Consider the following 72,089-nt stretch of genomic DNA (forward strand, 5'->3'; position numbering starts at 1 on the left):
ACATATATATGTTGGCTCACAGGACTTAGTGTTGGCAACTCTGAAATCTTCAGGGCAGGCCAGCAGACTAGAAATGCAAGCAGGGTTTCTATGTTGCATTCTTTTTTTTTTTTTTCTGATTTATCTATTTTATTTTTGGAGTGTAATTGTTTTACAATGGTGTGTTAGTTTCTGCTGAACAATGAAGTGGATCAGCTATATGTATACTTATGTCCCCTCCCTGGCTAGCTGCCCTCCCACCACCCCTATCCCACCTGAGTATACATGGAATCTAGAAAAAAGGTACAGACGAACCTATTTGCAGGGCAGGAGTAGACACAGGTGTAGAGAATGGATATGTGAACACAGGAGGGAAAGGGAAGCATAGGACAAGTTGGGGTACACATATATACGCTATCCCAGGTAAAATAGATAGCTAGTGGGAAGCTGCTATATAGCACAGGGAGCTCAGCTCAGTCTGTATTACATTCTTGAAGCTGATTTCCTCTTCTCTGAGAAACCCCTTTCTTAATTCTTTAGTCCATCAGCTGATTGGACAAGGCCCACCCACATTACAGAGGGTGATTTAATTTAGTCACAGTCTGTAGATTTAAATGCCATTTACATTATCTAAAAAAAGACTGATAGCAATATCCAGTCTAGAGTTTGATCAAACTTCTGGGCACCATATATCTGTCCAAGTTGGCAATAAAATTAACCAAAATCACACCTTCTCTTAAATTATTAGGTTGTAGCTCCTAAAACTTTCAGGTAGAATTGCTTGGACTGAGGCTGAGCTGAGGTTGAGGTTTCAGACCTTGTGTGGACTGTGCGTCTCTGTGCTGTAGGAAGGGTTGACCCCTTTATAAGCAACTTCCTCACTCTGCACCAAACCCCTCCTACCCTTTCTCATGAATTCTTTCCATGTGATTTTTGAGGACACACTTTGTTTTCCTGGCTTCTGCGTTTGCCTCTCACCTGGCCCTGGTTCAATGACACTATACCTGCCCTTTCTCAGGTACCTGAGACCTCAGCGTACCTCTCAGGTACGCTGACCTTTGGCCCTGGAGTGCTGCCTTGAGTGACCTCCAGTGGACCCTCTGCAGACCCCAAACCCTGCCCAGCCTGGTCCTCAGAATCCTCAGCCAGGCCCATGTCTCCGAGGAGTTTGATCAGATATTCTTCCCATCAGGTTCCCCACTGCAACCTCCTGCGAACAGGCTTTGGAATGGGAGCAGTTGCAAGGAATACGCCTGAGTGGTTTAAGGGAATCACTTTCCAGATATTCAACATTCAAACTCTTCTTTCCTTAGTTGATTTACCCAAGGATGGACTTGAAAGAGAGATTTTACTCTTGAACTTCCCCTGTTCATAATCCCCTTTTCATATTTTATAAGAGAAAACCATGAACCGGTGAGGGCCTGGAGCAGACACAATTCAGTAGTTCCTTTAATTAAAGCATCTAATTGTCCCCCAACCCAATCCATCTCATTAAGAGATGCTTTTGTAATGAAAGTTTACTTTTTATGTTCATAATTACTCATAAAATTTTAATACCTTTATGCTTTACTGTTCACTTGTGTATTACTAATATTTATAATAATAATTCAGCTGGAATAAATTTTTAAGTATCTATGCTTAAATGGTAAGCAAATATATCCTATGCTATAAGGATGTACAAATACTAATTTTAATTCTCATATATTTTTACTGAACTATAAGAGGGAGTGTCAATAAAAGCCTGTCAAGCACAAAAGCATATTGTAACTAATATAAGATTTTTGTGAAAAGTAGATATAAAATACCAGCCCTAAGGGAAATAGAACAGGTAAAATATTGGCCTGATAAGGAAGAGTTTGTTAGGTGATAAATGTCTATGGTATTTAGGTTCCATTGGATCCCTTTTAGAGTGAGACAATCATCTTATTTTAAAGTACCCCAGTATATTATAGTTTAAGATACTGGACACTGCTTCTTTTGCAATTATATAATTTATAATAAAATTTTTAAATATAAGAAAATAAAGGACACATTCTGTGGAATTTTAAAATACTTTTAGTTGTACAGAAGCAGAAATTTGGAGGAATGCTTACTGCTCTTTTGGGACTCTTCTGATGCTCCACCTCCCCACCCCCTACCCTCTAATACACGACTCCACAACATATCACGTGGCTGTTCCATGTCATGAACACCATGTCACCCATGGCGGGCTCTAATCACTCACTTCTAAAATGGAAGAAAGGTGAGAATTGGAGAATGAATTCTTAGAAGGAGTTTCGAAGATTCCAGAATCGAAGAATCAATCGTAGGATAATTTTGTGTTTTCATGTTTGGTAAAATGAGAATCCAGTTGGAAATCAAAGCACACATCTGTCTATAGACTTTCACCAATGAGGTAAGTAAATAAATCCTTGTCTTTGGGCAGATGCTGACTGCTCTGAAGTGCATCTCCACTGTGTCTGTCCCACTCTTTGGAGCACCCTGTGAGCTGGCAAGGGTAGGGCTTAGAATCCCCCATTGACAAGATGCGAAAATGACTCGGATGGAGACAAGGCAGGCCTTAAGCCAAGCAGATCTCACCTTTTAAACTGCTCTAATAGATATAATTTGGCAAACAAATACACACTACCTTTTCAAGGGTTTTCTTCTCATGTTCCTCTTAGCATAGGCTCTGGAAAGATAAAAACTAGGTGTTTTGCTTAGGTCATATTTTAACCTGGGAAACATCACATTATAATGATCAGACATGAAGAAATGGAACAAAAAGTTGTGAGCTTTTAAAAATTTACTAATTGCTCATTTTTTTACTTTTCCTACTCTCAGCCCTATGAAAAGATTATTGTACAAATATGCGTGCAGGAAGAAGGGAGTGAAATTTTTGTGGATCATAAGGTTTCTGACAAATGAGTTAACCTCATTTTTTTTCCTTGGGCTGGGGCCAAACGACTTAAGAAAAAGAGTTAAGTGTAGGCAAAGATGGAAGGACTATTTCATGAAAGATCATCATTGAAAATGACTGATCATTTAAAAAGATGTCTCAAATCCTCTGAAGTTTCTCCTTGGAAAGGTGGGGTTGCTGTGCCATCCTCTGGGTCTAACTGCCGCAGTGAAAGATCCTCCAGAAGGATAGCCCGTGAAAGTTCTTGTCGAAAAAAAAAGGCAGAACTAAAATCCACCCTGTATCAAAAGAGCAGAAATCTAAATCAGTAAAACAGAAAAAGGTAAAATGTAAAGGAAGGGAAAGATTGAAAGTGGGAGGAGAAGGGGAAGACAGAGGATGAGATGGTTGGATGGCATCCCCGACTCAATGGACATGAGTTTGAGTAAACTCCAGGAGATGGTGAAGGACAGGGAGGCCTGGTGTGCTGTGATTCATGGGGTCGCAAAGAGTCAGACACTACTGAGCGACTGAACTGAACTGAACTGAAAGGAAGAAGCATAAGGGATAAATAGGGAAGGCAGAAAGCGAACACCCAGTGAAAATTAAGGCACCATGCTACTCTTGTAGATTAAGGGGCCACAAATTCTTTGCCACTCTTTCCATCAAGAGATGGACTCTGTTTCTCATCCTCTTGAATCCAGGCTGGCCTTCTGACTTGTTTGACCAGGAAAACATATTAGAAGAAATGCTGTGCTAGCTCTGGCTCTGGCTTTTGGCAGGGATGGCAGTTTTCATTCTCAGAAACCAGCCACATGTTCTGCAGTTCAGGCTGTCCTGCTGATGCAAGGCAGCAGGAAGGAGACCCGAGGCACTCCCACTCAACATTCAGCACCAAGGAACCAAACACGGAAGCCAGACCTGGGATTTTCCAGCTCTGCATAGTTACGCTCTAAATCCAGCCAAATTAGTGACCCCGACTGAGATCACCAGAAGAACCAGAGTCAAACCACAATATCATGAAAAATAAAAAAATCATTGTTTCAAGCTAAAAAAAATAAGAGTAAAATAAAACGGCTGGCTTAAGTCACTACATTCTGGGGGCAACTTGTGATGAGTCAATAGTAAGTCAACTAGTGACTACCTTTTCTTAGACATCACCACAGACCTAAACTTAAAACAGAGTTTTAGCTGTGCTGCCTGTGACTATGAATATAAATGTCAAAAGAATAACTATTTAAATGGGCAATAGCAACATATAATTGCCTTAATTGCCACATTTTGATGCCTCTTCTCCTTTCTATCATTTCTGTTCCATTTTCATGGAAAACTAAGATTCTGAAATTCTTTTCACAGCATGTGTAGACAGCAAAGAGCCTCACTGAAGAGTGACAGACATTTGTTCTCCAGTGGGACTCTGAGTCTAGGACTTGTGTGTCTGGATGAGGAGAAATGGGGTGAGGGAGAGAGGATCTGTCTTGGCTGAGTCCCCATTATCATCAGGTGGCCCTTCTCCACCCAGGATGGTCAAAGTCAGCCTCGCTGCTGAGTCCTAAGGAGCATCAGAGCTAATCCACTGGGCTGTGGCTTCAGGGAAAATGTTAGCTGAGAACATCAGCGTTTCCCAGCTACCTGATGAGAAAGAATTCAAAGGACACGTGCACTATGTGGTCTCTGCAGATACGAAAAGGGTAATGGGAAATCTAATATAAAGGGTACTTTTCAACCCTGAGGGAGAATTAGAATTGGGTCCTTTTCAGAATAGCTTCTCATCCTAGGAAGTCAAGCATAAGCTGAATAGTCACTACTGCCTCTTAGCCTGGTCTCATGTAGCTTTCCTATATATTCAGCTAACGTTTGGTTTCTTCTCTCTCTCTCTCTTTTTAAAATTTCCCCCATAAATATGAATTATTTTTCAGAATGAAAGGAGGAAATTTTCTTTTTTTGCAGCAAACAACACTGGCATATTTCACTTTTGAGTTCAATTTTGTACAGTTTTGAAGATTCTTTTGTAAAAATGAAGATAGAGGAAGTCATAAAGTCCCTATGATTCAGTCACCAACTGAATTTTTTTTATTTTTCCAGTTGTTGGAAGAAAATGTCCACTCAGAACGGTGTAAGATCATAACTTGAAGGAGGTAGCCAAGTAGAGAACCAGTTTTTGTCTGTCTTTGAACTGATTTGAAAATAAACATTCTTTTCTGAGAGCATATGGTGATCAATTTTCTGATGCCCTTCTTTCTTAAAGATGATTCTGTACTGTTCTCTACTTAATTGATCTCCTTATTATTAAAGTGTTGCAGCTTGCATGGTTAAAGCTGACTCACTGAAACCGCATCCACACTTCAGTAGAGAAAAGGAAGCATTTTTGTTGTTGTTTTTGTTTTTGTTTTGTTTTCAGACACAGACACAGTGTCACTTCTACTAAAATTTGATTGGTACAACTTTGGCTCAGACCTTGGACATGGAGTTTGTAGCTGAGTGATCATTGCCTTGCTGAAATATGTAGAATTATACTAATAAAGTAATAAAGAAAGGGTAGATTCTGAAGAGCAATGAAAAATCTCTGCTCTGATCATGAACAATATTGCAACAGTCCTGGAAAAATAGAGTAACATTAACAAAAGACCCTGGGTCCATGTGAAGCAGAGCTGTGTACTGGCTCTTTGTTCTTCTTACCTCTGTGTTTTAGTTGGCTCAGGCTGTAACAAAATACTGTAGCCCGACTGGCTTAAACATCAGAAATACATTATCTCACAGCATTGGAGGCTGGAGAATCCAAAATCAAGGGTCAGCAGGATTTGGTTCCTGGTGAGTATTCTCTTCCTGGTCTGTAGATGGTTGCCTTCTCACATGTCCTCCCAATTGTGGGAGGAGAGAGAGAGAGCCCTAAACTCTTCCTCTTCTTAAAAGGGCACTAACTCAGTAATTCTGTCATCAGACCACATCCTTATGGCCTCATCTAAGCCCAGTTACCTTCCAAAGGCCCTATCTTCAAATGCCACCAGGGGTTAGGGCTTCAATATATGAATGGGGGGGCACAAATATTTAGCCTACAGCACTCTGTCTTGTTACCTGATGGACAGTAAAATTTTGTTGTGCTTGAGATGTGCATGTCTGTGTCCACTTGTACCAGCTTAGCCTATTTTTGGCAGAATGCCTATTACAAGATGAGCATATCACTCCCAGTATGGTTTACTCAGTAGAAGACTTGTGCTTAGTTGCTCAGTTGGGTCTGACTCTGTGACCCTATGGACCCATCAGTAGCCTGCCAGGCTCTTCTGCCCATGGGATTTCCTAGGCAAGAATACTGGAGTGTGTTGCCATTTCCTTCTCCAGGGGATCTTCTTGACCCAGGGATCAAACTCACGTCTCCTGTGTCTCCTGGATTGCAGGCTGAGTCTTTACCTGCTGAGCCATCCCACTTCATTTCTAGAAGCTAGTCTATTAATGTTAGCATCATATTAACTTTGTGAAGAGAATTATAACACACTGTTCTTTCCTATTAAGCTTGCTATGGATTACAGTTCTATAAGTTGCCCATTAAAAATTACCACTGTAAGCTATTTTCCCAATGATAGCATTGCCATCTTAAATTTTTGGACTTCTCTAAATTGGCATTGAGCTTTAAAGCTTAACATTCAGAAAACTAAGATCATGGCATCTGGTCCCATCACCTCATGGGAAATAGATGGGGAGACAGTGGAAACAGTGTCAGACTTTATTTTGTGGGGCTCCAAAATCACTGTGGATGGTGACTGCAACCATGAAATTAAAAGACACTTACTCCTTGGAAAGAAAGCTATGGCCAACCTAGATAGCATATTAAAAAGCAGAGACATTACTTTGCCAACAAAGGTCTGTCTAGTCAAGGCTATGGTTTCTCCAGTAGTCATGTATGGATGTGAGAGCTGGACTGTGAAGAAAGCTGAGCGCCAAAAAATTGATGCTTTTGAACTGTGGTGTTGGAGAAGACTCCTGAGAGTCCCTTGGACTGCAAAGAGATCCAACCAGTCCATCCTAAAGGAGATCAGTCCTGGGTGTTCATTAGAAGGACTGATGCTGAAGCTGAAACTCCAGTACTTTGGTCACCTCATGCGAAGAGTTGACTCATTGGGAAAGACCCTGATGCTGGGAGGGATTGGGGGCAGGAGGAGAAGGGGGCGACAGAGGATGAGATGGCTGGATGGCATCACCGACTCGGTGGGCATGAGTTTGAGTAAACTCCGGGAGTTGGTGATGGACAGGGAGGCCTGGCATGCTGCGATTCATGGGGTCGCAGAGAGTCGGACACGACTGAGTGACTGAACTGAACTGAACTGAACTGAAATTGGCATTATATAAGTCTCACATTAGTCATTTTTGAGGTGATTGGCTATTTGAAAGAGTTTAGTTCCTTTTACTTTCCTGCTTCTCATAGAAATGAGGAAACAAATGCACATTATCTCATAGTTCACTTTAAAAATATTTCTGCAAATATCGAATTCACACTCAAGAAAAAGAAAAAGGTCATTTACTAACTTGCTGTGGCTGCTTTAATTGTTTTCCCCCAAAAGAAGTCTTCCACCCCTGTACTGTGATTGTGAGCTTACTCAGAAATAGAGTTGCTATAGATGTCATCAAGTTAAGTTAAAATTGGGTCACCCTCAATTAGGGTAGCCCTGAGCCAATGGCTTCCCTCTGAGAAGATGGGCATTAGGATATGCAGACACAAGAGAAGGATGCCACGTGATGGAGGAGAGAGAGACTGAGTGATATGTCTCCAATCCCGGGAATACTGAAGATTACCAGTGACAGCAGAAATTAGGAAGAAGCAAGTAAGGATGCTCCCCTGCAGGTTCAGAGGGAATGTTGCCCTGCTGACACCTTGAAGTCATATTTCTGAGCTGCAGAACTGTGCAGAGTTACATTTCTGTTGCCTGAAGCCTCCAAGTTTGTGGTTGTTAATTACTGCAGCGCTAGGACCCTAAACAAGTCAAGTCTGAGGTTTGCAAAAAATCAGCCTCTTCAAACTTACTTAAATCACCTTTGAAATGGGAATAAAGATTGACTGCAGTTATGAAGAGGAAATGAAATAACATATGTAAAGCACCTCACACTATTCTTAACACACCGAATCTGACTCAATGAGTGTTAGCTCTCTCTCTGCAGCCTATAGACTGTGGGCGTGGAGAGGCTGGGCAGAGAGCTCTATTCCCATGTGTGGGTGGAGGTTCCCTTCATGGTTTTACAGCAACCCACTCACCGTCTGTGAGGATAGTAGGAATTACAAAAACTGCTTCTATTTTTATAAACAAAGGACTTGGTAGTAAAGATCCTCTCTACCCTTGAATTTGCATGTGCCATCTATTTCCCAGGAATGCTTTGCAACTAAAACATTCATGAAAAAAATAGGTCTTTGATTTTTTTAACCATAAGTAAGTTACATCATAGGAATCCTTCTGTCTCTATATTATGTTTTCTGCCCTCAAAAAAAAAAAAAAGTATCTTTCTATCCACAAAAACATGCAGTATTATAATGTCACCATGAAGATTAATAACTAAGTACATGTTTTATTGAGCCATTGGCATGGGATAATTCAAGCCCTAGGCAATTGTTTTTATCCTTTTCTGTAACCCATGTCTGGATAATCATATTATGCTATTATCTAGATATTTTTTAAATAAGCACAGATTTGGCCCAATAGGAAGAGTTTAGTTGATTCAATACATATACATGTTCTACTTTCCTAAAAGGCAAACTCTTCTTGCAATTACTCTGACACCTTTTTTTCCAGAAAATCAAAAGGTAATACAGAGACAAAAGGAAGGTGTCATACCCTGAGTCTCACCTCCATGACAGACTGTAGAAGGAGGCTGGCATTTTTACTCCTGGAAAGATAAGCATAAGTCCTTCATTTTACAATGGAGGAAACACCATTAAAGTGTTTAATTAAACTTCCTAACACTACTATCTACTAAATGGGGAAAAAAAATAGAATTCTAACCTGAGTCTTCTGATTCTGTTACCAAAAAGATTCCTTTGATGTGTCTTCCTGGGTCTCAGTTCAGTTCAGTTCAGTCACGTCCAACTCTTCGCAACCCCGTGTACTATACTTGTGTCCATCGAGTTGGTGATGCCATCCAACAGTCTCTTCCTCTGTCGTCCCCTTCTCCTCCTGTACTCAATCTCTCCCAGCATTGGGGTCTTTTCGAATGAGTCAGTTTTTTGCATCAGGTGACCAGACTATTGGAGCTTCAGCTTCAGCATCAGTACTTCCAATGAATATTCAGGACTGATTTCCTTTAGGATGGACAGGTTGGATCTCCTTTTGGTCCAAGGGACTCTCAAGAGCCTTCTCCAACACCACAGTTCAAGAGCATCAGTTCTTTGGTGCCCGGTTTTCTTTATAGTCCCACTCTCACATCCATACATGACTACTGGAAAAACCAAAGCTTTGACTAGACGGACCTTTGTTGGCAAAGTAATGTCTCTGCTTTAAATTCCTGTGTCTGGTTCCCCTGAAAACTAAATAGCTGGAAGAAAAGGGATGTTTTGTTTCCACTCGCAGTATTGATATCTATTGTAAAGCAACATTAATTGCTTTATTAATTACTGTTAATGCTGACATATAGATGAATGAAACAAGGTAGAAAAACACCCAGTAAACACTTTCATACACATAGTGGTATTTTTCAGAGCTGGCGTTGGAGGAGTGTGGTGAAAGTGTAAAGTTTTGAACAAACAGTGCTGAGATAATTGGTTGTTTGAATGAAAAGCAAATCAGCTTGCAACCTTAACTCACAACACATATACAAACCAGCTATATATGATATTAAGCCATGAAGGAAATACAAAGTAGTGTATCTCACTACATTGAAATTAGAAACTTTCTTCATCAAAACATTTGAAAGGCAAGCTATTACTTGGGAGAAAATCATGAGGACACATGTAATCAAAGAAGTTTATTAACACAACGGATTTTTAATTTTTTCTAAGACTTGAGGTAAAGAGAAAACTCAGTGGAAAAATGGGGAAAAATACAGCTATTTCATATAAAAGTCAATACAAATCATGAATAAATGTATGAAAAGGTGTTCAACTTCATTAGTAATCATGAAAATGTGAATTCAAATCCTGAATGTGTTACTATTTAACACCTAGGGAATTGGATGGGGGGTGTAGCGTGATAATATTAAGTGTTGGTGAGATACAGAGATGCAGGAACTCCCATACCCTTCCTAGGGGATGACAGATAAACTAGTCTCTCTCCAGGACACAGTAAAGCTGCAGAACTCTATATGCCAGATCCAGAAATTCTCCTTTTACATAGACATCCTAGAAAACCCTTAGCTCAAGAGAATTAAGACATGTAAATGCATAATCAGAGCATTGTTTTTAACAGCAAACCATTGGAAAAGAACCACCCAAATGTCTATCAAATGTGTAAGCTGTGAACTCGTATGATGGAATCTAGCACAGAGTGATAGTTAATCAGCTTCAGAGATGCATCAGTAGAGATGTGTGGAGAAAATGTAATGTCAGGTAAAACAAAGAAAAGAATAATGCACATATTTCTGGTTCCATTCGTATAAAGATTAAAACCTTGGAAATTACTAACATTATTATAATTATAGAATTATTTATTTGCACAATAAATCTTTAAGGAAAATTAAGGAAGGGATTAACGCAAGTAGAGGTGGTAGTTATTCCAGGTTAGGAGAGAGGGAGGGGCATTATGAGAAATGCAAATAAGAGATTTCGAATCTGGTGGCAATTAGAAAAGTTGATGGTAAATTCATAGGTATCGATTTTATCATTATCATGTAAATGCTAAATATATATTTCTACTCACTTTTGTATGGTATGTGTCTTTCTAGAATACCTTAAGATGTTGGAGTCCTTCTCAAGGAACACATTGTGCTGACAGCTTGATTTCCAATTTCTAATTTCCAGAACTCTAAGGATGAATGTGGGTTGGTTTTATGCCAGTAGGGTTTGTGGTAATTTGTCACAGCAGCCATAGGGAAGCAATACACACACAGAGTCAGAGCTTTCCCAAGGCCCACTGTGCTGTGGATTTAGGTGGGACGGTGGTCCATCATGGTCCTCTCCCGGAGGACCGATCAGTCAATTCCTATGAGGGGAGCAAGGAAAGGAGCAGAAAGAGGGGGAAAGAAGAAAACCTGACCACACAGGAGGCACTCCCTGGCACTGGAACTTTGCAAACTGTGCTGCTTCTACCCCAAAAGCTCTTCTTTTCATGCTTTACCCTGCAAACTGCTACTCACTCACCAGGTCCAAGCATCAGTGTCACATCTTCAGAAGCATTTCCTGATTCTTCACTCTGTGAACACCACCAGAAATGTTTCCTCTTCTCACAGCCTTGCTTTTTCCTCCAAGAACTTGAACAATTTGCAACAATGGGCCTGTAGCTACGTGTTCACTACCCTTGCATCCACATCTAGACAGCAGCTCCGTGAATGTCCCACCCTGTCTGTCCACTCATGTCCTGGTCCCCTTCACCGTGGCAGTGCCCTGCTGGACTCCAGAATCCCTCCAGAATCTTTGCTTTAGCTCAGCAGTCCTTAACCTTTTCGGCACGAAGGACTGGATTCACAGAAGACGATTTTTCTATGGACCAAGGCAGAGGGGACAGTCTGGGGATGATTTAATCCTCCTACATTTACTATGCACTTTATTTCTATTATTATTACATTGTGATACATGATGAAATAATTGTACAGTTCACTCTCTCTTTTTATCAACATGTGGCTCTAGAGTTTTGACTGAAGTAGTTCTGCATTTTTTCTATAGAGCATGCGCCTTCAGACAGCGCTTTGGCAACATTATAAATTCAAGTAGTGGATATCATGCTGAACTCAGGATTGCCCTCTCCCTTGGCATATTTTATGTCTGGTTCCTTCCTTCAGGACTTCTCCCCTAGGAGCTCTTAAATCCTCAGGCAAATGAGCCTGCTTGAGCCTGCTCCACCAGATTCCCCCCCTCCGTGTGCTTGGTCATGTCCGAATCCCAATTTCTTTACATAAAGGATTTTAGATACTCTACAGATAAGACAGTGAAATGAGAGCATTTAAATTATTCAAGGTAAGATTTCCACCAGCATTTCAGGGGGAACATTGACTTGAAACTCTCTCGCTGTGTCCCCTGGGGGGCGTGTTTTTTAAGAGGGCCCATCCCTGGAGAAGGGCGAGCATCTTTCTGCATCGGAGGCGGTGTTGAGGCTGGAGCCTCACTGAGCCAGGGTGGCTACCGCCTCCCCGTCCTCCCCTCTGAGTAGAGGACTGGGCCATCACCACCTCCCCTCCAACTGCATGGAGGGGAAAAGACATTCATTTTATTTACAGTCATCAACAGAGAAAGCAGAATATGCTTCCTCCTGCTGGCAGAAATGTTACTTATTGTTTTAATAAAGGTTTACCTGTATCTGAGATCACATGGTGCAGTGGCAAGGCGTGGGCACCTTCTCCCCCTCCCTGCAGTGCTCTAAGTCATTGGCCTGATTTGTAGCCATTTTCTGCAGCTGTGTGATGACTGTAAACCTGGAAAAAACAACATAAAACATGAAAGCAAGGTGTTGAAGTCAGCCTTAAGGTAGTAAATTCCTGACAGCAGCTTGTAAAGCAGTCAGGAATCGGTGCTGTGAGGTGCTGATGATGTTGGGGGGTGGCGGGAGGAGCTGCTGACATGGGGGGGTCCTGGTGGGCTCAGACTAACCAGGATGCATTTTCCAGCTGGGTGGGAGAATAAGAGCCACCCCCAGGATGCATGGAGAGCAGATCGCGTAATCGGCCATTCACCAGGTACGCTGTTAGTTTTCTCACCTCTTTTTCTTTGGGGGACTGGATGGAAAGAATGGAAAGAGATATATTTAGGATTTTTTTTTTTAATATGAAACATATGCTTGGTTTTCCTAACAGAACACTTTTCTCCACTTTCATCACCATTAGCAGTGGGGCTCTTCGGAAAAGTGTTTTGACTATAAAAATACCAATTAGCTTTTGCAAAATTAAAAGCAGGACAAGTGTATGAAAATATTTTTGTACAGAGTAAGCACTTAGGATGGAAAGTTTTGTTCCTCTTAGTCCTTCGATAATATTTTTTGCATGATCTTTATAAGCACATGCTGTTTGCCCTGAAGCCCACTACCCCAACCCCCCCACACACACTTCCCATCAAGTACTTCTAACATCAGCCAGACAGGTGTTTCTAGAAGTTTCTAGATGTGTTCTAGAAAAGCTGGGCTTATCATAGTCTGCAGGGTATGATTTCCTCAGAACTCCCATTTTTATTAATAATTGGAGGATAATTGCTTTACAATGTGGTGTCTCTGCCATACGTCAATGTGAATCAGTCATAATTATGTATATTTATAATCCCCCTCCCTGGTGGCCCTCCCTCCCCACCCCCCACTCAATCCCACTAGGTCATCATAGCCCACCAGGCTGGGCTAACTGTGCTATATAGCAACTTCCCACTAATTATCAGTTTTACACACGATAGTGCATATATGTCATTGTTGCTTTCTTAATCGGCTCATGTTTAAGATCTATAGGGTTGTCTTGGGGTGAACTGAATCTTGCAGGTGTCTGAGTCTAGGGTAAAGACCTCCACCCTGTAACCAGTTCTCATTGCCTCCCAAGGACAGACATGCCTCTTTTGCCCCTGTTTCCATACCAGTTATTTGACCAATCCTAGAAGATAGAGTGTGAGGACAAGTGGCAGGTGCCCCCTCCGAGCTGGAGACCCTCTCGTGCATTTTTCTACCATGGTAACCCCTGGGGCATGGGCTGGCATGAGATGCAGCCTGGACCCCTGACCCCCACCAAGAGGACAACTGCCTCTGGGGGTCACCAGAAGTTAACTCTTTACCAACGAGAAACAGAATTCACTTTGGTAAGTCAACAGAGGTTGTTGGGCTGGTGCATTACCACACATAACCTGGTACCACGTGCACTCAGCGACGAGAGATTGGGAGATGTGTGGGCTGAGTTTGGTGTGATCCTGGGACTGGGTGGTGGAGAGCCTGCATGTGATACTGTTGAAGACTGACTGACTCAGACTTCAGGAAAGAACTCATTTCACTCTGCTATGGGCTTCCTCAAGAGCTCAGTTGATAAAGAATCTACCTGCAATGTGGGAGACCCTGGTTCGATTCCTGGGTTTGGAAGATCCCCTGGAGAAGGGATAGGCTACCCATGTAGGAAGACCAAACGGAATGTAGGAAGAGCAAATAACGCCATGATAGGAGGCAAAAGCAGGAAGACCAGGCCCTCACCCTGGCAACTAAGGCGACTATCAGGTCACCAAGACACAACCAGTCAGAGACTATCAGGCCACCCAGATACAGCCAATCAGAACTTGTTTACGGAAAGATCCCGCGCGCGCGAATGTCTGACCAATGAAAAGACCCCCGCGAACATGTAACCAATCCGCTTCGCTAAATGACCCCTGCTTATGTTTGAAATTGGATGTTCTATAAATATGGGTAGAAAACCGGGCTCGGGGCTCTCAGCCTGTGCGCCACTGCGTTGGACACAGCGGGGGCCCTAGCTCGAGCTAGCAATAAACTTCCTTCTTGCGTTTTGCATTGTCTCTTGGTAGCTTTCTCTCTTCCCGCTCGGGGATTCGGACATCGGGCATAACATTTGGGGGCTCGTCCGGGATCCCTTGGCGAGGAGAGAAACCTCCCGAGACAGAAGGAAGAATCCGAATGGTACCGGTACCCAGTCAGGTCAGGGAAATCCAGTGTAAAACCGGGGCCTGCTAGGAGAGCAGGGAGGTAACTGGTACAGGGAAATCCAGTGTAAAACCGGGGCCTGCTAGGAGAGCAGGGAGGTAACTGGTGCAGGACTAAGGGAACGTTCCGGCCGGTGTGAGACCAAGGCCAGCGAAAACGCTGGAGGGCGACCGGCTCTGCGGAGAAAGGGGTCTTTCGTCCCCTGATCCCGCGGCAGTTGACCAGTGGACACTGTTTGGTAAGTTGAGTCTGTTACGGGGGAGTGCACCCCCCCAGAGACCTAGCACTTGGTTGTCGGCCGACAATTGTCTGTCCGTGTGTTTGTCTACGCCGTTCCGTGTTTGTGTGAGTGCCGGCATTGTCTCGCTTCTTGTCTTCTTTTGGTGTGTCATTTGCTATTTCGTTTTGTCTGATCTGATCTCAATTTCCTAATCTCTTTGGGAGCTTCAGTGAACGGGCGAACAATTGTGAGGGCAATTGATGAGTCCTGGCCAGGGCTACACTCTGGTGGACTCTGAAGGCCCAACAAAAGTGAGCCTAAGTAACTAGAGCCCGACCGGGTGAAGCTCCCCCTTAATACCTCAAACTGAGAACGTGGCCTAAAATTCTTGGTGTGGGCACGGGTCAGGCACTTAAGAGCCGCTAGGGCGCCTGCCACTTGAAGACTCCCGTGAAAGGATAAGGGGGTCACGGAACGGGCCAGAAACCCCTAGGGTGCCCGCCCCCAGCAAGAAAACTTCCGTGCAACGACACAGGCACATAAACAGTTCCAAAAGCATACCATAAGCCCAACCTCTTGGCCGCCACCACTCCTGATAGGATTTTTGGTGGTTGTTCTCATTGACTTCTCTCTCTCCCTTTCTTCCATACCACTTGTTCCTTAACTATGGGTCAGGGAGAATCTACTCCACTCTCTCTCATGACTGATCATTTTCCGGATGTGAGAGCCAGGGCTCATAACTTGTCTCTGTCAGTCAAGAAAAGTAAATTAATAACTTTGTGTTCTGTAGAATGGCCTACCCTCCAGGTTGGATGGACCCCGGAGGGTACGTTTCAGCCCTCCATAATACAGGCGGTGAAAGAAAAGATAATGGCGCCAGACCCCAGGGGCCATCCAGGCCAGGTCCCTTATATCGTGGTCTGGCAAGATCTGGTAGAAAACCCACCTAACTGGTTAAAACCTTTCGTCCACAGAACTTCTAATCCACAGGTCCTGGTGATGGAACTCACTTCGGAAGAAACTAAGAAGAAAGAGAGCTCAAAACCGGTCTTTCAGGATGCCTCTTGCCCAAACCTAATAGACTTGGAAACAGAAGCAAGACCCCCCCCTTACGTACCCCCCTTAGAACCCCCGGGTGGAGGGGAGGGATCAGGAAGGGCGGCAAGGGGCGACCACGAGGGAGGACCAGCGCTGGGGACCCGGGGAAGGACTAGGGGAGATAGGAGTATGCAAGACCCTGGGGACCCAGAGTTACCGTCATCCACTGTTCAGGCACTCCCCGTCCGGGTGGGACCAGCGAACCCGAGCGGAGAACGGACCTATCAGTACTGGCCCTTCTCCACGAGTGACCTATACAATTGGAAAACACAGAACCCCCCTTTTTCGGAGAAGCCCCAAGGCCTTATTGACCTCTTAGACTCTATTCTGTTTACTCATAACCCCACCTGGGATGATTGCCAACAGTTGTTACAGGTACTCTTCACCACGGAGGAACGGGAGCGAATCCTGGCAGAGGCACGAAAACGAGTCCCCGGGGTCGACGGGAGACCTACTGCTCAGCCTCATCTCGTGGACGAGGGGTTTCCCTTGCTGCGACCTAACTGGGATTTTGAGCAGGCGGAAGGTAGGGAGCGTCTCCGAGTGTACCGCCAGACTCTGATGGCTGGCCTGAGGGCTGCAGCAAGGAAGCCAACCAATTTGGCAAAGGTAAATCTGGTGAGGCAAGAGCCCACTGAAAGTCCGGCAGCCTTCTTAGAGAGGCTAATGGAAGCTTTTAGACAATACACACCCATAGACCCCCAGGCTGACGAATCGCGCGCCGCCGTGATACTAGCATTTGTAAACCAGGCAGCTCCAGACATCAGAAAGAAATTGCAGAAAATAGAGGGGCTAGGAGAGCAGACAATACAGGACTTATTAAAAGCAGCTGAGAAAGTGTTCAATAACAGAGAGACTGCAGAGGAAAGAGAAGAACGGATTAGACGGGAGGAGAGAGAACTAGCAGAAAGGATCAGGAAAGAAGATAGGGAGTATAGAACGAGGGAAAACCAGAAGAACCAGAAGGAGCTAGCCAAGATTCTTTTTGCGGGGATGAGAACTGGATCAGGAACGAGGGAGCGTCGGGACCGACAAGCGGGAAAGAAAGAGAAGCTAGAAAGACAGACCTTAAAGAAAGATCAATGTGCTTACTGCAAGGAACTGGGGCACTGGAAAAACGAGTGCTCTAAGAGAGACTCAAGGAAAGGAATGGCCCAGAGGGAGAAAGTCTCCCCCGAAAATCAGGCCTTATACATGGGAGAAGACAGTGACTAGGGGAGTCGAGGCTCGGCACCCCTCCCCGAGTCCTGGGTAACCATAAATGTGGAGGGGAAACCCGTTGGCTTCATGGTAGATACTGGCGCCCAACACTCTGTTTTAAATAAAAGGCTGAGACCAATGTCTAAGAAAACCAGCATAGTACAAGGAGCCACGGGGACAAAAAGATATTGTTGGACCACAGAACGAAAAGTAAATCTGGGGACCCATCAGGTGTCCCATTCGTTTTTGGTGATACCAGAATGCCCAGCCCCTCTACTTGGAAGAGACTTGTTGACTAAAGTTAATGCTCAGATCCATTTTGACCCTGGGGGAATCTCAGTCACAGATGGACTGGGACAGCCGATACATGTCTTATCCCTAGCCTTAAGGGATGAATACAGACTTTTTGTGCATAAGCCCTCAGAGGTCATAGCACCAGAAGTACAACCGTGGGTCCATAAATACCCATTGGCCTGGGCAGAAACGGCAGGAATGGGACTGGCCAAACAGAGACATCCGATCGTCATCGAGCTCAAGTCAGAGGCAGTTCCTGTGAGGGTGAAACAGTACCCTATGAGCCAGGAGGCTCGGCAGGGGATCACTCCCCACATTCGACGGCTCATGGATGCCGGAATTCTCAGGCGGTGCCAATCCCCTTGGAACACCCCCTTACTGCCGGTGAAGAAGCCAGGGGGGACAGATTACAGACCTGTCCAGGACCTGCGAGAAGTCAACAAGCAGGTGAGTGACATCCACCCCACTGTCCCTAACCCATATACCCTCCTGAGCAGTCTGCTGCCTGAGTACACTTGGTACACTGTGCTGGACTTGAAAGATGCCTTTTTCAGCCTACCCCTGGCGGCCCAGAGCCAGGAGATATTTGCCTTTGAGTGGACCAAGGGGGAGGGCCAACCGGTAGTACAGTTAACTTGGACTCGCCTCCCACAGGGGTTCAAGAACTCCCCTACCTTGTTTAATGAGGCTCTGAGTGAGGACCTCTATGAATATCGGACTCGCCACCCAGAGGTCATTCTGCTACAATATGTAGATGACCTTATGTTGGCTGGAACCACGGAGGAGGCATGCAGCCGTGCCACCGGGGACCTCTTACAAACCCTAGGCACCTTGGGGTATCGCGCTAGCGCAAAGAAGGCACAAATAGCCCGGCAAGAGGTCACCTATTTGGGGTATAAGATCAGGCAGGGGCAACGATGGCTAACCCAGGCCATGAAGGAAACAATACTACAGATACCAGAGCCCAAGACCCCCCGCCAGGTGAGGGAGTTTCTGGGGACTGTTGGATATTGTAGACTGTGGATCATGGGGTTTACAGAGAAGGCTCGGCCGTTATATGAAGGGAGCAGAGAGACTCCAAACTGGACCTGGACTGAGCCCATGAAACAGGCTTTCCAAACACTCAGACGAGCCCTACTAGAAGCCCCAGCTCTTGCCCTGCCTAACCCAGACAAGCCATTCCAACTGTTTATAGACGAGAAGCAAGAAATAGGAAAGGGGGTCTTGACGCAGCAATGGGGACCATAGAAACGGCCAGTAGCATACCTGTCGAAGCGATTAGATCCAGTGGCCGCTGGGTGGCCCCCTTGCCTTCGTATCATTGCAGCCACTGCCCTCCTCGTCCGCGACGCCGACAAGTTGACGTATGGGCAGCAACTCTCGGTCTTCACCCCCCACGCCATCGAAGGGGTTTTGAAGCAGCCGCCGAGTAAGTGGATCTCCAACGCCCGCTTGACACATTACCAGGCCCTGCTGCTCGATGCCCCACGGGTGCGCTTTCAGACCCCCTGCTTCCTGAATCCAGCCACGCTCCTACCTAACCCAGAGAAAGGCCGCCCTCTCCATGAGTGTAATGAGATACTGGCTGAGGCCCTGGTGGCACGAAAAGACTTAACTGATGTGCCACTAAGCAACAGTGAGCTAGTATGGTTCACCGATGGGAGCAGTTATGTCAAAGACGGGCAAAGAAAATCGGGGGCCGCCATAGTTGATGAGTCTGGGCAGACGATATGGGCTGAAACACTCCCCCCAAATACTTCGGCACAGAAAGCCGAATTGCTTGCCCTAATACAAGCTCTAGAGCGAGCGAAAGGGAAAAGAGTCACCATTTTCACGGACAGTCGATACGCTTTCAGCACTGTCCACATCCAGGGCCCCATATATCAAGAAAGGGGATTTCGGACAGCTGAGGGAAAAGAAGTCAAGAATTTGCCTGAGATTCGCAGGCTCCTAGAAGCTGTCCAATTGCCCCGAGCAGTAGCTATAGTGCATGTTCCCGGGCACCAAAAAGGGGAAGACCCAAAGGCAAGAGGTAATCGGGCGGCTGATGCGGCCGCTCGGAGGGCAGCCAGCCAAGACTACGCCGCCCCCATATTGACTGTGGAACTTCCCCCTCCCGGTATGGGGGCCTTGCCACCAATTCCCGAGTACTCCCACCCTGATCTCGACTGGATCACTAAGGACACCACCCTCCAGAAGGATGAGAAAGATGGATGGTATCGGGACCAAGACAGCAACCTGATATTGCCTGCCACCCTGGGTCGTCATTTGTGTGAACACCTACACGCAACCACACATTTGGGAGAGAAAAAGACTTTGACACTTCTCCAGACGGCCCGCCTGAGGTTCCCCCGACAAAAGGCAACTGTACGAGAGATAATTCAAGCCTGTAAAGCGTGCCAGTTAATGAGAACAGAGAGGAAGCAGCACTCAGGAGTGAGGTACCGGGGGGAGGGGCCCGGGCAACACTGGGAGATAGACTTTACTGAGGTAAGGCCAGGGAAGTATGGGTATCGCTATCTGTTGGTTCTGGTAGATACCTTCTCGGGGTGGGTGGAAGCTTTCCCCACTAAGGGAGAGACAGCCATAGTGGTTGCTAAGAAGATCTTAGAGGAAATAGTGCCTAGGTACGGGCTGCCAGTGACTATGGGCTCTGATAACGGACCTGCCTTTGTGAGCCAGATTGTACAAGGGCTGGCCCGAGCTCTGGGGACGAAATGGAAGTTACATTGCGAATATAATCCCCAGAGCTCAGGACAAGTTGAGAGAATGAATCAGACCCTAAAAGAAACACTGACAAAATTGGCAATAGAGACTGGCGGGGACTGGGTGACCCTCCTTCCCTTCGCACTCTTCCGGGCGCGTAACACCCCATATAAGCTGAACCTTACCCCCTTTGAAATTTTGTATGGAAGACCCCCTCCTGTGTATCCTATTTTTGAAGGAAAGTGCCTGCCACCCCCTGCTCTGGGACAATTCCGGCAAACAATAATGGCATTAAGCAAGGTGCATAACCGTGTTTGGAAGTTGATCCGGGAGGTATACGAGGACCAAAATGAGAAGGCCCTCCCCACACATAATATTAGCCCGGGTGATTGGGTTTGGGTAAAACGACACCAATCTAGAGTATTAGAACCTAGATGGAAAGGTCCTTATGTTGTTCTCCTAACCACCCCTACCGCTGTTAAGGTTGACGGGATTGGACCCTGGGTTCACTGCAACCACGTGCGGCAGGCCACGCCAGAGGAACGAAATAAGGCACAGACAGAATGGAAGGCGAATGTTCATCCGTCGGATCCTTTGAAATTGAAGCTCACCCGCCGGGAAGCCTCCTAGTCCTCTTGCTGATGGCAGCCATCGTCAATCCAGGGATGACTTCTCATGGCCACATGGACGATCCCCATCATCCTGTCAATATGACTTGGGTGGTCTACAATCCAGAAACCGGAAAACTGATCAACTCAAGCTCGAATGTGGCCCCTCGGGGAACGTGGTGGCCCGTTTTGACTTTCGACTTATGCGTCCTGGCAGCTGACAGCAATGGCTTTGGTCCCCACCAGCTAAGTGACTTCTTTGCCCATGGCACTTTTGGCTTGTTCACTCATGGATGGAATAAGGTACCTGTGTATGTTTGCCCGGGGGATGGTAGAGATCGGAGCCAAATTAATAAATGTGGGGGAGTTGATTCTTTTTATTGCGCCGCCTGGGGATGTGAAACCACCGGGACCGTAGACTGGCTCCGAGGGGATTCTAATAGGGACCTTATTAGCGTAAAGTCAGATCCCAACCACCGTAACTGGCAGACAATGCCCAAACCAGGACAATGTTTCCCATTACAGATTGAGTTCACAGATGAAGGAAAAAGATTTACCAGATGGGATTTTGGCCGTGGCTGGGGCCTCCGTCTTTACAAGAACGGATATGACACTGGAGTCCGGTTTGAGCTTAAATTAAAACTAGCACCACTCTATTTGGCCCCCAAAGTAGCTCTGGGACCAAACCAGGTGATAGCTCCAATACCTCCGTCCTCGCGCAGGCCCAGCCCAGAGGCCAGAAGGACCTCAGAGCCTGGCCCCTCTAAACCTGGTTCGCAGGGAACACCCACAACTGTTAGTCCGCCCCCCCCCCAGATCCTCTATGGGCTTTAGTAAATGCAGCCTTTGCAACTTTAAATAATACTGACCCTAATGCAACCCAATCCTGCTGGCTGTGTTATGATCCTCGCCCCCCTTACTATGAGGCCATAGGCCTCAACGTCTCCTATGACTTATCTTCAGGCCAGAACCCACCCCAGTGTCGATGGGAGGAACGTAAGGTTGGTCTCACGATGAAGGAGGTATGGGGACAAGGACTTTGCCTAGGCACAGTACCACGGGACAAGACTTCCCTTTGTGCTCAGACTGAAGGTAATCTAAGCCTTCAAGGAAAGGACTGGATTGTGCCAGGGGTCGGGGGATGGTGGATTTGTTCACATACGGGGTTGACCCCATGTTTGAATGTGAAGGTTTTTAACCAGAGTCAAAAATTTTGTGTCCTGGTTGCTATAATGCCAAAGATTCTATACCATTCTGAAGAGGTTATGTACTCACATTGGGACCGAGGAGTACGTAGAAAAAAGAGAGAGCCACTTAGTGTAATCACCATGGCTGCTTTATTCAGCCTCGGGTTGACAGGAGCAGGAACAGGAATAGCTTCACTGTCTCTACAAACCAAGGAGCTGTCCTCTCTCCGAGCAGCCATAGATGAGGACCTGACTCGTATAGAAAAATCAATCAGCCACCTAAAAAAGTCTCTAACCTCCTTGTCTAAAGTAGTATTGCAAAATAGGAGGGGATTAGACTTAGTCTTTCTCCAGCAAGGTGGGGTCTGCGCAGCTCTTGGAGAAGAATGCTGTTTCTATGCAGACCATACAGGTGTGGTGAGGGATTCAATGGCGAAAGTGAGAGAGGGACTAGTGCAACGCAAAAGGGAACGGGAAGCCCAACGGGGATGGTGGGAATGGTTTGGATCCTGGTCACCCTGGCTAACCACTCTGGTCTCAACCCTCCTGGGCCCACTTTTACTGTTAATACTAATACTTACAATTGGGCCTTGCATTTTAAATAGACTAATCACCTTTATCAGGACACAGCTAAATACTATCCAGATTATGGTGCTAAGACAACAATACCGGCCGATAGGTCGAAATAAAGAAGAGGAAGATTCCTCCCCATAATCAAAAGACAGGGGGGAATGTAGGAAGACCAAACGGAATGTAGGAAGAGCAAATAACGCCATGATAGGAGGCAAAAGCAGGAAGACCAGGCCCTCACCCTGGCAACTAAGGCGACTATCAGGTCACCAAGACACAACCAGTCAGAGACTATCAGGCCACCCAGATACAGCCAATCAGAACTTGTTTACGGAAAGATCCCGCGCGCGCGAATGTCTGACCAATGAAAAGACCCCCGCGAACATGTAACCAATCCGCTTCGCTAAATGACCCCTGCTTATGTTTGAAATTGGATGTTCTATAAATATGGGTAGAAAACCGGGCTCGGGGCTCTCAGCCTGTGGGCCACTGCGTTGGACACAGCGGGGGCCCTAGCTCGAGCTAGCAATAAACTTCCTTCTTGCGTTTTGCATTGTCTCTTGGTAGCTTTCTCTCTTCCCGCTCGGGGATTCGGACATCGGGCATAACAACCCACTCCAGTATTCTTGGGCTTCCCTTGTGGCTCAGCTGGTAAAGAATCTGCCCGCAATGTGGGAGACCTGGGTTCGATCCCTGGGTTAGGAAGATCCCCTGGAGAAGGAGAAGGCTATTCACTCCAGTATTCTGGCCTGGAGAATTCCATGGAGGGGTCACAAAGAGTCAGACCCGACTGAGCAGCTTTCACTTTCACTTTTCAACTCTGATATGGATCATGTGGTCACTGTGGATGTCAGGCGTTTGGATCTTGAGAAAACCTACTGCAGGCAGCAGAAGTGAATGAGGACCTGTGCTCACTGCCCACGAGTGCTGAGCCAGGCCCCTTCTACTTGTTCCTGGCCCTTGACCAGGCACAGTGGGAGCACTAGTGCTGACAGCTTCCTGCTGATGCAGCAGCCTCCAATAGCCAGTTACCTCTGGGGACTCGCCTGGCTGTTGAGATTTCCTCAGAGGTCAGTGTGCAGAAGCCCTTCCTTCTCACATTCTTCTTCTCACTCTCCTTGCGCAGGTGTGACCCCTGCACCAGGGCAGAAGGCTGGCCTGGCCAGTTCACTCCTCCTTGACCCTTCACAGAAAGATCCTTCAATCAGTCTCCTGCTGACGTCATCCCATCTCTATTAGTGCTCCTGGAGGTTTCAAACTGGCACCCAGGTCAAACAGGGTGAGTACATTTTCTGATCCCCTGAGATAAAGGGGAGATGGGGTGAGAGACAAGGTCCGCAGAGGGTAAGCCAAGATCAGAAGCATTGTGTCAGGGGATCGGTGACAACAGAGACAGAACAGCATTGTGTGGGCCCCTGACACGCTCCTGGAGAAGCGCTTGGGAGAGGAGGGTGGGCTTGCAGACAGAACCTTCGCCGAAATTGACAACCTACATCAAATTATGTCAGTAAAACAGATGTGATTTAAAGCAGGATTGGCCTAAGCTTTGTGGTTTGCTCATGTACTTTTCAGGGTGGGGGCTGGCCAAGAAGATCAGCTACATTATAGAGAAATATACAAAGGACATCCTCTTGACACAAGAAGGTAGTCAAGTAAATGTGCAATCTCTCTGTCAGTTCTTAGAGACCAAGCGGAAAGGAAGCAGAGGATATGGGATGCTGAGTTCTCAGGAGAGAACAAGGCCCCGCCTTGCCCTCTCTTTCTCTGAGCTGTGGTTTCTGATTTTCCATCCTTGTCCATTTGCTGCCACTCCTACGTGGGACTTCTAACTCATTTCTGTCCCACCACAAGGCCATTCACTGTGGTGTGGGGGAGACTGGGTTTCTGACCAGCATCCCTTCCTTCGGTTTTCTTTCCTGCTGATAGAAATTCCTCTTGGAACAGAGGTTCAAAGATAGATTCTTCCTTTTGCTGGACACAGTGGAGGGTGTCCACGGGACCTGGTTCTGGCCGATGGTAGAGAAACCGACAGAGGTGCTTAGAGAAAGGCGTGTCTCCTTCACAAGGAAGTTCCTCTCCCTGTCATCGGATGAAATTGTATGAGGTCGCTGAAAGCTGCTGAAATGGCCCAAGTGATGACTTTATTTTTTTCCAAACAGGAAATGACATATGTGCCCCGACACCTTAGTGAAAAGAAACCAAGTGGAAGCAGGCAAGTTACAGTTACTGTCCGCTGGGATGGCCCGGGGAAGATAGACACGCGTCATTTTCAGCAGCCACTGCAGCCTCAGGTGTCCTCAGGTTGTCCTGGCATCAGTCTTGAGCAGTTTGCCTCACTAGGTTTGCCTCCACTTCTTGGCCCGAAGTCTCTGGATGTCGAAGCCTCTGTCTCAAAGATTTAGCTTCATGTTACATCTTCGACTTAGTGCAAATTATTGTTATTTTAGTTTCCTACTTTATCATATTTTGTATTCAGTCTCTTGGTTACCTAATGGTTAGCTGCTCTTGATAAATATCCTACCAGGTTCACCTGATTTTGATAATGGGGCCTGTATGTTAGAAATATATAATTGGTCAGCAAGCACTTCACTAAAGGGGAGAGGGAGGGTCAACATAATGCAAGTGGTGGAAGAGCCAGTAACATGGGCTCAGGAGAGGATTTGAGAGTCAAAGTTCTCTCCTCAAAGATTTAAGAGAGTCTTGAGCACACTATCATATATATGTGTGTGTGTGTGTGTGTGTGTGTGTGTGTATACATATACATGAGATGAGAATGAAATCACATGACATCCATTTTGTACGTTCATATCATTCTATCATCTTTGATTCAGCAAAGGTAGCAGAAAACCCACTCTTTTTTTTTCCATTTATTTTTATTATTTGGAGGCTAATTACTTTACAACATTGCAGTAGTTTTTGTCATACATTGAAATGAATTAGCCATGGATTTACATGTATTCCCCATCCCGGTCCCCCCTCCCACCTCCCTCTCCACCCCATCCCTCTGGGTCTTCCCAGTGCACCAGGCCCGAGCACTTGTCTCATGCATCCAACCTGGGCTGGTGATCTGAGAAAACCCACTCTTGTCAAAAACCAGACTAATACAATACCACTTTTGAAATGCTACACACCCTAAATAGTAAATGTTAGGAGAATGATTTAATAGAGGAAAATGTAGCCAAATGAACAATGATAAGTTTTAGCTGATATTTCTAAAATCAGGTAATAAAATTTATCACTCTTAAATTTATGATTATGGATATGTGGTTTAATATATGAAACCAGATACTTGATTTGGGTAACATGATTTACATCAAATATATTCCATTATCGGTTATCACTTAGTGTCTTCCTGATTTCTACAGTACTTCATTTTAAAAATCCACTAAATGCATATACTATTAGTAGGCTATATTACAGAGGGTAATTACAGAAATAGCCAGATATTTGAATTAAATAAGTTTTACCAAAATCTTGCTTTAGTAAGACTGATATAAAGAAAAGTTTCTGGCAACAAATGGAAGATTTATAAATTTATTAGAATAACGAAATATGTAAAAGATCTGAAACAAAAACTGAATGGTTTTGCATAACTTAGAAACAGTTTACAGTCACTGACTACAAATATATTTATATACTGGCTTTTCCACTAAATCTACTGGTATTTTGAAACAATATATCTGTTTTGATATTTACAAAAGGTACAGAATTTAGAGAACTACAGTTTTGCAATTTATGAAAAACATTCATTTAGTGGTAAGTTTTCAGCAGCCTAAGATAAAAGAATCTAAATTCCATGTGCTTATCACGGGACTGTTAAGTGTCAGATTTTGCACCAGGCCAGTTCCTAGGTACCTGCGAGTGTTTGAACATGTGTCTCGAGCTTGGAGCATCACATTTTTTATCTATTTTTTAAAATTTTATTTATTTATTTGCTTGCATTTTTGGTTGCGCTGGGTCTTTGTTGGTATGCTCGGGCTTTCTCTGGTTGTGGCAAGTGGGAGCTAGGAGCTACTCTCCACTGCAGTGCATGGGTTTCTCGTTGTGATGGCTTCTCCCGTGGAACACAGGCTCCAGGCACTCAGGCTGCAGTAGCTGAGGCACATGGCATTAGTTGCTCCGCAGCATGTGGGATCTTCCTGGACCAGGGATTGAACCCATGTCCTCTGGCTTGGCAGGCGAATTCTTATCCACTGTACAACCAGGGAAGTCCTAATTTTTTTTTTTATACATTTAAAATAAGATGATGACCGTAAGCTTGTGAAATTGTGGGGTCTCCACATATGGCAAAGAACGAATGAACAAATGAAGCACATGATCTCCATTTTCAATCAAGCACATTCCTTTTGATCCTAATCAATGTACTTATTTTCCTGAAACCATTGTTGGAGATTCCATCTCTGAATGGACATCTGTGTACAGGGAAGATTATTCCCAGCTTGAAGTCACCTTTAATTCTCCCTTTGACCCGCATGTCCTCGTTCGCCCCCTCATTGAGTTCTTGCCGCCCACTCCAGGTCCTGAGCCCATTCTTCTCACCTCCGAGGCTCCTGGTGGTCATCCATGTGGGGCTGTCGTGACTGCTCGTCTGCTGTCCTCTGTCCCTGCCCCCAGAGCCCCTGTGTATCTCCTGGGATGGTGTCCTTGTCCCCGCGCTGGCCTCTGTGGGCTAACTGGGACAAGCCCCTCCCTTCACATCACTGCAGGGCCTCTCTTTCCACTCCATCCTTGCCCAGTGGGGTGAGGCTCCACTTCCTCCCCAGATGAAGCCAACCTCCTGGGCTGGCCTCACACAGCTCTCTGTTTAGAAGCTTTAATTCAGTCCACACGGATCTCTTTGAACTGGGGGCGTCTCACCCTCGCTGAACAAGCCCGTCCCAGGTAGAAGCGGCAGAGCCTCTTTCCCTGCCCCATGCTGTAAACATGTGGCTTTGTAGAGACTCCTTGAAATAGCTTCCACATTCGACATTGTATCTTCTACACTCAGGCCTCCCCCGCCCCCAGGGAAGGTACAGGAAGCATGTCCTCCCTAGATGGGTGGATTCAGTCCCAGGCCTCCCGCCCGCGCCCCCCGCCACCGAACTGCTCTTTTCTGCTGGTTCTTCGCCCACGATCCAATCTCAGTCAGCTGCAGGGGCTGTAACAAAATACCCCAGACTGGGTGGCATAAACAACAGACGGTCTGTGTCACAGATATGGAGCTGTCAGTCCACGAGAGAAGTGTCAGCAGGGCTGAGTTCTGGTCGCTCTTCCTGCTGGTCCACAGCCTTCTTGCTCTGTGTCTTCATGCAGCATCCTCAATGTGCGCAGAGAGAGACAGATTATTCTCTCTTCCTCTTACAAGGACACTAACCCATCATGAGGCTCCTTTGTTAACTAATCTAACCTTATTTACCTCCTAAAGGCCCTGACTCCTAATACCATCACACTAGGGGTTAGGAATTGTGAATTTGGGGACACACACACACACTGGGTCCATAGACGATTCCAAGCTGGTTCCTTGCCCTCAGACACGATGCTTTAGTTCTGTCCAAGGGATTCCATGGTGATCCTTCCTCACTGATCAGTGATTCTTAGTGATTTCTGTGTGCCCTCTTTCCAGGTTTCAGGGCCCTATTCCGGGGCCACATTTTCTGCACTCAGAAAAGGAGACCACGCAGAAGGAGCTTATGCTTTCTTAGACTCTGACATCAGCTCAGCACCCACATCCCCGCAGGGAGACCCATGGACACACAGGGCGTTGTAGCAACCGCCTATGGCATCCTGAACATATCTATTGCTTGCTGGTGTTCCCGCTCTGATTCTCTATCAGGATCCTGACTCAATGATGCCTCTCCCATCTCTGGCCAATGAACGTGGTATCTGGGTTTAATCTCTTCAGTATTGAACCTTATGTGTCCCTGAAAAAGCAGTTGACCCAGCTGCCCCCTGGATTCCATCTCCTATTTCTCCGTTTCTGCTCCAGCTCTTAAACTCTCTGTAAGTCCAGCCCTGGAAGCTGTGAATCCAGCCTTGAGAGGCAGCAGGCTGGCTGGCCCTTCCGAGGTGGAGTTCAGGTCCTGGTGGTGACCAGCGAGCCTGAGGGTAGTAACGGGGATTGCTCTGTCCCTCACACCCTGCAGGCACCGGGCTCTTTAAATTCAAACAGAGATCCTCCTCGGCAATTATTGTAGTTTCTCAGTCCATCTGGTTTGAACTGATCCTTTCAATTTTGATTCAACCGGGCAGATGAAATCTCAGTGGTTTCAATGTCTCATATTGGCAGAGCTGACCTGACTCGAGGATGGAGCCAGCGCCTGCCCATATGGTCTGGTTTCAGGGACATGGGAGGGGGCTGGACTCTCCCCTCGCTTTACCCCTTCTTCTGCATGTCCATCGGGATCTTGTTTTTTCTGATTGTGCCTGAGGTTTCGCTGTAAGAACTTTAGCCCTTGGGCTGAATGATAAGTGAAAATGCAAACCTGTCTGGGAAACACGCAACACTGAGTTATCAGATCTCTTTACCAAAGTGGGAATTAAGACCCTGTGGGAATTTCATCTCCATCTACTTACATAGTCTCCCCTTTTCCATACGGATTTGATGCAGCTACCATATAATTTGGCAACACACTAAAATAAACACATTAAAAATATGGAAAGTGATGATAAGTGTAAAAGCGACTAGTCAAAATGAAGAAGGTAGTTACTGTATGTGGACATTTTAAGAGGATAATATAATTTAGACATGTCCAACTTGGAAATTGATATGACTATTTCTATTTTACAGAAGAAGTAATTGAGGCTCTTAAGAGATTCAGTGAGTTGCCTTAAGTCATATATTTACTATATGACAGCGAATATTGACACTCAGATCTGTCTGGTTCCTAAATTCTCTTCTGAGTAGTATGTTGCTTGTTTTCAAAACACGGTTCTGGAAGTCAAATCGCTTCACAGTCAGGCCTGGATACAGGTGTTTAAAAAGGAGAAAAGAAGGAGCTCAATTTGGCAGGTATATGTCAAATTAAGGTCATTGGCACAGGTAATACTGAGGAATTAATCTTGCTTCACCAAAAGAAACAGCATATGACTGATGGGGGACACAGGTACATTGCACTTCTATCAGAGCATGGCTTATAATACTGCAGCATTAGTCACATTTACACTGTGCCTGACTTTTTTTTCTTTTTCCAAAATGCCTCATTTAAATGCTGACAGATTGGTTGGCATCGTGAATGTCTTTGCTATGTAATCATGAAGTGGTGTGACTTGTGAAAATGTGGTCTATAAAACTGCTGTTACTCAGACTGCTTTCATGGTAGCATTTGATGGACAATAAGGACTTGCGTAAAAAGAAAAAAATGATGTCTGTTGAGAATGGGGGGGGGGTTCAATGTGGTGTGTTGTTATTTAGATGATCTTTAAAATCCTTTTTGCTCATTACACTATAAAAACCGAGAAAGCAGCCCTTGAAAAGGGAAAAACAACCTGTATCCTGGCCAAATCCTCCCTTTCAAAGTAGCTTGGGTTGATTTTTTTTTCTCTTGATCTCCAAATAAATTTCCATTTTTTAGCAAAAAATTCTACAATGCTGAATTTTGTACATCTGGGAAAGAAAAGGTTATGGATATAAAGTGCCTCCCACCCCCCAATAACACATTTCTTTTGTTTTGATATGAAAATACTGAAATGAATATGGTGGCTTGTCACAGGATATCCATGGGGTTTGAGGGAGTTGTAGAACTTACTTGAATTTTCTTACAGTCTTTCATGATTCCTAAGAGCTTGAAATCATTTAGAGAGGAATTCCTGAGACAGAGACAACAAATGGTGACAGTTTTAGCAGAGATCTCCTTCGTGGAGGATGATGTTGGTGTGGTTCTGTCTCCAGGCAGGTTCTTCTCGAGGATGGGCCAGTGTGTAGTATATCTGGTGATCCTGGCTCAGAAGGACAGTGAGCTAGGTCTTGGCTCAGGTCACACATATGCAGGGATGGGTCACTTATGATGGGTTCAGAACCTGTAGCTGGCATCACTTATTAGCTACCAGCTTTCTTGCGTGGTTTCCTTTATTCATCTGAAAGCAAGTACTGCTCCATCTGGGTATGTCACCATAACAAACACACCTCAGCCTCTCAAACATCAGGAATGCGAGTGTTCATTAGAAGACGTTGAAGTTAAAGCTGTCATTTTCAAAGAAAGTTCAGAACTGGCCTTTGGTAGCCAATAGATCATCAATTGGATATGACCCTTGTCCAAGAAGTCACAAAAACTCATGTCATCACTGTGTATTTGTGCGTTGTGTGTGTGTGTGTGTGTGTGTATTCCAATCAATTTTATATTTTTCTTTCTCAGAAAGAATTTAATCATTTGGTTAAAACAAAACAAGACCCAAAATGGAGTTTCTTTTGCAAAGTCTCACATCACCAAAGTGAAAGTGAAAGTTGTTCAGTCGTGTCCAACCCTTTGCGACCCCATAGGCTATACAGACCATGGAATTCTCTAGGCCAGAATACTGGAATGGGTAGCCTTTCCCTTCTCCAGGGGGCCTTCCCAACCCTGGTTAGACCAGGGATCTAACCCAGGTCTCCCGCATTGCAGATGGATTCTTTACCAGATGAGTCACAAGGGAAACCCAAGAATACTGGAGAGGGTAGCCTATGCCTTCTCCAGCGGATGTTCCCGACCCAGGAATCAAACCTGGGTTTTCTGCATTGCAGGCAGATTCTTTACCAACTGAGCTATCCTGGAAGCCCAAACTGAGGTTTAATTGCAGAAATGGAATCTCAAACCAGCCCATCAAGTATCATGTGGGCAGTGCTAGTGAGGTCATCTGCCTTATAGACACCTGCCAGCCCCTAAGGATGGTTGGATGGCATCACCGACTCAATGGACATGAATCTGAACAAACTCCATGAAATAGTGGAGGACGGAGGAGCTTGGCACGCTGAAGTTCATGGGGTCACAAAGAGTCACACATGGCTCAGTGATTGGACAACAACGCATTCCCTAAGGAAAGGGCTTTGCAGTAATCAACCTTTTCTGCCCAGCACAACCTCCTTGTCCCTGCTCCCTTCTGCCTGTGAAAGTCTCTCATTTTGTACTGCTCCTTGCAGCTCATCTCTATGTGCTAGACAGGAATTGGTTCAGATTGATCTTTTCTCAAATTCTTACATTTTTTTCATATGCCTTGGTTCATTTTTGAACAACTGTAGCCATACCAGTGAAGCTGACAATATTTTTTCCTTCCTTTTATGATATAGTAGAGTCATAAAATACTAGTATCATGTCTTTGAGATTATTATAAGCACCCCTCACCCCTTTCAGGAGGCTTTCCAGGTGGTGAAAGGAAAGAAAGAAAGTGAAGTTGCTCAGTAGTGTCCGACTCTTTGCGACCCTGTGTACTGTAGTCTACTATGCTCCTCTGTCCATGGGATTTTCCAGGAAAGAGTACTGGAGTGGGTTGTCATTTCCTTCTCCAGAGGATCTTCTCAACCCAGGGATTGAACCTGGGTCTCCCGCATTGTAGGCAGACGCTTTACCATCTGAGCCACCAGGGAAGTCCATTTCCAGGTGGTGCTAGTGGTCAAAAAAAAAAAAAAAATCCTCCTGCAGGAGGAGGAGATGGCAGGAAATATGAGTTCGATCCCTGGGTCAGGAAGATTGCCCAGAGGAGGGCGTGACAACCCACTCCAGTATTCTTGCCTGGAAAACTGCATGGACAGAGGAGCTTGATGGGCTACAGTCCATGGGGTCGAAAAGAGTCAGATCCAATGAGCAACTGAGCATGCACACACGCATCCCTTTCTAAAACATGCCCGGGAACACGAGCGTGTGGAAGGCGAAATAGGGACAGCAGTCGCTGGATGGCATCGGCCATCTGTTGAGTCTTCACAGGTGCAGTCTTGTGAGACAAACATCTGGATAACAGAGTTCTCTCCTAGGGGAGGACACAGACGATCTGCAGGGTCCACTGACTTATCTGATGTCCACAGCATATACTTGCAGAGTCTGGATTTAAGGCTGTGTTTCTCAGTGCTTGGCATTAATTACTCTTCGTCTCTGTGAACCTGTAAGCTTGCATTTTAGCAATCCGTCAGTGAGCCCACACCTGGCCACCCCACTTCAGAGAGGAGTTTTAGACACACAAGGTGTAGAGTCTTGCTGTCTACTTAATTTTATCATCTTGATTGAACAAGAGGCATTTCAAGGTTCACCAAAGCAGTGAGTTCAATTCTGCTTTTAAATGCCCCAGCTGGTAGTCTGGTGACTGGGACTCTGTGCCACCGATGCAGGGGGCCTGGGTTTGATCCCTGGTCTGGGAACTGGATCCCACATGCTGCGATTAAAAGGTCCCGCATACTGCAAATGAGACCTGGTGCAGCCAAACAAATAAGACAAATGAGTAAATTTAAAATGCCCACCATCTCCGTGGGGTTTCGTGCTCCATGTAGAGTCACAGGACTGCGGGCACGCAGAGGTGTGCAAGTTGCGCGAGTGAGATGTGGCTCATGCCACTTAAATCACTGCTCCTCGATGTTGACATTTATAAACACTGGTGCCTTCTCTTTACAATAGTCTTCTTTAGTGCCCCAGTTAAAAGTACCCTGCCCTGTGCTCTAAATGAATTCTTAATTTTATTAGTCTTCTTTAGAAGAAGTTAAGGGGACAGCAGTATCCTTTTCTTCCCTTGTTCAGAGACAGCCATACAAAGAAAGGCAAATGCACTGTGAGTGAAATGATGAAAAATGAGATCTGAAATGCAGTTTTTTACCTATGCAGTAAAAAAAATCATCTTTTGCACCATTGGATTAAAAATATGTATTAGGTACATAGTTGGACTAAAAATAGAAAATATTTAAGCGTCAAATGTGTATTAATTTCAAAGATTATTTTTGGTCTTTTCCCCAGTGCAATAAGAGGGAAAGGAAATGGATATTTAGTTAAAACCCATTGGCTGTCACAAACGGTTCTAGCAAAAACTAGCATTGTAATTCCAGGAAAAGTACATAATCTGTTCTAGGCTTATCTTATCCAGGTGTAGAAGGTACAAATGATAACAACTCCGTTCAAGTCTTCCCGGGTCATTCTGCTCACCTCTCCTCTACCTGCTCTGATCTGCAGCCGGGAGAGAGCCGGCTTTGGGGAGAGAGGGGAGAGGGGTGTGGGGTGACCTTTGAGGGCTTCCCTTATGTTCTCCTGAAGCATGCAATATGCATGCCATGATTCACATGGCAAAGGCAGGTTTGGTGCAGCGCCAAGTGTCAGAAATGTTGGGAATCAGCTGCAAAATAAACAGAGCATGTGAAAGTGGACAGGTGTGTGGTAAACAGGTAAGGAAAGATGTATATCTGGGTTAAATTTTGATAAACAGGAAAGCGCCAGAAATCTGGGCCCATAAATGTAAAACTAAAGAACAGTCCAGTTTCATGAGCATAACACTACCACAGAGAGACACAAAACGTGGTTCTAGTGGTAACTGCTTCAGATCCGGGATCTTAGTAAGTTTAGCTCAGTAAGTATGCAGTATGTGAACTTAACTGCAATCCACAGAAAATGATTCATTCTGTAGCCTCTGGATAATAAAAGACACAGGATTGACTTTGAAGTGGTGAGGCTTATCATAAATTAAGTTCTTCTGAACAAGTAGCTTTCGGTCATTCAGAATTCACTTTGAATGTATTCTATTGCAAGTTCCTGTAAAATACTGAAACCTGGGTGATCACTGTAACCTCAAAAAATTGTGTGCTGAATAAAATCAAAGATTTAGCAATTTTCCTCATTGTTCCACAAACATAGACACATTATACAGAGAAAGGCAGTGAATATCAGATGAGTCCATTTCTCCTCTTGGCTCTTCAATCAGGTGGGCGTTTCAGAAAACATCTATATTCTAAGGAGGGCCCTCAAGAACTCATTCTGTTCTGAAGATGTGTCCTCAGGTGATGTCCATTCAGTGTGTTCCTGAAACAATGTGTGATAGGGGACATGAGTGGGGGGAAAAGGGAGAAGACAAGACAGAAAGACTTGGCTATTTAGGAAAAATCCTTTCCATCAAAAAGCTCCATTGGAATCAGATTTGTATTCCCACTGGTCTACCGAATCCAATCATATTTGCAAAATTTTTATTTCTCTTCCAAATTAGTGTCAACACTAATAATGCAAAGTGTACAAAATCCTGAAGAGCTGGCAGGTTATGCCGAATCTGCACTGTACTTTATATCAGTTAACTTTTGCTATAAAATAAACCACTGATGGGGCTTCCCAGGTGGCCCCGGTGGTAAAGAACACTCCCACCAATGCAGGAGACATAAGAGATGTGGGTTCAATCCCTAGGTTGGAAAGATGCCCTGGCGGAGGGCATGGCAACCCACTCCAGTATTCTTACCTGGAGAATCCCATGGAAGGAGAAGACTGGCGGGCTATGATCCATAGGGTTGCAAAGAGTCAGACATGACTGAATCTTTACTTAGTAAGCATGCACAAACCACCTAATATTAACAGGAAGTGGGGTCAAACCACATCAGTAGCAGTCTTATCAGTATCAAACATGATTGGGTGGGCTGGCGGGAGGCTGACTCTCCAGAGAGGACACAACAGGTGACTCTGCTGAGGCAGGACTTCTCCCATTGTTGTTGTTGTTGTTTTAAGGATTCATTTGTGCATTCTTTTTTTTTTTTTTTTGCCATGCCTAGTGGCATATGGGATCTTATTCCTAACCAGGGATGGAACCGTTGCCCCTGCATTAAAAGTACAGAGTAATCACTGGACCATCACGAAGGCCCTCTCTCCAATTACTTTTAACCATCCGTCTGAGATGAGCAGAGCAGCTCAGGTGTCTGTCTTCTCACAGGGATGGCAGAAGTGTGTGAGGGTGAGCAGGAACACTCAAGGCTTCTCAAAGTCTCAGCTTTGAACAGACACACTGTCACTTCCTTCTTATTCTATTGATCAAAGTGAGGCACGAGACCAAAGCCCTAAATCAAATGGGAGGGGGAATGTATTCTGCTTTTAAGGGAAGAACTAAAAATTACACATCAAAGGGCAAAGATATTCAATCAGGTATTCAAAGGGTGAGAAATTCAGTCAATGTCCGTAATGAGATCTAGAATATTCTTATGTGCCAAAATGGTGCATGATTGTCAAAAAATTAAAAAAAAAAAATCACTTACCAAAATCAAGTCTTCCAATGAAGGAAATGTGCCCTAGCACTTTGGAAACCACATCTCCATCAGCCACAGAGAAGGGGGTGAGTGTGCCTACAGGTAGCGTGGCAGTCTCCAATACAGATCCAGAGAAGTTTGGAGAAAGGAGAACAAAAGCCAAGCAAATAAAAACGGCAGTCTTATGAAACCTGTGACAGTTCCAGAGAAAGATGTCATTCCTTTGTGACATGGGCAAATGGAAAACGGTCAGGAGTTCAGTCCATCTGAAAGAGAGGCAGCTGGGGAAGGAAATTCACCCTTAGTGATGTCAGGGATCAAAAAGCTTTGTGATCTTTTCAGCAGGTGAGTGTAGCAGGGCAAAGAGAAGAAAAGAGGTGAGCTCGTGTGGAGATCTCAGGCAGGCAGACAGCTTCAGGAGAGTTTGCTATTTATATTTATTAGGGCTTCCCTGGGGGCTCAGATGGTAAAGAATCTGCCTGCAGTGCAGAAGACGTAGGTGCGATCCAATGGCAACCCACCCAGTATTCGTGCCTGGAGAATCCCATGGACAGAGGAGCCTGGCAGGCTACAGTCCATGAGGTGGCAAAGAGTCAGACGTGACTTAGCGGCTAAAGAACAAAGAACATCACCTGTTTGTATGAAATATCTCAGATTCTTCAAAAACACTGGAGGGGAGCATTTTTTATTCCCTCTTAGAAGTGATGTTGCAGGAGACCAGTGTAGGGGTAAGTAACTCAGAACTGTGAAGCTAGTTAGGCTGCAAAACAAATGCAAGCTCATATGCATTTGATTCCAAAGTTCATGGTTGGATTCAGTGTCAGAGCCCCAGGCAGGGAACAAGAGTAGCTATTGCTCTGGTCTGAACGTTTGTGTCTCTCCCAAATTCCTATGTTGTTATCTTATCCCCAGTGCAATGGTGTTGGAAGGTGGGAGCCTTTGGGAATTGATTATGTCATGTGGGTGGAGCCCTCAGGAATGGGATCAACACTCTTCTAAAAGAGACCCGAAGAACCCCCTTACCATTTGACCTTGTGAGGACACAGGGAGAAGCCTGTGACCCAGAAGAGACCCCTTCTGTGTTCACATTTATGTCTTCTGCTGAAATACTGAAAAAGTATGCTTGCCTTTTTTCTTGCTTTATTATTGTTACTAGGTCTCCCAGTCTAACCCTGAGTAAATCTGTTTATAGCAGGTGTCCTTGCCTTGTTCCTGATTTTTGGAAGAATGTGTCCAGTCTTCAACATTAAAGATATGACTCTTCATAGGTTCTTTGCTCTTGTCCTTAATCAATTTGACAAATTTTCTCTCCTGTTCCTGTTTCTTGAGAAATTTACCATAAGAGGGCAAGGATTTGTCAATCATTATTTTGATGTCAATATAATCATACTTTTCTCTTTTTTATTCTGTTAAGATGATTACCTACATTGATTGGTTGAATCTTGTATTACTGGAATAAATTCTACTAGATCACAGTAAATTATTGATTTTTTAAAAAAATTACTGCCTATAAATTAGAATTTTTGTATATAACATTTTGTTATAGAACTTTGTTATAACAAAATGCCTCAAAGATACAGTGGCTTTAAGAATAGATGGATTTACTTTTCTGTAACCTAGTAGTAAGGTGATGTCTTAGGCTGGGAGACTGGGTTGGATTTCATGTTCCCAGGAAATCACCTGCTTGTGGTCCATGTCACCTTTCTACCATCCACAGTGGCAATACTCTTGCTTGTCTAATTGAGCCTGGGTTGCCCCTAAATCCAGGTTCCCCACATCTGGGTTGCATTCAGTTGATAAAAGTAGAAGAACATGAAAGAGATATAAGTTTACAGTGGTAAGTCACAAGGGTCATAAGATATAAATCATATGCCTAAATTTTAGTGGAGATTTAATCACACCTATATATATATATATATATATATATATATATATATCTACAGAGCAGATTGGAAAGCGAAATGCAGCAATGTGTACAGGAAGAAGGGGAAAACAAATTTTGGTGGACAAGTAACAGTATCTGAAGCTCTCTTCTCTGCTCCGGTTTTCTAATTTTATTCTGTTAAAATTCTGTTTATGCCCATGTCATGCTGGACTCTTTGTGACACCATGGACTGTAGCCCACCAATCTGCTTTGTCCATGGGATTCTCCAGGCAAGAATACTGGAGTGTCTTGCCATGCCCTCCTCCAGGGGATCTTCCTGACCCAGGGATTGAACCCAGATCTCCTGCATTACAGGCAAATTATTTACCTCTGAGCCACTTAGGAAGCCCTGAATCTTGGCAGCAGTAGGATTATGCCCATAGTACATTTATATTGTTCCACTTTTTGTACTGCTTCTCAACATAGAATTATGAACATAAAATAATCCTGATCAATGGTTTTCTTTAAAGAAATCAGTGGTAGAATTGGAAGTAAAGCCAAACTGTTCAGGCTCAATTTGATAGCTGAATACCAAGCTTGGATCTGGGTCTGAAACATGTGATCTGGATTTGACTTCCAATCCTCATAATCAGTAGCACTGTCATATGTGACAAACAGGGAAATCTCACCACACCTCCCTGGACTGAGAGGTGAAATCTCATGGAAGATGAAGGCCTTTCACAGCTAGTTCAAGTCCTTGCAAAGACTGGAGGAAATAGGCTGGTTACTGCCTTTGCAATGATATATACTCTTCTTACCACAGCAGAGAAGCTCATTGTCTGTACAAGTCTATTCAGAACATTTTACGAACATTAAATTGGTCTCCTTCTATAAATAGTAAATCCTCCTGGCTGGAAAGAAAGGCCACAAATCACCAAAACAAACCAGGAAAATAGAATAAAAGGAGAAAGAACCATTTTTAATGTCAAAAACACCTTCTTGTATTTCACCTCTGTGGTCTGTTTCTGTTTTTGAGTTCATCTTTGGTTATCGAAACATGAGGTATTGGTTTTATAGTTTTTGTTAAGTCCCTGTGTCCACCTTTGCAGTTCTGGCCCAGACATCAGCACGATTTAAGCAGAGAATCAAGTCTGGTAAGCATATCATCAACTTAGACTCAAGAATAAATAAAAAGGGAGGGAGTTGCTCTATTAGAAGCAAATTGCTTTTATGTGCCAAAAGAAGTCGATACAGAAAACCTTTTTTTTACATCTGCAAAGACTTTTTCTGTTTATCTTATTCCATTTTTTTTGTTACATGACTTTCTCACAGCTTTTTATGTTGGGCATATGTGTATATTTAAAATGTGCTAACGCATACTTAAACACCCCAATGTGTTACATTGTGATATGCATTCAAAGCTACATCAAAATAGTGACTACCAAAGGCTAACTACTAAAAAAAAATCCCAAATGCAGAATCAGCTGAGTCCTGTTGTACTAGAATCCACCTCTAGCAGTAAACAAGAATTATACCTATACTGAGAAAATATTCACGCCTACAGGATCTTCCTTGCAGGCTCAGGGGGCCTTTCTCTTTGTTCCATTGACTTACAGGAGTTGGAAACGAAGGGCACATTTCACAACAGAGACAACTAACAATGTGCCTGTGACGAGTCTTTGTCTCAGGAAACCTTTCTAGATTGTGCATAGGCCACATTCTTCTCCTTGTGTGTACACACTGGCCTTCCCTAGAAAGCTGTGATGGACACATTGTCAGGATGACCTTGGTCTGCTTTTGTCTTTGAATCCTTGCCGCCTGGCTAAGATTCCATGCCCAGTCACTGGGATGAGTGCTCAGCCGCATCTGTGAAAGGCACAGTCAGCCTGAGAGGAAGCCCCTTTGTCTGTTTGTGTCAGGAAGAGGCAGGCAAGAAATTAACTTCCTCACTTGTAGCATGCAGATCATAATGGTGACTTACATCAGGGTGTTGTTATGAAGAATAACTAGGAAAGGATTGTACATTCAATGAGAAATGTTTATTAATTTAATGAGAACAAATGTTGCTTAGAAACTTAGAAAAATGTTGCAATTTTTTCTTGGTTGGCAAGACAATGGGGTCATTTTCCTTTTTTCTTCTTCTTAGTTCTGCAAGATTCATTGCCAGCAAGGAAATATGTGGCTCTTCCCTTTGTCAGGGAACGTGGTCCTCAATGGTAGGGGCCAACTACATAGTCAAACTTAAATTGTATGAAAAGTGGCCCTTCAATGCCAAGGACAAGCACGCGGAGCTCCATGGAGACCCAGAGGTTTCAGAGGGTGGAGGAGTTATCCCTACGATGCCGGGTGATAGCATTCAAGTCAGGGGGCCATTGCTCAGAGGAGTTCACAGCCAAAGCACCGACAGTCTCTCAATTGGGGAGAGCATGAGAAGTGTGAGATGACAGGAAACAAGATTTCCCTGTGATAGTGTAGACCTGGCCCCAGTTGTCGGCAGCTGAGGTGCTGGTATTATTGATGATATTGAAAATAACACAAGAATTTCCTTTGCAAAGGAAATGCAGACCTGGCCGACACCTGAGGCTCAGAGAGCTCCTTGCAGCCTGGACCCAGGTTCCCAGGGAGCAGGAGTCAATGTTCGCTACATGGGATGGAGACCTGGTCACCCAAAGCACTTTTCTGTTCCACTAATTTGGTTTTTGCAACATCAGCTTTCTTAGTTTCCTGGCTTCACTGCCTCACTGTCTGAACCACTCTTGATCAGCTCTTTACTGAGGATCTCCTAGGAGCCAGGCACTGGAGCTCCAGCCGACATCCGCAGGGTGGTCGGGGGTCTTCAGTTTATGCCAGCCACTTGCTTCACTCGTGTTATTCCCTCCTACTGCTGCTCCTCTGTTTCTTCTTTTCCAATTCTTCTCATTCCTATTAGGCTGGACTTTTTTTTTTTTTCTGACTTCCAACCACGGACTTTCAATTTCCTAAATTTGGCTGTTACTTTCACACTCAATGCAAACAATGAGAATATAAACCTCTAGGATCTGCCTCAAGAGTGGTCCCAGTCATCGCAGGCCAGAAGGGAAGGTGACATAACCAACCCTGAGACGCTGATGCTGCTGGTGGTTTACCTCCCAGAGTACCCAGTCCTGAATTTTTCAAAGGAGTCCATTTTGGGTACCAGAGATTTTTCTCCCAGGGCTCCATCAAAAGAGATATTCAGAGTTTTCAGGAACCATATTTTGTGTATGGTTTCTTCAGCCTAGTTTCCTGAAACATTGAGTAACATTATTGGGTTTAGATATTAATAGGAGACCTGGGAATTCTAGTAGACATCAGTCAGTTCAGCTCAGTCCCTCAGTCATGTCCAACTCTTTGTGACCCCATGGACCACAGCATGCCAGGCTTCCCTATCTATCACCAGTTCCCGGAGCTTGCTCAAACTCAGGTTCATTGAGTCAGTGATGCCATCCAACCATCTCATCCTCTGTCGTCCCCTTCTCCTTCTGCCTTCAATCTTTCCCAGCATCAAGGTCTTTTCCAATGAGTCAGTTCTTCGAATCAGGTGGCCAAAGTACTGGAGTTTCAGCTTCAGCATCAGTCCTTCCAATGAACACCCTGGACTCATCTCCTTTAGGATGAACTGGTTGGATCTTCTTGCAGTCCAAGGGACTCTCAAGAGTCTTCTCCAACATCACAGTTCAAAAGCATCCATTCATAATTTCATAGGAATATAGATATGATTCATTTGAGGCAGGACAGAGGGTTTGAGAAGGTGGGACAAGGAGAAGAAATTATAGAAAAAGCTTCTATCATAACTAGGAAATAAAACTATCATCTATCTTTCCCTGAAAAAGCAGCAAGACACAATAGAGAGACCACAGGCTGAATGAAGCACTGCACCTGTGCTCAGCTGTGACACAGCAATTGCATAGCACTCATTCTGAGCCTCTTTACCTTAACATTCAGATACTCAGATGTACCCACAACATAGTAACATGAAATAAAGCCTCACATACAAGCTGTCTGGCCCATCACAGGTGCTCAGTAAGGATTCACTCTCTTCTTACTCCTTCACATTCTTATGAGATTAAGATTACATTTTTCAGAATGTTTGTATGTCAGTATCTTGGGTTTTCTCATGATCTCCTCTGTTTATTTGACCTTAACTTTGTGTTTAAACTTTTTTTTTTCACTACCCTTTCCTCCTGCAAACATATACATCATTAAGAAAAAAGAAAATGCTCATGTTTTTAGTGTGACTATTAATAAACATAAAGTATTCACCTGGGGATTATGAGGGATTAACATGGGCCTAACACTGATCCACACTTGATAACCCATTATGTTTCCAAGCCAAAGATAAAGAGGATTGAGGGGAACCCTTCCCCTCCCTTGGAAAGTTGATTAAAGTGATGGATGAGGCTTTGGTGGCAGTTAGGCGTCTGTAAAGTACTCTCCTGTGAACAGACTCCACCCTGCTTGCTGGGGAGCTCTCTGACTAGGAGAGCTAACCATAATGCAAGCAAATCAGGACCTGGTCGTCAAGGTTACAGAGACTCTGGAATTCCTGGACACCAAATATTCCAAAACTGCCAGATATATCATAGATATTAGATATTCTAAAACTTGATTTTGCATGGATCATTTTCTTGGGATTTATCTCAAGAGAAAGAGTCAATATATTAATTTTGCTAATGGACCTCAGTGCTGACAAGGAGTAATGAGGAAGCTTCTTAATGGCCTCGTTTTCCATCTGTCCTGACACCACTGATGATACTCATGTTGTATTCACAGGACCAGTTAAACCAGGATGCAGTACTCAGAACCCGACCATCTTTCATCTTATCAGAAGCAGAAAGACCCTTTGTTCAGAATTTAGTTTTATGAACACAGTCCCAAGGTACATGGATGTATTTTGGAAAGTCCCTGGTCCCCAGTTTTGGTATATTTCAAAAATAGAATATTCATTCTCTTTTCACATTCTTCTAGCATACTGCCAAAACTCAGGTGAGAGGTGGAAGTCTGGCATAGGGATGTTTTTATATGCTTATGTTACGCTTCCAACACATGTTCCGCTTGAAGAAAGTTGAGAATTTGTGGGCAATTTTGTCAAGCTTTTACATCATTGCATAACATCTCTAAGCAGATTTTACAATCTAATAAGAAACAATAAAATTTATTTCTGGGTTTGTTGAAAGGATTAAAATAAGACACACTATGGCGCTGTGGTAAAGAATCCACCTGTCATTGTAGGAAAGGCAAGAGATACAGGTTTGATCCTTGGATCAGTAAGATCCCCTGGAGGAGAAAATAGCAGCCCACTCCAGTATTCTTGCTTGGAAAATTCCATGGACAGAGGAGCCTGGTGGGTTATAGTCCATGGAATCGCAAAGGAGTCGCCCACGACCACGCGTGCATACACCTATATATAAAGGCTAGAACAAGTCCCAGCCTGGTATAGCTGATCAAGACCTGTATTTTAGTTACAAAATTGTAACTTCAGAAGCTTCCTCACTTTCTGGGCCATGAAGTTGAATATAGATAGCTGTTAAGTAGAAGTTCTGGATGTCTCAAATGAAAGGGCCTGTTCATCTATTAACTTGTGAAAGCACTGTATCCTACTAAGTGTTGTGACAGTGATGGGGTGTGACAAGGGAGCTAAAAGGTGGACATATTGATAAGAGTAGCTATAGGAGCCCCTGAAAGAAAGTATCAGACTTAGAATGTATGCTGCTGTTTTATGCTCAAAGGTCTCACAAATTGACCCAAACCTACTTTTATCTGCAGACCATGAGGTGGATTTAAATAGTTACATTGCTGTCTGCATCATGTCTTCCTTTGAAACCTACTTCTATCCTCACCACCAGTCCCAAATTCCTGCTTTATAAATATTGTCCAGGAAATCTGCTGAAATTTTTCCCTCAAAGTAGCTGTCCTGAGCACATACAGAAATCAACTCTCTGTACTATAAGCTCGCCTAAGCACTCTTGTGCGTGTGTGTGTGTGCGCGTGCGTGTGCACAAGTGCGTGTGCGTTGGAAGGGCATTGAAAGGGTACTTATCCTATAATGCCTGGCAGTATAATTTGCCTGCATAGTCTCTTGTAATAGATAGCAACGCTTTAAATCTGTGGGCTTCCCTGGTGGCTCAGATGGTAAAGAATCTGCATGCATTGCAGGAGAGGATACTTGGGTTTGGGTGGCGAAGATTCTCTGGAGAAGGGGATGGCAACCCATTCTGCCTGGGGATTCCAGGGAAAGAGGAGCCTGACTGGCTACAGTCCATGGGATTGCTAAGAATCAGACAAGACTGAGCGACTGTCACTTTTCACTAAATTCTTACCATCTAAAGACTTGACTGATCATTATAAAGACATAATGTAGGAGAAAAAAAAAAGAAATTTTGCAAACAAACAAAATAATCTGTTGAAGATTAGGGAAATCTGTCTGGAAATCCCATGACACTTGTAAACCAGGGTTCAAACTCTAACTCCATCTGTAAAAAGCACTGTTATGTGTTATGGCTGAATTTCCTTATACATAATAATATTTTGTTGGATGGTTACAATGGTTATTTAAGATAATGCATACAAAGCCCCTGGCCACTAGCAGACACGATGAAAAGTAGTGGCTATTATTCCATTTACTGAGGCATGGGGATAGGAATTAGTTCTCATCAAACATGGCTCTGTCCTAGGAACTTTATAGGTTCACTCTTGTAATTGGCCTAAGGAGCTCACCGAACAGATGAGAAACCTGCATCTCGCACAGCGTAAGCCATGGGTACACAGTAAAGCTATTCTGTGGTTTTTCTAAGATGTGAACCGGGTCTGGCCCTCACCTCTGCCTCATTTCTCTGCAGCTTCTCTGGGAGGTTTTATCAAGTCAACGGCAGAAGATGAGAAGGCTCCTGGAAACACCAAAACAGCCACATCCTAAATCAAGCAAACTTTCGTTTTCTCCAGTCATAGATACTCAGGAATGCTGGACATGCCGTCTTATGCCCAATGTAAACTAAGGCATCTGGGGTGCTAACAAAGCCTGGAATCTATCGGGGTTTTGAACTATGAAGAATCAGCATGGTGCCTGTGGGCAGGGTAGCATTCTTACCTCCAAAGCAAGGATACCAAATTACGGTCATTTCATTTCGCAAGGCTTTCCTCATGGCTCAGCTGGTAAAGAATCTGCCTGCAATGCTGCAGACCTGGGTTTGACCCTTGGGTTGGGAAGATCCCCTGGAGAAGGGATTGACTACCCACTCCAGTATTCTGGCCTGGAGAATTCCATGGACTGTAGAGTCCACGGGGTTGCAAAGAGTTGGACACAACTGAGTGACTTTCACTCACTGTTTATATTTAATACATTAATTCTTTAATCCACTCATAATATTTATGCAACAGCTTATCTAAGAAGAAGAGTTTATTGTTATAGGTTAAATTTGATCCCTTCAAATTTGTCTGTTGGGGTCCTAAACCCCAGAAGTTCAGAATGTGACTATATTTAGAGAGAGTGAATAAAGAATCTTCTTACAATGCAGAAGACCTGGGTTCAATTCCTGGGTTGGGAAGATTTCCAGGAGGAGGGAATGGCTACTCACTCCAGTATTCTTGCCTGGAGAATTCCATGGACTGAAGAGCCTGGTGAGCTACAGTCCATGGGCTCACAAAGAGTTGGACATGACTGAGCAGCTAACACTTTCGTGTTTTCACTTCCTGTAAAGAAGTAATCAGGTTAAAATCAGGTCACGAGAGTGGGCCCTTGTTCTATTTCACTGGTGTCCTTGTGCAAAGGAGGAATTTGGAGACCGATGTACAGAGGAAGGATAACATGAGGACTCGTGGGGAAGAAAACCAGCTACAAACCAAGCAGAGAGGCCTCAAAAGAGACCACCCTGCTGATACCTTGAATTTTATACTTCCAGCCTCCAGAATTGTGAGAAATAAATGTTAATTGTCCATTAGCTTCCCAGCCTTTGGTGTTTTTATCGCCCAGCAGCTGGAGCAGACTAAGACAGGTGAGTTCCACTGCTTCACATCTTTGTTTCTTCTTCCATCAGAGGCCCCTTTGCTGCCCACATACTCTTCCATGGAAGTTGTGAGATGAGATTGGCAGGCACTGTGAACAGACTGCACTCTTTGGAAGAATCTAGAGGTCATTTATGGACTTCAGACTTTTGGAACCCTGCTGAGCAAGTATTTTTGTGTTTCTGGATCTCGAAACCCTTTTTAAAAGAAGCAAAGTCAATGGAAACCCCACTTGCACAAGCTCTAACCTGAGCAGAAGGCTTGGCATGCAATGCCATCTAAGTACAAAGCAGCCAGCATCCTCCCCCCAGAGACAAAACACATTATTTCTATGACATGCTTGGTCTCCATCTGCTCAGAGAAGAGGAGCGAATCTCCCATATGCTTCATCATTGGGCTGGCCCTGCCTGAGAGTGTGGCTCCCCCAACAATGCAGAACTGAACGTTAAGTAACTTGAGGCTGCTTTAATGGAAATACCATATGGGAGCTAGATGAATGAAAACAAATGAATACCTTGATTATTTTGTTCTGTTTTTGTGTTAATAAAAGTAATTGCCACTAATTGCTGGTTGGTTTCTACCCATTTTGGTGAATCCATTATTTATTTATTTTTTCTGAAGAATTCTCAAGCAGTAACCATCATCCTCATTGTGGAGATTATATATTCATGAAAAAAATTAAATACCCCCAATTATGTTATATGGTCATATTTTCCACATAAACACAGGCATTTATTTCCTCATGCAGTACCCAGAGCCAATGCAATATGTAATTTGCTAGGCTATTTGGCAACTAAGAATGATTAAGACCCTGCTGTTTGCAGTTAATATGGTGCATAACTTGAGTTTGTGGCCAGAAAAGAAAGTAGGGCTGATGCTAAACTGTACCTTTGTTTGTGAGAGTGGAAGTTTTAGGGAATATCTTGCCTTGTTTGGTAGGATATTGCTACAGATATGACAAAAAAAGGGGAAAAAAACTATTATTTCATTTAATATTTGTGTATTCCAGTGTTAATTTTTGCTTTTGATTGCAAGTTTATCATTATACGTCATCAGGCTCAATTGTGTAGAGGGCCTAGTGGTGAGATAAGTAGAGTGAGATCCCTACATTTGTCACGTGTTACATGCCAAGCCATGACCACAGACAACATCTTTCATCCTGCAGAGTGATGCAATGCTTGTTTAGGGGTACAAAGAGGGCAAGGTGAGCTAGTGTTAGATCAAGACAAACTCATTGAAGAAGACAAACTTCAACAAATAAAAAATTACAGATGGAAATCAAAGAACTCAGAAGCATTTACAAATGTTTGTTGAATGAGTGAGTGGTATTATTCTTTTCCTCCGGAAAAGCTGCTCTAAAACCTTCAGATGGAATTATTAAGCAAAGGGAAAGTTCTAAGGGAGACAGGAGAGGAAGAGAAAGGCTATTCCCAGGGGCGCCCTCTCCTGTGCAGAGTTTAATCTGAAAAGCTTTACTCTTTGTCCCTTTAAATTTCCCAGTGTGGAGGGAGGGGCTTAGGGCTCAGTTCTCAAAAGAGGAAAGCAAACGTTCAGGGCAGCCGATGAGACGGTTCCTGTGCAGTTCCGTGTGCCCTGTGTTGTGATTAGTTGCTCAGTCGTGCCCAACTCTTGAGACCCCAAGGAAGACTGTAGCCCACCAGGCTCCTTGGTCCAGGAGCATTCTCCAGGCAAGAATGCTGGAGTGGGTTGCCACGCTCTCCTCCAGGGGATTTTCCTGACCCAGGAATTGAACCCAGTTCTCGCATACTGCAGGTGGATTCTTTACTGTCTGAGACATCAGAGACCCCCATAAATGACACTCTGTGACCGGTGAGGTCATGGGCTCTGTGCTCAAGAGTGCAGTCCTTCAGAAGGTCAGGTTTGACAACCAGACCCAGGAGACATTGACCAATGTAGGGCAAAAGTGTTGAGAAAAGTTTTCAGGCATCTGATGACTGTGTTCCTGAACTGTACTACAAATGAAAAGATGAAACCAAAATAAATGCGTGGCTCCACTTACCAGTTGGAGGTTTGCCTCCAGTCCTCCAGGACAATGCATTAAATGCCACTATACAGCAGGAAAGAGAGAGAAATACAGATGGGAAATAGTTCAGTGGACAGTACCTCTTACCAGTAAGACAGAGGGAGTTGGGCCTAAGAATTCGGAGTGAAATGGAGAGAGGACAGAGAGAATCCAGCGTGCAGCAACTAAATCAACTGTTGGGTCCTGTGGCCCATGTTCAAGCCACTGAAAGTGAGCTTGCTGGCGTGATCCCAGTGCCACGCAGTTAGGAATTAATGCATCTTACAGCTCTGGTCTGAAACACACCAGTTTGGTTCCACTTCGAAAATATTTCAACTGGATGGACTAGATTCCTGTTTGGAAGGCCCTTGGGGGAGAAATGGAGGAGAAGCAACCTTGGTATGATAGTGGGAGCCCCCTCCGTGGGTATCTAAGCTGGAGAGCTCACTGCTGAACCTTTGAGTTTCCAGCTGCGAACACCCCTGCCCTCCATCCCGGCTCTGTGTTTAGTCACTGCACTAAACCCATTGCTGCGCTATTCTGTACCTGAGTCAGATCAGTTCAGCTTAATTTTGAGGTGCCCCATAGCGCCAGAAGGTAAACTCTCTGAAACAGTGGGCCATTGGAATGCCGGAAGTTTCTTTATGAAGACTGTGGAGAGCTTTATCAGAAAGTAACAAACCCTTGGACACATCTGTTTTCCTTGGGACCAGAGCTCTACCTCCTCCGAGGAGCCACTGAAACAGGTGGCTCCATGGGGAGCTGACATGTGATGAGGTCCAGCCTCGGGTGGGGTCAGAGGGCAGCGGAGGAGGCGGCTCCTGAGGTCCTTTACAGCTCTCCTGCTACTGCTGCTGCTAAGTCACTGCAGTCGTGTCCGACTCTGTGCGACCCCTAGACAGCAGCCCACCAGGCTCCTCCGTCACTGGGATTCTCCAGGCAAGAACACTGGAGTGGGTTGCCATTTCCTTCTCCAATGCATGCAAGTGAAAAGTGAAAGTGAAGTCGCTCAGTCGTGTCTGACTCCTAGCGACCCCATGGACTGCATCCTCCCAGGCTCCTCCATCCATAGGATTTTCCAGGCAAGAGCACTGGAGTGGGCTGCCATTGCCTTCTCTGCCTTTATAGCTCTAGGATTCTGTAAATCAGTGACATCCTAATCAAGAAACTTTTTTTTTTCTTTTTCCTTTTTTTCTAGCCACTTGAATTTTTCAATATCTTAAGAATTCCAGCATCTGGTCCTGGACTATTTCCCCTGCTTGGTTGCCTAGGAATGGGTCTGCTGAAAATCTCAGGTTAAAGGAAGGTGCTGGAAGTACCAGAATGGATTGTGGGTCTGGTGGCAGGGTCTGCTGAGGTTAGATGGAGACTGTTCATGGTCAGCAAGCCCCCTGAGCTGCTATCTGTGGGCCATTTCACCTCCTCATCACATCACACATGAACGATGACAGCGCCAAGGACTCCGAGGGTTACTTGTCTTGGATATATCTGTGCCACATCATCAGACAGGCCACACGAGGAATGCCTCTGAGCCACCACACAGATGCCCTGGTGTAAAGATATTCTGCTCCTTCAGTAATGTCACAAGTGCAGAGACTGGCTAGAGTTGTGTCCAAAGAGAGTCTTTGTCAAAGCTCACAGAAAACATTTTCTCTATTGATCTTTATTCATAATTATTTCTTGCGCTCTCTCCCTCTCTTGTTTTAATTTTTGGTGTTACACTCCATCCCGCCATCTGCCAATCTCTTTGCATTTTCCTAGGGTCCTTAAATAGGTTCATTAAACACTTCCTTCAATAGATTACTATTCTACCTGCTGATCTAATTCATTGCCTCCTGCTAGAAGCAGCTTGAGTTTACAACAAGAGTCTTCTTTCACTAAGATACAATTTTTAAAATGGAAGAAGAATCTAATTGTGAAAAATACTCTATAGAATTGCTTTGCTACATAGGACACAGTGATCAAGTTTAAAGACCTCAGTGACTGACTGCTTCATTTCACAGAGTTGGAAACAGAGCAAGGGAAGTTTCTTTTGAGATGCTCTTGACAGCCCCTGTGTTGTGGGGCAGTATAGTGAATTCCCAGGGGATCCTTAAGACTTGTTGACAAGACCAATTTTATGCTAGTGTCTTGTCACCTCTCAGACCTCTCTCTCCCTGGACTCCGCAAACCTCCTGTATATTCTGCCAGAATCTTAAATTTCAGCTTTGCGAACGTTTTCTGTTTCTCCCCATCATGTCTTTAAAGTTTTGTATTTTTTCCCCTATTCACCTAGGTCCTTCCCTCTCACACTTCCTTCCAATTCAAGACTAGGGTTTTGAAAATTTAAAGCCAAAGTGGACTCCTTTCAGTCTTGGAGATTCTGCTGTGATATTTTATGGGTTGAATGGTGTCCCCTCAGAATTTTCATGTTGAAGCCCTCACTCCTAGTACCTTAGGATATCCTTTTATTTGGAGAAAAGATCTTGGCAGATGTCATAATCCAAAATGAGGTCATTAGACAGGGCCCTAATCCGATGTGACTGGTATCCTTATAGGAAGAGGAAATTTGGAGACATACACACAGAGAGGGGGCTTCCCTCTTAGTTCAGTTGGTAAAGAATCTGCCTGCAATGCAGGAGACCCAGGTTCGATTCCTGAGTCGGGAAGATCTCTGAGAAGGACATGGCAACCCACTCCAGTATTCTTGCCTGGAGAATCCCATGGACAGAGGAGCCTGGTAGGCTACAGTCCATGGGGTCACAAAGAGTTGGACATTACTGAGTGTCTAAGCATCTAACAGTATCACTTTCAACTCATAATCTAATAGAAATAAGAACTATGAGTTCTGGCTCAGATGGTAAAGAATCCACCTGCAATGCAGGAGACCTGGGTGCGATCCCTGGGTCAGGAAGATCCCCTGGAGGAGGGCGTGGAAACCCACTCCAGTCATCTTATCTGGAGCATTCCCATGGACAGAGGAGCCTGGTGGGCTACAGTCCATGGGGTTGCAAAGAGTTGGACATGACTGAGTGACTAAACCACCACCACCACCAAACAGAGAGGGGAGATGACGTGAAAACAGGGAGAGGATGGTCATTTGCAAGCCAGGGAGAGAGCCTAGAGTAGACCCCCCATCACAGACTGAGAAGGAACCAGCCCTGCCGACACCTTGATCTTGGACTTCCAGCCTCCAGAACGGGAGGTGACATGTTTCTACTGTTTAAGCCACTGAGTCTGTGGAGTTTCATTACGGCAGCCCTTGGGAACTAATGCACTGATCTGCCTGGTGGGTTAAGTAAGGTGTGCATGAGACAGCTGCATGGCCAGAGGGACTGTTAACACGTAGGGTAGCATTTCACCCCATGTACAATGTGCTGAGGCTGGAGTGAGGAACCCTTAAAGCTGTCACTTGGGTCTCCATTGCCTTCCTCTCAGGGTGTAGACTGTTTGAATTTCAGTGTTGTTAGAGCATAATTAGGGGTAGAGAAACAAGGACTGGAGCCTTTTCACACATGAGGATTCTGATATCTACAGAGGTGGTTATTTGCCAATAGGATCTTTGTTTAAAAAACTATAGTTGATTTGTGCTTGATGAGATTCTGTATGTCTGCTGATCCTTCTTTTTAAATTACTGCATTTATTGGCAGAAAACAAAGTTGGCAAAGATAACCAAAGGCATGCTGAGTTTAGAAGAGAAAAGACAACTTTATAAAGATCAGCAGTGGGGCACAAGAATTGATTGAGTAGGACTTCATATATTTATTTAAATAAAATTTAAATAATTATATTTAAATACAATTATTTATCATTTTCATATATTTATTTTTTAAAGTAGAGCTATCAAATAGTTTCTAAAAACCATGTGAAAATTGGCAAATATTCTCTCATGCTCACTTATCGCTGCCACCATAGTAAATCTTGTGGATGGGAAGGAGAACAGGACCCTAGATCCTTGTCCTCTGGCACTAGCTCGGATTTTTAAAATCATGGAGAAAGATACAAAGTTTATTAACGACAAAAGTTATGGTACATGTGGTATCAGTGTTGATGACCAAACAGTGCACTCATTATTTAATTTTAGTTCTAACACTAAGAGGTACACGTTTAATATCCTTGAAAAGGACGTGTTTATTCTCAGGATACAGATGGGGAAACAGGCTCAGAGAGCAGCAGCGAATGGATGATGTTGTTGAGGAAAGAGGGGCCACACTGCACTTGAACTCAGGTGTGTATGTGCTCAGTTGCTCAGTTGTGTCTGACTGTTTGCAACCCCTTGGACTGTACCCTGCCAAGATCTTCTGTCCATGGGATTTTCCAGGCAAGAATACCAAAGTGGGTTGCCATTTCCTCCTCCAGGGGATCTTCTCGATTCAGGGATCAGATCTGTTCTAGGGATCAAATCCACATCTCCTTCATCTCCTGCGTGGCAGGTGGATGCTTTACTGATGGGCCATTGGGGAAGGCCCTGAACTCAGGTCTCAGACCTCAAATCAAGAGGCAGCTCATCCCTTCATGGGGGCAGACGGGGCAACTTCCAGGTGTGAGACCTGCATAGTCACACGGAGCCCCAGGCTCAGAGACCCTGGGTCTGATTTAATGCTCAGCTCTCATCGTCTCCTGCGGAGGGTATGTCGGTTGACACACTCTTGGTCTTATTTGCTGAAACCTGAGACAGTCCAACCAGCTGCTCCTAGATCTCTCTGCTTTAAGAGCTCACAGGCTGGAGCCAGCCCCCATGTGCCTTGTCAAGTGTCTTGTTCTTGGGTCTGGGACACTCTGCGTGGAGGCTGGGCTTCCAGGAAAGACAGCTAAGTCCAGGTCAAGGACAAGTTTTTCTGAGTGGTGGTTGGGCTCTAGCCCAGCAAAGCCACTTCTTCCAGAACAAAGGGACAGCTTGTCTCACTAATAACCCAGGATTTCAACTCAGGAGACTGAAACTACACGAAATATTTTTTTTTAAAGTCATGTTTTCAGACTTAAGACAACCCCCAGATCCAGTCAACACAGGGCAGCCAGATTCAGAGATCGCATTTATTCTCATGGTCACCTTGCTCTATTCTGGGTCAGGAAGCTGAAGCTCAGAGCATTTAAATAATTTCCCCCACATTACATACTTCATGTGTGCTAGCACTCTGATTTAAACTGATTTCAAAAGCTTCTCCTCCCCCCCCCCTTTTTTTCCCCTTTTGCTATAAAATAAAGTAGCTCTGCTCCTCTCAGCTGTGTGGCCTCAGGTGTGTTTAACCTCTTTACGACTTAACTCAAGAGGTAGTCTCCAAGGAAATGTCCAGTTCGAGTCTAATAACATCCTCTAGGAGCCATCATGAGCTCAACCAAAAGAAACTGGTCATTTCAGCTTTAGTAAATTGCAGTAAATTCAGCAAAGGATTTTGTTTCTCGAATATGAAGTCTGTGTTTACAGAAGAAGGAAGAGCTTGTGAAAGATTCAGACGGGAGGATAGGAGGGTCACGGGCCCTAGTCCTGTCTTTCTCCTCTGGCGACTTAAAATGGATTGGGTTTTCCTTTTCTTCGCCTGTTTGTTTGTTTGTTTTAACTGGACTCTCCTTTTCACTGGACTCCTTGAAAAGTCCCAGATGGAATAACAAAGCTCTCAAAACTCTGCCTAGCCACCAGGCTTGCTAAAACAACCAGGAAACAAAAAGCTGTTAAAATCCCTGTTCAGAATGGATGGCCATCTGCTTCACCCTGCTCTCTCACCTTCCAAATGGCTGCAGATAAGGCAGGATAGGGTTCCTTTCCATCACTCAGGCTGAGGCTTAAAGGGAATCTGAGACCTCAGGAACACAGTAGAGCTTAGGAATATACAATGAAGACTTAACTCTTCAGTGGCTATATCTTTATTCCGCTGCCTTGTTTCCAAGTGTGTTTTGCCATCCACCTTTGGTATCACGGAGAACTGTGCACCCCGGAGCTGTTTTTGGAGGGATGTTTGTTGTATATTTTTGCCCCTAAAGAGGAAAAGAAAACACAATGAATCACCTTGAAAATCAAAGAGAGCGAGCAAGCGAGAGAGAGAGAGAGTAATGGAATACCTGATCAAACTTACATCTTGGAAGGTGCATTTGGAGGCATGAGTGCTGGAATGTTTCAGCTTTCAGGACTGTACAGATTCATATTTATAGTCAGTCTGTTTATGCTATAGCATGTGTGGTAGCATAGAATATCAAAGGAAGAGGTCTACGGAGCTGCCACCATTTTAAATGAAAAATGTCTCTTCTCCTCAAGCGTGGCATTCTAATGTGGCACAGATGGAAACTAGTGCCTTTCTGTTTTACTGTTTTTGTACATTACACAGGCAATAAATACTGGCCAAATCAAGCTGTAATTTCTAAGGTTCCATATAACCTATTTTACCAGTATCAGCTGCCACAGTTTATGGATCTCCTAGATCCCCTAGAGAAAGCTGCCCAGGCTCCCAGGTTTTATAGGCCATTTCAAGGAGACCTCACAAATAAAATGGGCGGAAAGCATGGTCCATATTTTTAATATCCATGCAGTTAATGCTGCATTTGCTTGTTATAGTTTGCACACTTCAATTATGTGTTGGGTAGACTCTTTCCCTCTTCAAACTCATATTGATTCACTGATTCTTTCTAAACATTCATTTTCAGCTCTCTTGAGACCATTTTTTATTTTATTGTCTAGGGTGGGCCTGCATTGTGTGACAGCTGGGAGGAAGACTTGTTTTTCGCTGGAGTGGCTGCTCTGTCCCAGATTCAGAGAAGGTCCTGTGGACTCTGTTCACAAGAGAACTGGGCTCTTGTGTAATAAAATGATTGTGTCCAGTCTTTTAGTGCAATCTCTTGGAAAAAAAGACACAGATAAAGGGATTGAATAGATGCAAATATGACCCAGCTCCACATTTGAGAGATGAAAGTTTGTTGAATTTCTATCATGAGAAAGGTGTTAGGGATTTTTGAAGGATATTCTAATTTTATCACAGCAAACCACAAATTGGGCTTACCATTTTCATTGTACAGATAAAGAAATGGCTTTGGGCCTGCTGAGGACCTTCTAGTCCCGCAGCTATGACTAATGCAGAGCTGGACATTGACAAAAGAGAAGACCGATGCCAAAGTCTCTGCTTTTTTTCTCTTTCTTTTGTCTTTTTCACTCAATGCTGCTTGATGTAGTCTGGTTTGGACAACTGAATAAGCTTTGGTATGACCATCGAATATCCATCTGCACGCGTTTAGGTGTGCATTATGTCTTTGTTGGCCATATTCTTTTATTGGTCCAGTTATCTGCAGTCTTTAGTACAGGCTTCTTACTGGATTGAGGGGAATTTCCCCCTGCTTTTCCAGCAGTCATGTATGGAGGTGAGAGTTGGACCATAAAGAAGGCAGAGCGCCAAAGAGCTGATGCTGGAGAAGATTCTTGAGAGCCCCTTGGATAGCAAGGAGACCAAACCAGTCCATCCTAAAGGAGATCAGCCCTGAATATTCATTGGAAGTTCTGATGCTGAAGCTGAAGCTCCAATACTTTGGCCACCTGAAGTGAAACGTCGATTCACTGGAAAAGACCCTGATGCTGGGAAAGATTGAGGGCAGGAGGAGAAGAGGACAACAGAGCACGAGGTGGTTGGAATGCATCGCTGACTATATGAACATGAGCTTAAGCAAACTAGGGGATATAGTGAAGGACAGAGAGGTCTGGAGTGCTGCAGTTGATGGGGTCACAAAGAGTCCAACACGACTGATTGACTCTAACAACTCTAAACCCCCTGCTCTCTGGGAGCCTGGAGTGTGAAGGTCATCAGTATAGCAAGATAACCAATATGGGAAAGGAAGGGAATGACCTGGAGACCAGGGGAGACTTCCCTCTGTCTTCTAGGAGAGAAGGGGCTGGAGGGGAAGGACTCAGGTGACTGGCTGTTCACAGCCCACAGACTGGCTCAGGCTCTGTAAGTGAGGGTTCGTGACTGACTTTCAACAGTCTTTCACAGTGACCTGTACTTCCCACAAGCTCTCCCCACATAGTCACCGTGTGGAGGTCCTTTTCATTAGGATTCCAGAATGGTGGGGCCAGTTGCATGGTGTTGACTTCCTTGAAGAAATGTTCCCAACTTCATTTTCAGAGTTTCCAGCTCATATATAGGAAGGGCTTGGTTACTCCTAATAAAATGAATGGTTTCAAATAGCTGTGTGACTGACACAGATCTTTGTTTAGTAAAATTTTCCTTTTCTAAATATCACAATGAAGAAAACAATTTTTTTCTTTGAAGTATGGTTGATTTACAATGTTGAGTTAATCTCAAGTGTACAGCAATGCAATTTTATATCTATTATCTATATCTATATATATATATTGGTACACACATGTATATTTCAGCTTCTTTTCCATTATAGGCTATTATAAGATACTGGACATAATTCCCTGTGCTATATGGTAGGAGTTAGTGTGTGTGCTCAGTCACTCAATTGTATCTGACTCTTGATGACTCCATGGACTGTATCCTGCTGGGCTCCTCTCTCCATGGGATTCTCCAGGCAAGGATACTGGAGTGGGTTGCCATTTCCTCCTCTGGGGGATCTTTCTAAGCTGAGGATCTAACCCGTGTGTCTTCTGCATGTCCTGCACTGGCAGGTGGGTTCTTTACCCACTAGCACCATCTGGAAAGCCCACATACTAGGTCTTGATTGTTAATCTATTTTATATATGATAGTGTGTAACTGTTAATCCCAAACTCCTAATTTAAATAATTTAAAGTGAGAAGCTTTTCTAAAGATATATTTCTAAAACCTAAACATGTTGCCATGGCTTCTCTTTTCTGAGATGATAAAATTCAACCCTTCATACCTGCAGCTTGTCCCAGACCTTAGATCATCATCAGAGCTCAGATCTCGTCATTTGACAAGACTCTCTCCTTGACCAAACTTCAGTCAGCCTTCCTCTCAATGTAGCCTGGATCTGGGACCTGCTCACATCTTTGATCAGCATAGTCCAGTCTGAGCAAAGAATCCCGCTGTGTCATCCTCTCTTTCTTGATGGATGATCAGGTTCTTCATCCCTTGACATCCCCTTTGACATCTAAGCCAGTGTAACAAGATTCCCTCTCCCATAATTTTCCATCCACTGACCTCTCCTTCTGCTCCTTGACTGTGGAAACTCAGCCGTCTTTGCTATATTAGGAGCTGAGCTTGATGGTGATAATCTTGAATACATTCTTCTTTACCATATCAATACATGTCAGGACAATTTTTCTTTCACATGTTCCTCATCAAATACCCCATTTCTAACAACACCAAAATATTTTTTATCTTGTGAGTAAGTTACATTATGTCTTTCCTTACTTCTCTATCTTTTGACACATGGTTGGTTCTGAAATACTCCCTCCTCCTTTCTCAACTAAGAGAACTCTCGCTCACTATTTAAGGCTCAGCTCAAATGTCACTTTCTTCCACTCCTAGGGCTCTTTGAATTTACCTTTATTAGGCTCCTTACTACATTGCATTGCAATTAACTACTGGCTTGTCTGTCTCTCCTGTGTCACTGTGAGCTCCTTGAACAGGCTCCCATTCCTTATTAACTTTTATTAAACACTTTTCCCCCCTCCCTGCTCCCCCTCACGACCCCAGGACAGGACGTGCTTCTAATAGGAACTTAAGGGTGCTGATGGCATGAACAATGTAGTGTGTCAGAAATGGTCCCTTCAAAGCAGTCTCACTTCCCTTTTCTTCAATTTCATGAGATTTTCACTGGGCAACTGTTGCTATTGCTCAGTCATCAAGCTCTGTCTGACTCTTTGCAACCCCGTGGTTTGCAGTATAGCAGGCTTCCCTGTCCTTCATCGTCCTCCAGAGTTTTCTCAAACTCATGTCCATTGTATCGATGATGTCATCCAACCATCTCATTCTCTGTTGCCTCCTTCTCCTCCTACCCTCAATCTTTCCCAGCATCAAGGTCTTTACCAATGAGTCGGCTTTTTGCATCAGGTGGCCAAAGTGTTGGAGCTTCAGCATCAGTCCTTCCAATGAATATTCAGGGTTAATTTCCTTTAGGATTGACTGGCTTGATCTCCTTGCTGTCCGAGGAACTCTCAAGAGTCTTCTCCAGAATCACAGTTTGAAAGCATCATTTCTGCGGTGCTCAGCCTTCTTTATCCAACATGCACATTTGTATGAATACTGAAAAATCATAGCTTTGACTATACAGATTATTGTCTGTGAAGTGAGTCTCTGGTTTTTAATATACTGTCTAGGTTTGTCATAGTGCATGAATTATAAACGAGGTTTCTTTTTTTTCTTAAAAATAATCATATTTAAGACTTGTCAACAATGTATGCTGGCCTTTCCATATGTTTTCATTGTTTTTTTTTCTTTTTCTTTTTTGGAATGTTACCTCTGGGTTCTACTTTGATAAGTAATTTGTTTTTCTGTGAGTACTAAACTTGTTACATTTCCTGTGGGTTGTGTTGAAGTAATTGTGGAATGCTTCTAGCACAGTACAGATAGTCTATAAAGTTTTTCCTTTGGCCGTTCATTAGCTTTATGACCTTTAGGGAAGTTGCTTAATTCCTCTGTGACTGGCTTTTCTCTTGTCAAAGGGCAGTATTAATACCTGTTTTATCTATACTTAGAGGTTTTTATAAGAGCCAAATAAGATAATAGGCTTGAAAGCATTTGGAAAATATCCAAAGGTAAGCGTCTATGATTAATGACCCTGATGGCCATTCTACTAATATCAGAGAGGGGGCACTGGGGAAACACAAACTTGCTGATGCTTTGTTCTGGACGTGGCAAGAAGGACAGTGGTTGTGGTGTGTTAAACCTCCTTTGCCTTTATATTTTTCAATATAAAAATGTAGATTTTTTTTCTAACCTCAAATGAGCTTTTTTGGTCTGTTATATAATAGGGTCCTTTTTCTTTTGCTTTGCTATACAGTTTTGATGATAAAATTACACAAATCTTACTTTTTACATCTGCCTTATTACTTAGCATTAAATTGGACATATGTTTATATATTTCTTACCATTCTGAGAATGTTAGTAGGCCCTTTATTTTGATATTTAACATGAAGAGAAATCGAATTTATTTTTCAGCATGGTTTAGGTTTCAATGAATTTATCTTCCCTTCATTTATGTGCAAATGTATACATCCCTTTAAGATTTCCCCAATATCTTATGTCTTTCTTATGGAATCACAAACTAATAAGGGCATTTTCAAGTTTGAGCAGAAATAGCTCTGTTCAAATGAGCTATAAGAATCAATGGATTAAAAGAGAATAATTCCCTGAGGAATTTACCCCTCTAGGGTGTTGGATTATGATTGTGGCAGAAAAACAGAAAGTTGAAAGCAGTGTGTGGGAAGAGAAAGAATCAGAAATACTAAATTATGCAATCTGCCCTAAATGTAATCAGATGGAAGTAAGATGTTATAGGCAGGATGTATTTCCATGTTCAGCAGGGTCATTTTCATAAAACATATATAAATAAGTAAATAAAATTTCTGCAAGTTAAACCCCAAAATTTAGAAAGATCTTTTTATTTTGTTTTTTTTTTTTTTTCATTTGAAAATGATCCTGCCATCTCTTAAAATTTCCAAGCAACTTTAACATGTTATGTATATGCTCTTTAATTCCTGGTCTCTGAGTTGATCAAGCCTTGCCCAGCTGTTTTCTCTAGGACTGGAGAACATGTGTTTCCAGATTGAGCACCCATCCAAGTTCAGTGGTGTGGCCTTTTCAAATGGAACTTAAACCATTTGGTATGCAAGTTCTTTTGGTGCTGGCCAAACATGACTTCCTGTTTCTGAGGAGAAGGGCTTAAAGAGTCTCATAAAAAGACTCAAAGGGCTTCTTAGATATCAAAGGGTCCTTACAAAACATTGTTTGACGAGTTAAGTGTATGGAATAAGAAACACACGGAATTCATTTCCTTTAAAATGCACGTGGGATTAAGAATTATGGAGAAAAGGACTTAAGAAAATACATTTGAGTTTTTATCTAACTTAACTTAAAATGTGTAAAACATAACTTGAGTTACATTAAATATATAAATCATGACTGAAATTATCTCTTAAAATGTGCAACTGTTTATACATAAATACACTCATACATAAGATGAACCTATAAAATAATGTGACAGATATTTAAGATTCATAGTAGAAATCTTGCCTCCAAATGAATTTTTGTTTTAAAACAGATATGCAAGGCTCTCACACAATGCAAACGTCCTGCCCCTCTGCCTCCCACCCCAGCATCACCACCTACAAAATGACACACCTTCGTTGTTTAGAAGTTGTCTTCAAGGTTTTGGAAAACATTGTTTTGAACAGTTTCAGTTCATTTTACAGTTATATTTTGAAAAAAAAAAAAAAAAGCGCATTTCATTTAGCTTCAAGTCTCTTGTATAAATTAAGTGATAAATCTGGGAATTCTAATTTAGGTTTAAGAAAATCAGATATGATTTCATTGTGAGTCTCTTAAACTGGTTCTCTGACAGTCACAACACAGGAGATCCAAAAGTATTTAGAGCCATGGAATCATTTTTAGGAGAAACATTCAGACTCATCAGATGATTATTTCAAAGGATGATACACATTCATCTGGGTATATTTTGTGACATCTGTTCAAAATACATCCATTACCTTATGATTGTGTGTTTTGATGTATGCGTATGTGTGTTAGCATATAGACACAAGAGGGGAAACACTGAAACATTAACAACAGGGGGTCTCCAAATGGTAAGATTATATGTAATTTTTCTTTTTTGTATTTATCAGTGACCAGTATTTTTTTTAAAATTCTCCAATATAAGCACCCAGTGTCATGTTGATGTTTAAAAGATTAGCCTCAAAAAAAAAAAAGAAAAAAAAAGAAAAAGAAAGAAAGGAAGAAAAGAAAAAAGGAAAAAAAAAAAAGAGAAAAAAAAGAAAAAGCTGATCTCTGAATTGTAATGTCTGCCAGTTTCCATGGTGTAAATACTCTCATTATGGCTCATTTTAAGTGTCCAGTATGATGCTAATAAGTGCATCTTTGGGACGATATGCCCCTATTTGCATCTTGTGATCTTGTACTAAAGAATGCTAACTATTATCTGAATCTTAAGTGAATGAAGGTCTTTTTGCAATAGTAGCATCAAACATCACAGATCACTGTAACAAATATAATAACAATAAAGTCTGAAGTATGAGAATTACCAAAATGTGACACGGAGACACGAAGTGAAAGAGTGATGCTGGAAGAATGATGCTGATAGACTTGTTCAACACAGGGTTGCCACAAACCTTCTTCAATTTGTAGAAAATGCAATACAGAGCACAATAAAATGAGATCTTCCTGTAGAAGACTATTTGCTGTTAGTACTTAGCATGTATTCTCTTTCATTTGGTTAATTCCTTCCTATGCTTTAATTTCTCAACTAAACAGAAAATTGAAAGCCCTGTAAAAACCAGATTTTTAATCTAATACCTGCCTTTCTCTACAAACTGCCTGGGATCATGTTTTACTCATAGTAATAGCTAAATAAATCTTCATTTATTAATGGATTGAAAGTCACTTTGGAATCTCTGTATAAAGCATGGTATAGGCTAGTGAATACCTGTTAATACTCAGAATGTCTTAATATAAGCAAGAAATTAAATAAATTCAAATCTAATTTTATACGACTGAGTGACAACTCTGATAAATCACAGGAAAATGAGAAATGTAATCTAGCTCCAAGTGAACAAAGCCTTGGATTCTGTCTTCTAAGACAAGCTCATTAATAAGCTTGAAAATGTAATCACAGTCGTGGAACTGAGCTCTGGTGCAGAGATGTCTGCACTGTAACTTTTCACATAGTATTTCTTGTGAATATCGAACAGCAGCATAAGATCAGGATAAGAAGTCCAGAGTTCCAGCACCAGTTCCTGTCTGTCATCACTGATTCCAGGGCAGGAAAGTTGGGGCTTCATCTCCTCTTTACCCCAGAAGGAACTGCTCCTGATTTGTTGGTCCAGGCTGACCTTTGGTTTATGCTGTCTGGCTCAGTTTCCCTGGTAACCTGGAAAAAGTAAAATTGTTACTTTTGTTACTAAGCAGCCCTCCTTAGGATAACAGGGCTATTGACTGGACTTGGTACCTGGATAGACAGGGATGGCCCGTAAGCTCTAAATACCTGGTGGCTCAGTGGTAAAAAAAAATCTGCCTGCCAAGCAGGAGATGCGGGTTCAGTCCCTGGGTTGGGAAGATGTCCTGGAGAAGGAAATGGCAAGCCACTCCGGTGTTTTTGCCTGGTAATCCCATGGCCAGAGCTTCTCCGGTGGGCTACCGTCCATGGGGTTGCAAGTCAGACATGACTTAGCAACGGAGCCCAAGCAAGCTCCTTTTGGCTCCCCTGATTGTGGTGGCACTTACAGCTGGTCTGTTCTTAAACCCGTGAAACGGTGAGTTGAAAAAGGCACTGACTTCTTTTAGGGCTTGTGGTTCATACTCAAGAAGTTTGTAGTCCAGGGCAGCTCCTGTGTCTGCCCCGTGTGGGGCTCTTTTTCTCACCCCTGTGATGATTATGGTGCCTGCACCACTGCCAGGCCCTTCTGTGGGCAAGGAATGCCCAGCCTGCCCATGGTCAGCTTCTGCCCCCTCTTCTGTTCTTCTGAACAGACTGGAGCCCTGAGTAATCTTGTGGGTGGAAGGCTTCACTCTCTGGGGCGAAGCTCTAATGCATGGTTGAACATGGAGTTATTGCAACATTATTTCTTTTGTTTTTCAATGACTAGAGTTTTGAATCAAGATTTTATTTTTGCACTGAAATAAATATGTTATATATTTGTTCAATTATGTTTTAAAATGCACGTAGAAGTGCAAAATAAAGTACATGAAAATACTAAGGAATTTAGTACATTATGTTATAATTGTGTGCTTATTTTGCATTATGTTATCATTACATGGTGATTATATGAAAAGTCTCCACTCAAAAATAAATTTTCCTGTTCTCAGTATTTCTTCTACATGTAGCATTCCTTGGCTTTTATGATTATGTACTCTATAATATTATGAATATTATTAACATTAAATGTGCTTTCACTAACATTTTTATGAACTGAAAAATCAACAGATTCTTAAGATTCCATGCAAAAACATTTCCCTTAAATTTCAACTTAAGAAAACTAAGATAGCTAAAAGGAGCTTTAATTGCTATGAGAATAAGTAGTATCTTTTGAATTAAAGCAAATTTTTTAAATGTGTATGTATTTATTACATATTATACTGACATATGTTTTGGTAACACACACATTTATAATAGGAATATTTTCAAACTCAAGATATGTAAGCTTTTTAAAAATTAAAAGCATTTACACTTTGTTCATTTCTCAAGACCCTTTTTGGCAAAGCTGAAGAGGTGCCCTCTGGTTGATCTCCGGCCACTGGGGGCAGAATAAATGCTTCAGAAAGTAACTGGATCTCGAAATGCATAAAATTCAGTGGATGAAAACCTTGTACCTGCACCCAGAAACTTGCTGGAAGGAAGCACAGGCTGGAATGGGTCACAGATTCATAGATGTTTCTTAACAGAGCAGATGACATACCAATATTGCCATTAAGCGCGTGTGTGTGCATACCAAGTCACTTCAGTTGTGTCCAATTCTGTGACCCTCTGGACTGTAGCCTTCCAGGCTTCTCTGTCCATAGGATTCTCCAGGCAAGAACACTGGAGTGGATTGCCATGCCCTCCCCCAGGGGATCTTCCCGACCCAGGGATCAAACCCGCGTCTCTTAATGAGTCTCCAACATTGGCAGGTGAGTTTTTTTACCACTAGCGTCACCTGTAGCACAGTCAAAGGATTTGAATTTCTCCATATATGGTAATACTAATTAAACAGAAATTTAGATAATGGAGAAGGACTGGCAAGCGCTAGGAAGTCCTATATTCTTGAGTATCTGGTAGTTCACTTAGCTGTTCAAGACTGGCTCCAGTCATCTGACTAACAAAAACCTTGGGATTTACAGAAATTTTTGTCATCAGAAATGCCAATATTCCTTTCCATGGATGGTACATTACTTTTAAAATATCACATATTCTAGCCAAGATACAGGAAGAGACACTTCCCTGTTTCCCAGTGCATCTTCCATGAAGATTATTTAGAACATATGTTATGTATAAAAATTCTGAAAAGTGTCAAGAGATAGAAAATGAGGGACCAAGGAAGAAAGGAAGCATCAGAAGAAAAGGAGGTGGGGGTTATGATGGCTTGAAACCCCTTACACAAAGGCTTTCTTCTGCTTAGGCCTATTCTTTTTTCAGCCTTCCTTTCCACGGAATTTCCCAAGAAGGCAGCTACAAACAGATTTGGGATTTCTGAGCATCTTGAATAGATCAGAGGAAATGCAGATGAATTGAGAGGGGAAAGTGGCCCTGATTGTTTGAAGATCAGGGCCTCTGGGAAAGCAATGTCAGACATCCATGAAACAGAAACTACTACTAAAAATACAGAAGAGGGTAAGAAAAGGAAGGGACACAGAATGTCGAGGCGGAGCAGCAAGAAAAGAAGTATGGGAAGCAGGGATCAGAAGGTGGAGAGGAAAGTGATGTCATAAAAGGAAGGAGGGGAAAAATGATGGAACAGATGAAGGAGACAGAAGAACTAGGATGGGAACAAACAGAGGTAAAGAGGGAGGAACAAAGGAATAAGAAAGGAGGGAAAAGATCCAGAGATGCTGCCTAGCTTGAGTATTACATTATTAAACACAAGGCAGATACCAAATCCCCAGATTGGTGTGTAGGGCATTTCGTTGAATGCAAAATGTGTCAGATTATAATGAAAGACTCAGCGATGGCTGCTGTTTTATCAAAGAATGATGACTGATGAAAGTGAAAGAGGAGAGTGAAAAAGCTGGCTTAAAATTCAACATTCAGAAAACTAAGATCATGGCATCCGGTCCTGTAACTTCATGGCAAATAGATGGAGAAACAGTGGAAACAGTGTCTGTTTTTATTTTTTTGGGCTCCAAAATCACTGCAGATGGTGATTGTAGCCATGAAATTAAAAGACGCTTGCTCCTTGGAAGAAAAGGTATGACCAACCTAGACAGCATGTTAAAAAGCAGAGACATTACTTTGTCAACAAAGGTTCATCTAGTCAAGGCTATGGTTTTTCTAGTAGTCATGTATGGATGTGAGAGTTGGACTGTAAAGGAAGCTGAGCACTGAAGAATTGATGCTTTTGAGCTATGGTGTTGGAGAAGACTCTTGAGAGTCCCTTGGACTGCAAGGAGATCCAACCAGTCCATCCTAAAGGAGATCAGTTCTGGGTGTTCATTGGAAGGACTGATGTTGAAGCTGAAACTCCAATACTTTGGCCACCTGATTCAAAGAGCTGACTAATTTGAAAAGATCCTGATGCTAGGAAAGATTGAAGGCAGGAGGAGAAGCGGACGACAGAGGATGAGATGTTTGGATGGCATCACTGACTCAATAGACATGAGTTTGGGTAAACTCTGGGAGTTGGTGATGGACAGGGAGGCCTGGCGTGCTGTGGCTCGTGGCATCGGAAAGAGTTAGACATGACTGAGTGACTGAACTGAACTGATGATTGACAAAATCACAAATCAGAGATCTACAGTGACATTTTGTTGAAAAAAAAATTGTCACATTTTATCACTGTTTTTAGAAACTGGAATTCTGCTTAATTTCTCCAGTATCATCACTTTTTAGCAGGAATCTAGGCTGTGAAGCTGACACAGGAGAACCTGTACTCAGGATCTTCTCCTGAAAGTGGACTGAAAGTGTTGGTTGCTCAGTGGTGCCTGACTCTTTGTGATCCTAAGGACTGTTGCCTGCCAAGCTCTGCTGTCCATGGAATTCTCCAAGCAAGAATACTGGAGTGGGTAACCAGTCCCTTCTCCAGGGGATCTTCCTGACCCAGGGATCTAACCCATTTTTCCTGCATTGCAGGCAGATTCTAAGCCACCAGGGCTCCTTTCCTACCTAATTTGATATTCTTTGTCACAGTGAAATTGAACCCATGACTGTGGGCTCTACATTTGCTACATTTTCTTCTCTGCATTGCACATCAGCTTATTTTCAACTATTAGTTCTGATAGGTGTAAGATTATTGACATGCTTTAGAATGAAGTATCCAGGACATTTTATCCCAAATGCAATCATCTCAGTCTCTGAGTGCCTGGATTTTTTTTTTCTCCCTGAAGACAAGATAGACAAATACATAAAAAGGAAAACAGAACCACAATCCATAGGATGAGCCCCAGGTGAGGGACCCTTAAGGCCACGTTCCCATCATTTTCTTGCTCCTCTGACTTGGATTCAGGGAACAACTGAATCTGGGTACCAGGACACAGAACTGTCCTCTGGACAAGTGCACACACAAGGAGAGGAGGGAAACAAATGCCATGGAGGGATTTCACTGAACAGCTTCACAAAATGCCTCTAAAATTGCCTGTTTTGTGGAGTGTTATCATGATTCAATGTGTGAGGAGGCTTCACCATTCTAAGCACACACATTAGTGGGGAGATAATTATGAGTTCAGACCCCTCTTCAGTCAATCACTGCAACCCTCATCCAAGCCATTTTCTAAAGCAGTTGAAAATTGCCAGTGAAGAATGCTCAGCGATGTTTGCCATGAGATGTTTCAATATGCAGATCAGCAGTGGAGACTTGAAAATACACCTCATGTCAAAGCCTCATTGTGTCAAGGATCCATTTCTTTGAAAGTGTTCTTGCATATGAATTTAGAATTCAATAGACTATATCAAATTCAAGGAAGTAGTCAACATGTAATATACTTCTCAAAACTATGTATGTGGCAAAAAATAGTGCTATAGTCAATTATTTAAGGGCTTCCCTGGTGGCTCAGATGGTAAAGCGACTGCCTGCAATGTGGGAGACCCAGGTATGAGCCCTGGGTTGGGAAGATCCCTTGAAGAAGGAAACAGCAACCCACTCCACTATTCTTGCCTGGAAAATCCCATGGATGGAGGAGCCTGGCAGGCTACAGTCCATGGGGTTGCAAAGAGCCAGACACAACTGAGAGACTTCACTTTTAATTATTTAAACACGAATTTCTTAAAAATTGAGGAAGTGCGCAGGTTAATAGTCTATTCTGTAGCTGGGAAAAAAATTAGGATATCAGCAATGTGAAACTTTGGAACAGAGAAATACTCTCCAGATTTCAGTTCTCAGAGAACAGAGTGCAGGTTGTTCATGATGGTTGACCAGATGGCCGGTTGTGGAAGGCGGGTGGTGAGATGTGTGGGGCTCTCCACCCTTGTGGTCCTCCTATCAGTCCATGTCTGCCCCCTGCCAAATGGAACAGGGGCTGCCACACCAGCGATGCATGACTCTCTTCTCCTCTTTGCCCTCCTTCCATCTGGCCTGGGAAGTGCTCTGACACATGGGTTACCTTCTAAACCTCCCCAGAAATTATGCCACCAGCTGGCAGAGGAGCTGAGCTGGCAGGAAGTGGGCAACATCATGGACCTTGGCCAGTCATTGTCACTCAACTCAACGTCTATTTTTCCCTTTCCTCTTTCCTTCTACTGGCTTCTCATTCCTGTCCTGCATATTCTTAACAGGATGAACGTGAGTAACTGAATAAACTAAAGCATGGCTGACAATAACAGGAAATATTCCAGAACGCTCCATCTTTTAAAGACATCTCTGATGCTTTCTGAACTTTGGTCAAATTCTGGGGCTCCACCTCCCTGCCAAATGCATCCTATGAAGGCAAAGATCACGCTAGTGAATTTCTTTGGTAACTTATTCACTGTGCTTACATCACACTGTGTCTGTGGTCACACTCTTTTCCCCAAACCCTCCTTATAGAAGCCACCACTATGACTGGCATTTTTTTTTCTTATTTAACTAAACCGTTGCATCTCCTTGCAACCCTGCAGGCTGTAGAGATGGCTCCCTGTTGGAAGTTTACAGAGCTGACTCTGATGAGGCTTGCTTGTCAGTGTTGTGGTAATTTTCCCCCATCTTTGTCTTGTTTCTGTGATTGAATTCATCACTGGAGAAGGGCCCCTGGGAACAACATGAAGAGGCTTGGTTTCTGCCATTTTTCTAAGAATTAAAAATGGTAATCTCAGAGTACTTAAAGAATAGTGGTGAGTTTCCAGAAACTCAGTTTGTTGTAGACAGGGAGCACGCACCGCAGTTAGTGTCAGAAAAGCTCAACATTTCAGCCTATTTACCAGTTGTATCAGTTCATTTCCAACAGCTCAGTCACTCAGTTGGGTCCAACTCCTTGTCACCCCATTGACTGCAGCATGCCAGGCCTCCCTGTCCATTACCAACTGCCAGAGTTTACTCAAACTCGTGTCCATTGAGTCGGTGATGCCATCCAACCATCTCATCCTCTGTCGTCCCCTTCTCCTCCTGCCTTCAATCTTTCCCAGCATCAGGGTCTTTACAAATGAGTTAGTTCTTTGCTTCAGGTGGCCAAAGCATTGGAGTTTCAGCTTCAGCATCAGTCCTTCCAATAAATATTCAGGACTGATTTCTTTTAGGATGGACTGGTTGGACCTCCCTGCAGGCCAAGGGACTCTCAAGAGTCTTCTCCAACATTGCAGTTCAAAAGCATCAATTCTTTGGTGCTCATCTTTCTTTATAGTCCAGCTCTTACATCCATACATGACTACTGGAAAAACCATAGCCTTGACAAGACAGACATTTTTTGGCAAAGTAATGTCTCTGCTTTTTAATATGCTGTCTAGGTTGGTCATAACTTTTCTTCCAAGGAGCAAGCATCTTTTAATTTCACGGCTGCAGTCACCATCTGCAGTGATTTTGGAGCCCAAAAAATAAAGTCTGTCACTGTTTCCATTGTTTTCCCATCTATTTGCCATGAAGTGATGAGACCAGATGCCATGATCTTAGTTTTCTGAATGTTGAGTTTTAAGCCAACTTTTTCACTCTCTTCTTTCACTTTCATCAGGAAGTTTTTTAGTTCTTCTTCACTTTCTGCCATAAGTGTGGTGTCATTTGCATATCTGAGGTTATTGATATTTCTCCTGACAATCTTGATTCCAGCTTGTGCTTCATCCAGCTCAGCATTTCTCATGATGTACTCTGCATATAAGTTAAATAAGCAGGGTGACAATATACAACTTTGACGTACTCCTATTCCTATTTGAAACCAGTCTGTTTTTCCATGTCTATTTCTATTGTTGCTTCCTGACCTGCATACAGATTTCTCAAGAGGCAGGGCAGGTGGTCTGGTATTCCCATTTCTTGAATTTTCCACAATTTGTCATGATCCACACAGTCAAAATCTTTGGCATAGTCAATAAAGCAGAAGTAGATGTTTTTCTGGAACTCTCTTGCTTTTTCAATGATCCAACAATTGGCAATTTGATCTCTGGTTTCTCTGCCTTTTCTAAATCCAGCTTGAACATCTGGAAGTTTATGGTTCATGTGCTGTTGAAGCCTGGCTTGGAGAATTTTGAGCATTACTTTACTACTGTCTGAGATGAGTGCAATTGTGTGGTAGTTTGAGCGTTCTTTGGCATTGCTTTTTTTGGGACTGGGATGAAAATTGACCTTTTCCAGTCCTGTGGCCACTGCTGAGTTTTCCAAATTTGCTGGTATATTGAGTGCAGCACTTTCACAGCAACATATTTTGGGATTTGAAATAGCTCAACTGGAATTCCAGTTGTATGCTCTTGTGCAAATTATGTTTTTTCAGTCACTAAGTCACGGCCAGTTCTTTGAGACCCCATGGACTGCAGCATGCCAGACTTCTCTGTCCTTCACTGTCTCCCAGAGTTTGCTCCTCAAATTCATGACAATTGAGTCAGTGATGCCATGGACAAATTATATGGCTGCATGAATAATCATTTATTTGTAAAATGGGAAAATTAATACCATTTACTAATAAAGTTTTGATGATTTTTTAAAAAAGATTAATATGTAATATGTGTTTGGAAGAATGTTTAGAACAGAAAATTCTCAATATTTCTTAGATATTCTTTTTATTTTAATTTTATTATTGTATTATTATCAGGTCTACAAGGCCTCTAACATGGCTTTGTATTTCATAAAGTTGCTCAAAGTATGTTTGGTGTTTCTTAGTTTCTTTGACTAATGAATTATTCTTTGTTTAAAGTTTAAGAATGCTTATATATGAATGTAAATAATTATGCAAGAGAAAGAATATATACTAAACATCAACGGCCCTCTCCACCCTCCAAAACTCCTTTTTATTGAGGCAATCACTGTTAGCAACTATTCATGTGCTTTCCAGAATATGTGTGTTTGCTGCTCCTTTATAAAAAAAAAAAAAAATTCTACTAAAACTATCTTTATGCTGTTCCCCAAGTCCATACTTCTGTTCTCACATCAGGTGTATCACTATCATGAATTTTATATTTATTTAGCTTGTTTTCCTTTTTAATAATTTTACCATGCCTAACTCCAAAAAAACATTTTTATTTTTATTTTAAGCTTTGTAAAAGGGTTATTATTTACCTTTAAAATTTATTTTTAATACATAGAAGCATTTTATACATATTTTCATGTTTTTTTCTGATTATGCATATTCATTGCTTTTAAAAATATTTGGATCAATTGTGTAAATCAGAAAATTCTCATAATTATGAATTGATGGTGATTATGCCTAGAAATGATATAATTTTAGTGATTCTTTTATAACTTTTTTCTCTTTTCAGATCTCTGACATATTTGGAAACCAAATAAACCATCTAAACCAAATGGTTAAACACTGATACTTCTCAATTATAAAGGCAGTGCACAGAGATGAGAGCTGGAATTAAATCTCACTTTCTTGTCAATAGAATGGTCCTCAAGCAAGCCTGGAGCTGATGGTCTCATCACATCTATTAGAGCTCCAAATATATTTATTATTTGTGATAATAGCTTAATGATGACTCATACAGATAAGAATGCTGTGGGCTGACCCTAAAATGAAATTAGTTGTTGTGTTTCTAATCATTCTAGTTAATCCTTCAGGTTATTTTTAAAATAGACATAATGTTGATGATGTAAATATTAACTGTTGAAAACTTAACTTTTGATACTTTCCATACAAACAGACAATTAGATTAAATCACTGTAGATTTGGGAACACAGACTCTAAACTTGTGCATACAACAATTCAGTATTGCAGCAAATTGTTTTCTATGTAAAGGTGTCAACTCTGAGCCCTCTTATATTCGTCTGAGTGCCGCAGTGGCCAGGTGTGTGCGTAAGCACAGTAACCTGAAGTTAGCATCTGAGGCCCTTTAGAGTTTCCCAGATGGCTCAGATGGCGGAATCCACCTCCAGTCGGAAGACCTCGGTTCAATCCCTGGATTGGAAAGATCCCCTGGAGGAGGGTATGGTGACCCTCTCCAGTATTCTTGCCTGGAGAATCTCCATGGACAGAGGAGCCTGGGGGGCTATAGTCCATGGGGTCACAAAGAGCTGGACACGACTGAGTGACTAAGCATAGAGCAAGACCCTTTTAGGAACTGTTGGTATTTCTGAGCAACTTTGCAGCTGGGGAAAGGCTAGAGACATGGAGGAATCAACTCTAGGAACTTATTTTTTGTAGTTTGCATGTGTTCATTTTGCCAAATTGCTTTATACTGAGTATTTAATTTGCTTCACAGTTTTCTGGAAGAAAGAGGAAAGATCTCACTTAACATTTAGATAAACACAACTAAAACAATGATATGAGACTTGTTTACACTGATATATGAAGCAATCTAAGAGAACGTCCCATTTCAGTCTGCCATTTGCTTGATTGCTTTATGTTAATCATTCTTCCCTTCCTCTCTGCCCCCTCCCACCTCCCTCCGTCCTTCCCTTCTTTTATTCAGCGCCTGATGATGTGCTACTACAAGCCAGCCACAATACATGCCAGTATTAGACTCTGGGGCAACAAATAGGTCACAGTCACTTGAATTCAAATTAACAAAGAAGCAAATAATTTTTGGTCATTTTGAATGTGTGTATTTATCACAGAAAGGTGAATTTGGTGAAAAAAGTACAACGCCAAAGACAAGTAGCAAATAACTTAAGCATCTTAATGTAACTAGAACTCCATGTACTAAGGAATATGATTCTCCTGTTGGTTCTATTTATAAAACATCTTAAATATTAGGAGGCAAATTAAACTGAGATAAATCCCTCTTATGCTGCACAAAACAACTCCATATCTGTATATAACCTGTAAGAAGAGATAAAAGAAATAAAAACATTGGTTTACTAGTGAACAGAGACTATTAGAGTGTCCCTAGTACATAAAACATAACTTAAAAGAAATGTTAATATTCCTCTTCTTTCTCCCCTCTGCCATCTGGCTACATCCATGGTGTTAATCCACTCAATGGGATCACACAAGATAGGGTGAGACATCTGATTGTGAGGTTGCTGGTAGCACAAACATTCTCCTTCGTTCAGAGTGACTGGGCAGAGGCAAGAATAACCAAGATCATTTAAGAGGCAGAACAAAATGCAAGGTACAAAGTGGGCAAGCAATTATGAGAGAAATACAGCCTGTTCTTGATGTGTGCATATGTGCTAAATTGCTTCAGTTGTGTCTAACTCTTTGTGACCCTATGGTCTGTAAGCCACCTGGCTCCTGCGTCCATAGGATTCCCCAGGCAAGAACACT

At 43.3% G+C, this 72,089-nt stretch overlaps 1 protein-coding gene across 1 annotated transcript; it reads left to right on the forward strand.

Annotated features, from left to right (window-relative positions):
- The first annotated feature begins 14,062 nt into the window (after nt 1-14,062).
- Nucleotides 14,063-23,030, forward strand: LOC139030206 (uncharacterized). Its single transcript, XM_070452041.1, is given in 2 exon segments — nt 14,063-19,851; nt 20,600-23,030. Coding segments are annotated over 2 exon segments (4,482 nt in total). The 5' UTR covers nt 14,063-15,484; the 3' UTR covers nt 20,715-23,030.
- The last annotated feature ends 49,059 nt before the right edge of the window (nt 23,031-72,089 follow it).

This window comes from Odocoileus virginianus, chromosome 2 (assembly GCF_023699985.2).
Source record: "Odocoileus virginianus isolate 20LAN1187 ecotype Illinois chromosome 2, Ovbor_1.2, whole genome shotgun sequence".
Lineage (NCBI taxonomy): Eukaryota > Metazoa > Chordata > Mammalia > Artiodactyla > Cervidae > Odocoileus > Odocoileus virginianus.